The 52,600-nt window shown below is 43.5% G+C and overlaps 1 protein-coding gene across 1 annotated transcript; it reads left to right on the forward strand.

The window, feature by feature from the left end:
- Window positions 1-6,915: 6,915 nt before the first annotated feature.
- Window positions 6,916-45,832, forward strand: NIM1K (NIM1 serine/threonine protein kinase). The gene is made up of 3 exons (XM_030192194.1): window positions 6,916-7,201; window positions 35,755-36,023; window positions 45,083-45,832. The coding sequence occupies exons 1-3, from the start codon at window positions 6,916-6,918 to the stop codon at window positions 45,830-45,832; spliced, it is 1,305 nt and encodes a 434-aa protein (XP_030048054.1).
- Window positions 45,833-52,600: the final 6,768 nt, after the last annotated feature.

The following is a 52,600-nucleotide window of genomic DNA, read 5'->3' on the forward strand; positions in this document are numbered from 1 at the left end:
TAAATTAAATTAGGAGTCAGCAACTAAAACAAATCACTGCAAACCTAGAAGATGTAATAGAGCAAATTGAAAAACTATAAAGTAAAAAATCACCAGGACCAGATGGTATTCATGTGACAGTTCTAAAAGGGATCAAACACAAAATTGCTAACTTGTTATTAGTTATCTGTAACCTATCTTTTGAAACAGCCACAGTACTTAAGGACTAGAATGGCCAATATAGCATTATTTTGAAAAAGGAGATGATATGGGACACTGTAGACAGGTGAGCTTGATATTAGTACTGGGCAAAATGTTAAAAGTTATTCTAAAAAACAAAATTAGTGACCAATATAGATAGATACAGCTTAATGGTAATGAGTCAGTATTGCCTTATCAATTTATTCGATTTTTTAAATGAAGTAATAAAAAATGTGGATAAAAGTGTATTTGGATTTTCAGAAGGCATATGACAAAGACCCTCATAAGAGACTCATCAGGAAATTAAAAAGTCATGGGATAGGATACAGTGCTCATTTACTACTACTACTACTACTTATCATTTCTATAGCGGTACTAGACGTATGCAGCGCTGTACACTTGAACATGAAGAGACAGTCCCTGCTGGACAGAACTTACAATCTATTTATGGATTAGAAACTAGTTAAAAACAAGAAAGAGAGAGTTAGATAAATGATCAGTTATCCAAATAGACAGAATACTAGCGTAGTGCCCCAAAGGTCTGTACTTGGACCTGTGCTGTTTAACATTTGCATAAATGATCTGGAGATTGGAGCAACAAGTGAGGTGATTGCATTTGCAGGTGACACAGAATTATTCAATCTTGTTAAAACAGCAGAGGATTGTGGAAGGATTTTGTGAGATTAGGAAACTGGACAGTTAAATGGCAGATGAAATTTAATGTGGACAAATAAAAAATAATGCATATAGGAATAAATAATCCCAACTACAGGTACAAAATGCAAGGTTCTGAGTGAAGAGTCATTATCCAAGAAAAAGATCTTGGAATCATTATGGATAGTATGCTGAAATTTTGCTCCTGCTGCTGAGAAAGCAAATAGAATGCTAGAAGTTATTTGTTTTTTGGAGCAGTCCCCAGAGGATCCCTTGGACATGTAGTTCCCTTTGGATTCAGATGCAGAGCAGGATTCTACCCCATAGGGGGCAGAGATAGAGGAGGAATTTTCACGTGTAATCTGTTATGTTATATTATACAGGACCTTCTATTCTGCAATTATCAAATTTTGGTTTGATGCAGATTACAATTAGAAAGCTGGAAGCAATAAACCCGGAGATTACAATCTTCAGACTCCAGTCCTAGCTCGATAATAGTTCTAAATAATGAAAGTAGACAATGATCCTAAATGTACCATACATGATTTTAAAAATAATAGTGCACAATTTAAACTGTACCCTAGTATCAACAGAAAGCCAGTGCAACTCTTCAAGTAACGGAATTGCAGGCTCGAATCTACGGGACGAATATATCAGTCGTGCTGCAGTGTTCTGAATGAGTTGCAATCACTTAATCAGGGTCTTTGAGCAACCAATATAAATAGTCTAATCTGGATGGCTCAAGGCATGTGGAGCTCTCTCGTCTAATTGATACTGTTTCAGAGGTCCTTGGTCCTGACCCCTCCAAAGGGGACCCCCTAAACATTTTCTGCTCCATAAAACCCTCTCTTACATGATGCTGATGAATTGGGAGCCCCTAGATGGGGCTCTCAGGAGGGGCCAGAGTTCTGGATCGTCTATATCCCTTTGCCCCTGAGGAGGTGGAGAAGTACTGGAAGTACCCCAAGGTGGATACGCTGGTCTCAGCTGTGACCAAAAAGATGGCTGTACCAGTTCACAGCAGTTCTGCCCTCGGAGAACTCCATGAGAAGCGGGTAGAGCTTAGGCTAGGGTTCTCCTTTGGGATAGCAAGTGTGCAGGCTGCCATCTGTGAGGGGTACATAGCCAGAGCCATGTTGCATTGATTACAACAGCTGCTGGAGTCCCCCAAGGTCTCTCAGCTGGAATCAGGCGCAGCCTTCTTGGCCGACTTCCCGTACAACCTGGGTTGTGTTTACTCATGCTTGATGGCCTTCTCAATCGTGAGGTGCTGCTGGTTGTGGCTGCGCCATTAGGCTGCATATGCCTCTTGTAAGAAGCTTCACAGTCAATTGTACTGGGCCATACCTAGATACAAGAAAACTAAAGCACGTAATGAACATAACACAACTCTTCCGCTCTACAATTCCTAATGTGGCTCTGCCATATGAACTTTGTCTTACCACAACATCACATTGTCTTTGTTCACACCGGAATCTGCAAACGCCTTCCGGTACTATGTAAGCCACATTGAACCTACAAATAGGTGGGAAAATGTGGGATACAAATGTAACAAATAAAATAAAAAAAAAAATACCCATACTGAATATTCAGGTATTTGGTGACTGCTGGATGTTTGCTAGGTATTGCTGATATTCAATACCAGTATCTGGATAGCGGTGAATTTAGGACAGCTATTTTTCTGTTTTAACTTGCTCAGCTAATTATCTGGGAAATGGTGCTGAATATCAGCAGTAAATGGATAACTTCCATCTCTGCCACAGACTGCCCTGGCATTACCCAGACAGTGCTGAGGTGATCAGACACGATGTTCAGCGGCATTATCTAATAATGCTGCCAAATATCACTGCCTGGGTCAAGAGTGCACTAGTTATTTGGGTAGCAAGTGCTGATTCTGGATAATTAGCTTTGAATATTGATCCCTACATTTTTATTACATCATGCCTTTTGTCCAACCTTGGAATGTAGATTTACAGAAAATTTTCTTTAGATTTTATGCAGTTTATTTAATATTCAGCTGGCAACAGTTGGTGGTTTTTTAAATGCTGACCACCTCCACTGTAATTATGCCTGGATATTCAATGCCAGGCCACGTCTGGGTACCGGCATTAAATATCTTGGTATTTCTTAACCAGATAAGTGCCAATATTCAGCCCTTAACCGGTTAAGATAAACCAGCCAGAGAAGGACTGCTACCTCTAGCCAGTTTAACTTAACTGATTAAGAGATGAATATCTGCACTTATCCGGTTATGTACTGACTCAACCGTTGGACCACCCACAAAATAGCTGGTTTCAGCTTTAGTGGATAGAGGGGAATTCAGTGGCACTGTTTGTTTTCAGCACTTGATATACCACAAGTGATTTATGTAGGTGACTATGCGGTTGACAATTAAAATAAATCAAGGGGAGGAGACAAAAGGGAGGAGACAAAAGGGGAGTGACAAAGGGCTAGAAGGATGTACCAAAGGATTCGGTAAACAGATAGGTCTTGAGCAGTACTTTGAATTTGGGGTAGGATGGTTCCAAACGGATATGAGGTGGTAGAGAATTCCAAAGAGAGGGCCCTAGAAAACTAAAACTGGTTTCACAAGAGATTGATAAATGAATGGAGAGCAGAGAGGGGATACTAAGCAGATTACAGGAAGAGGAATGGAGAGAGCGTGAGGGAATGTAGGGAGGGAAGAAAGGGAAGCTGGAGCTAGGGGAAGATGGGACAAACACAAGACAGAGAATCTTGAATTCATTACGTGTGGAGACAGGAAGCCAGTGCTCAGAGTGGAGGAGAGGAGTGACATGGTCAAAATGACGAGCAGGGTGGAGAAACTTTACAGTAGTTGAGTGAATGAGTCGAAGACGCTTTAAGGAACAGAGAATGAGAACAGCATATAATGAGTTACAATAGTCTATGTGAGAGATGACACGAGATAGGAGAAGAGTACATATAGTGCAAATTGACACTAATGTCTACTAATTGGTGATTATTGGAGTTAATCAGCACCAATTGTCCTCAATTTGCAGCTGTTCACAAGTAACCCATGAGCACCAGCTCAGTTCCTTCCATGTTGACCTGGGTCACATGGATACTAATACTACCTCTACCAAACCATACTGTTGCTCACTCCGCACTCTCCATTCAGCATAGTCCTTCCAGTTCGAACTTGGGAGTGGGTCAAGGTCCGGAATAGAGATCCGGGGAATTGAGAAATTAAGTGAGCAAGCAAGCATCTTCACTCCTTTTTCAAAGAAATCACACAGCACTCAAATAGTGTCTTTTGATGCAAACTCAACTTTACTGAACTTTCTGCAAATGAGCAGTCAAATCAATTTTTATAACTCCATCTGTACAGTAGAACTCCTCCTGTCCATTCAAGATTGTGTATTACAACCTCTATCCCTTTGTTCAAGCTTGATCTCCTTTATATCTCTCAATATTTATACATTTACAAGACCTCCTGTTCTTTACCCATCCCGGAGGCTAGTAATAATCCAAGGCTGCTCCTGTATTTCTTTGATCACAATCCACTTGCCTCAGGAACAGACCCTTTAGGCTGTCCTTCCAGTGATGCATGTCTAGAGGTGCAACCTGGCCTTGAACAGGCTTTCCCTTTCTGGGTTCCTGCTTCAGGCTGGGTTCTCCTTACCCACCTTTAGCTCTCACACCTTCACAGTTGCTACTTAATGGGGCTGCAACTACTTCTCAATTCAGCCTGGGTTTATGAGGCTCTTTTGGGTTCCCCCTCTTCTCCAAGGGTCCCAGTGGGGGTACAGGCAACCAAAGACCACTCTCTCCCACAACAGTCAATGTCTTTATTGCCTCCAGCTCCACCTCCCTTATCAACCAAATAACAACCCCACTTTTTTTCTGCAGTTTATTTCAACACCACACACTCCCTGGGCAGGGTTTCCTTCCCACCCAGGGACATCCCAGCCTTTCTACCCAGTGACTCCAGGGAAAGCTGTCACCACTCAGTAATCCCCATATAGGTTTCATTCTATAATGTTAACCCCTAGTGCATAACTGCGAGAGAGACATGGATGTGAAAGGGGTGTTGGTGGGATAGAGGCATTCTAAGCACTTTTACTGTCAGTTATGCGCACAGCCGCTGCATTTAGGAGTCTGCGTTTATGCGTGCTATAGAGCTAGTGTAAGTGCTCGCATTTAAAATCGTTCACAATTGAGCACTTAATTGCTGTTAAATTCTCGCTGAGCACACATTTTAGGCGAATTATACAGAATTACTCACTTCATGATTGTGTTATAATTTATGATTTTTCACACATAGACTTTAATTCATTGTGACTAATGATTGATATATCTGGGCTGCTTATTTTCGGCTTGTATGTGATGGTCCCTCACGTATTTTGTGGTGTGTTAGGCTTAAATAAGCATGATTGCTGTGATTTGTTGAACTATAAATATTTAAGCATATTTAAATGCACAGTACTGAGCACATATTTTTAAGAGATAGTGGATTTATCAAATATTGGAGATGTGGTTTACTTTTGAGCACTTCTTGGTTGAATACAGAATTGGGAAGTAGGAGAGCCATCCTATGATTGAGATTACCAGTAGCCTTAATATGCAACACCTATATGGTTTCAATCATAGCGGCTAAATTGGTGATATATAGTGACACACTGGAATTCTGAGGGCTCTCCCCATACCCATATTTGTTTTCCTAAAGAAGTGCTTATAGTGGTTGTACAGAATATTTTTTGATAATTGTTAATCCTTATTAGGCAAAGTCTGTCGCAGGGAATTTTAGGTTTTTCCTGCTCTCTCAGACTTCTAAGTGAACAATTTACACCGGAGTTGTCATTTGCACTGTGGTATTTATATGACTTTATTACTGACTGCATCACTTTGGAGTGCTATGAAAGAGCAATTTATAAATAAAATAAATATGTTATTTATTTAATTGCAAAGAACATCCTTCATAAAATGCAATTATTTAATTAATGTTTCTTAGTAAGATCATGGAGACTGTTTCTGAGCTGCCTGCCCTTAGATCCTAAAACTTTTGGGGCCCTGTTTACTAAGTAGTGCTAAGGGCAAGCTAGTGTTTTTAGCGTGCACTAGTGATTAGTGCACACTAATGCTAAAGTCACCCATAGGAACACTAGCACACCTTAGTAAACAGGGCCCTTGGTGTTGCAGATCAACTGGTTTCATGTGATATGCAGTTAACCGCATAAGGCTCACAGAAACATAAATTGTGTTTATGACAGATTATTGATTTTCTCTTTCTCTCCCATTAGGGAAACCAGATTTCTGGCTAACTTCTGAGAAGACACAAGGCTTTAAAATTGTCTGTTCCCAGAGGCGGGCCCAAGTGACACTGCTGTCACTTAAAATTCTGGGCAGTCTGTCATGCTACGTCAGCAAGTACTATATCTCCAGTGCACAGATCAGCATCCTCAGAGAATGCCCACAGCTGCCAGCTGAGATAGAACAGAAATGAAGCGATCCAACAACAAAGATTTTGCAAGGAAATTTCAAGAGACAGGGTGGGAAGGTCTTTGCAGAGCGGAATCCACACAGACTGAAGAAAGAACCTTCAGTAAAAAGACAGCGCTCTGTATGGACTGAGATGGGAAGAGCAAAGGTACATTACATTAACTTTCTCCTGAGGGTAGCTTTCAACAATGTTAAGAGAAAGAGCTGCTTGTGTAAAGCAGTCACTGAATGGTCTAGCTGATTATTCCTGATTTTTAATGTGGCTAACCTGAAACCTGAATCAGATGTTGAATTGGACTGATGAGCCTCTTGGTGGTTCTTTCTTTCTTTCTTTCTTTCTTTTTTTTTTTTTTTGTCCAAAGAAGTGAAAGCATATCCAGCTGCTTCTGGCATCACTGTTCATTTTAACTGATGCTTTAGACACCAGTAGCAATGCGTTTCAGGACATAATGCTGCTTTTCCTCTTAGGCTAGTTTTGAGAGGCAGGAAGATTCACTGTAATCACTTCTCAGACTGTTGCATAACATGTCAGGATTTGGTATTTACAGAATTTTTTTGTGTACAGAACATTGTTACGTTTTTCTAAATTCTTCACCGTAGCATCTTACTGAAGGACATCAAATGTGGACTATGACAGCAGTCTATGTGAACAGCGGGGGCTTAAGACACCAGCGCTACCCCCGCTGGAACCGTGCAGAGAGCTCAGAGGACTGTGTGCAGGTGGATGGGGAGGGGAAACAGCGTGGACCGACACCTTTTGAGAAACTGATTCAGGATATGTCTCAGGATGAAAAAGTTGTAAAAGAGTTAGCTCTGGGCAAGAGAATTGGCTTTTATCGAGTCAGAGGCGAAATAGGAAATGGGAACTTCTCCCATGTGAAACTTGGAATCCATTCTCTAACTAAAGGTAGGTGCAAGTCTCTTTTTTTGATTTTGTACCTCAGGATGTTTAAATCTTTTTTATTAATGTACATCGACTTAAATTTAACAATTGTCAATATAGTGCATATAACCCAAAAACAGTCGAGTGACTATCTCAGAAATTAAACATAGTTGTAGATATTCTTGTCTTTTTCATTTATCCCCTTCCTCCCTCCCTATGTCACATATCAGTGCTGTTATTCTTATAAAGATAATGTAACTTTACAACATAACTTGTCCTACATATTTACTTTATCAAAAACCTCTCCCCCCCTTTCCCAACCCCCCTCCCACCTCCCCTCCCTCCCCAAATATCAACCCTCCCCCTCTCTTTCCCCCCTCCCTAACCCTCCCTCCCTCTCGTCCTCTGTTTTAAGACTCTATAAGTTCAAGAGGTAACTCCTGGCCGGAGCTGACAAAGTGTTCCAGAAGGGGGACCATATCTGTTGTAATTCATCGCCTGCACTCGAGTTCATGTCCTTGATTCCTATTCGTTCAATACGCATCAAGTGTATCATCTGTGTGCGCCATTGTGTCACTGTGGGATATTTGTGCGTCAGCCATTCTTTCAGTATGACTTGTCTGGCGACCACAACAGCTTTATTAATGAAGTTTTTATATCCTTTTGGAATCGGGTGTCTAATTTTAAATTGACCAAATAATAACATTGGCTCACAGTCCCACTGCTTTCTCCATAAAGTGGATATATTCTGTACCATATCTTTCCAAAATTTTTGTATTCCTTTACAGGACCAAAACATGTGGCCCAATGTTGCGCCTTCTGATCTGCATTTGGGGCATTCTCCCCATGGCGAGAGTCCCATATAGAAAGCTCTTCGGGGTGGTATATAAAGACTGAAAGCAAATTTATATTATTGTTCCCAGTGTCTTACCCAGACCGAGCGTTTGGGAATGGACAAGACAAATGTCTTAATTGTTTCAGTTGTTATGTTAACTTTCAAGTCTTGTTGCCAGTCAGCCTCCAATTTTTTATAGTTTGGTTCTGGCATTGTATCTCTGATGTGTTTATGATAAAAGGATAAAGGCACTTTCTGTTGCGATTCCAGCGAAAGGGCTGCCGAGAGTTCTTCCTGAACATCCTCTGCCAAATGCTCCCAACGTAATGATGTCACATAGTGTTTTAATTGTGCATAATAAAAAAACTCTGTATCTGGCAATGTAAATTCCTCCTTCAAAACTGAGAAGGGTTTCATTTGTACCTCAGGATATGTGGCGCTGCTGTACAACATAAGCAATGGGAGTAAGCACAGAGGATGCTGAGGTGTGAAAAATTGATGGGAGAGATCATCTGGAGTCTCTGGCAAATGCAGTAGATGGGAACTTTGGCAAAGGAAATGAGCCTTAAGTCTTCAGAGCCTTTTTACTAACTTACAGTAAACACTAATGTGTGCTTACCACAGGTTAAAATGCACTACTGCAGGGCGCGGTCAGGCGTCCCACATTCATTTTGGAATCGGTGCCTGCTACCCATGTGCTAAAATAACATTATTTTTTAGCACTGTGGGAGTGTTTGGGGGCAGAGTGGGCATGGCTATGCTAATTGGTTATCGTCTGGACATTGCCACGAGCTGATTAGTGTAGGAGTAGCTTGTGAGCCCTTACCACGTACAAAATAGGTGGCGGTAAGGGCTCACATGCTAATGAGGAAATCAGTGTGTGGCTATTATCGGCAAATAGCCTCTTTTACAAAGCCATGCTACCAATTCCCGGTGCGACAAATGAGAGGAATCCCATTCAGTTCCTATGGGCTTCCTCTCATTTGACATGGGAGAATCGCTAGCACAGCTTTGTAAAAGAAGCCCAGAAACATCAGCCTTTTACCAGCAGTGCTAAAAGTGGCCTCAGCAGGTGGGAAACGCCTGCATTGGGGCTACCACAGGCCACTTTTTAGTGTTGTTTGGTGAAAGGCCCCCTTCATCTGCCATTTTTATCAGCAATGTTATGGTACAATTTATATAATAGGAAGACACCTTGCCACAGGCATCCAAAACAGATGTTCAGCTGTAAAATATGCTTGTTTGGGAAAGGTACATTGCCAGCTTAACAGTAGTTATTCATTTCTTAAAGTTGCTATTCTTGCATTAGAGGAATATTTTGATAACTGACATGAACTTTTATCACAATGTGATGATGAGGCCATACTACTGAGCATTATTCATTTTGCTGAGACTTAGAATTTTTCCTCCAGAAGTGAGATCAGGATTCTTTTAGGAAGGCGAAGCACTAAACATTCAGAAAATGACCATTATCAGAAAAAAATATTGCATATCCTGGGTTAAACAAAGGCGACTCACATTTTTCCTTATGTGATCCATCTGCTTATTTGCTATTGCCAATCATTGTAGTTTTATACTTTGGCCTGTGTTTACAGAAGATTTCACAAAATGGCACTTGAATTCCATGACAATCACAATTTTTTGGTCACAAATTGACAAAGCAGATATGAAACCCCTAATGATATAAATAAGAATATCCAAAAAGAATCCCCAGGAAATTCACAAACCCAATTCGTTGATGCAGTTAGCAGTTCTACCTATTGCCCTGTGTATCATGTCATTTCATATTATAGAGGGCATGATGTGGAGCATCTCCTCTTGTTATAATTGTGTTTAGATTGTGGAAACTTTTGGTGCTTCGCTGATGATGTGATGGATACATGCCAAAGGTGTTGGGTTGAAAGCGGGCAATGCTCTATAGAAATATTAGCTGGGTTAACCTCATTATCCCAGCACAGTTCTTCAAAATAAGGATGTTAAATGTATAAACGGATAAACAACATAGGTTATTAAACACCAGGTATAAGAACATTGAACTTCAAGTCAGCAGAGCAAAGGTATGAAATCAGATCCAAAATGCCTGTAGTGCAGATGCTGTTTGAGATATGAGTCTAAAAGATCTGAATGTTCTATTTACAGCCATCGGTAAAGTTTTATTGGAATACAGCCATATTAATTTCTTTGGTATTGCTTGAGCCTGAGTGGCACATTGCACATTCTACCTCGAGAACAGATCAATAACAGTAGTGTACATAAGAACTTAAGAATAGCCATACTGGGTCAGACCAGTGGTCCATCTAGCCCAGTATCCTGCTTCCAACAGTGGCCAATCCAGGTCACAAGTACCTGGCAGAAACCCAAATAGCAGTAACACTCCATGCTACAAAACCCAGGGCAAGCAGTGGCTTCCCCCATGTCTGTCTCAATATTGGACTTTGGACTTTTCCTCCAGGAACTTGTCCAAACCTTTTTTTGTCCCAGATATGTAAACCACCGTTACATCTTCCAGCAGCGAGTTCCAGAGTTTAACTGTTCGTTGAGTGAAAAAAATATTTCCTGCTATTTGTTTTTAAAGTATTTCTATATAATTTCATTGAGTGCCCCCTAGTCTTTGTACTTTTTGAAAGAGTTAAAAATCAATTCACTTTTACCCATTCTACTACACCACTTAGGATTTTATAGACCTCAATCATATTCCACCGTCAACCATCCCTTTTCCAAGCTGAAGAGCCCTAACCTCTTTAGCTTTTCCTTTATGGGAGGAGTTACATCCCCTTTATCATTTTGATCTGTTTACACCCCAAGAGAGAGATTTTGCAATTCTTTATTTCAAGAAATGCTTGAAGCTTTTTACCTTTTACTGATCACACTTGTGCTTACAGGTATTATGTGAAAGATTGGGATATCTAATCAGAATCTGAGACAGTGAAGCCTGTCCTCCTCATTAACTCTTGCCATTCTGTGAAATAGTGAATTGCTGTGGTTGACTGTCCACATTTTCAGGATCCCAGAATCAAATCCCAGCTACAAATTTAAGGCCCCTTTTACTAAGCATTTTTCCCAAAGATGCAAAATGGAAGGAAACCTTTAGAGGTCCTTTTACTAATGTGCGCTAATAGGTTTATTGCGTGCTAATGAATTAGTGTGCGTTAAGTATAGAATGGTCTGCACGGTATTTAGAGTGTGCTTAGTGCACCATAGTGAAAAAAAACCCTTAGTAAATAGCTCCTGAGATTGTAAGTCCTCTTGGGAATGGAACTACCTACTCTACCTGATTTGTAATTTGTCTTGCATTTGGACTTAGAAATGTGATTAAGGGCCTCTTTTGTCAAGCCGCACTAGCGGTTCCTGGTACGGCGATGCCAACAAAGCCCATTCAGTTTGTATGGGCTCCATCAGCATGGCTACGTGGGAACTGCTAATGTGGCTTGATAAAAGAGGCCCTGAATCTAAAATATAGAAAATGAGATTTAGAGACACAGTTATGCATTCAGGAAAAAGGGAAAAATTGTCTACATCACTGGGCAAAATCTATTGATGGAATTTGTCTGTAAACATGTTAACAGGACCGCAATATGTATTCCAATTAACAGTATAAATAAGACATATACCATTGCCATAATTTTGTGATGGATATCTGACCGGGGATGGCTGGCTTACCAAAAGGGACGACTCATTGGTTTATAAATAGAGCAGTATATTATAAGAGGTTATAGAATATATAGAGATTGTACAACAGTTGTTTTATTGGCTGTATTTGAGATCAGCAAAGTTATTATTGTATCTGTTGAGTACTTTGTATTGGTATTAAACATTGAATAAAATACATAAAGTTAAAAAAAAAAAAGAATTGCTATTCTGAGTCAGGCCAAAGGTACATCTAGCCCAGCATTTTGGGGTCCTTTTACTAAGGTACACTGAAAAATGGCCTGTGTTAGTGTAGGTGCATGTTCTGGATGCATGTAGATCCATTTTTCAGTGTGCCTGTAAAAAAGGCCTTTTTTTAAAGCCGAAAAAGTACCCCTTTTATCCCATGACCATCTAACAGTTCAACTGACTTCCTCACAGGCTTCTTGTTTTGAATGTACCTGAAAAAGTTTTGACTATGAGTTTTTTGCCTCATAAGAAACTTATTTTCATATTTTCTTTTTACCTTTTTTTATTAATTCTTTGTATCTAACCTGCAAGTGCTTACGCAGTTTCCTGTTTTCTTCATTTGGATTCCTTTTTCATTTTTGAAAGAGACTACAGTAGCCTCTCTTATCTCACCTTTTAAACATGCCAGCTGTCATTTGGCCTGAATTCCACCTTTTTAAATGCATCTGGTCTGGGCTGCCAAGATAGTATTTTTTTAAACAATTTTCATGCCTGATTTAAACTCTTAGACCTCCATTTAGGTGCCCAGATGCCATGTGGACTGGAAGAGTATCCTAATGGTTAGTGCAGTGGTCTGAGAACCAGGGGAACTGGCTTTGATTCCCAATGCAGCTCCTTGTGAATCTGGGCAAGTCGCTTACTCCCAAATTCTATAAATGGTGCTTTAAATTTGCGCATGTGCAATTTAATTGAATAACGAGCCAATTAGCGCTGATAATTGGGCCCAATCAATTATCGGTGGTAATGGGAGTCAATTAAAAAGTATGTATGTAAATTTAGGGGCCAAGATCCACGTGTGGGTCTAAAAAGGAGGCGTGGCCATGAGAATGTCAGTATTTTCTATCTCCAGCAGGTAGATGGACACACTTTTCAACCTATGGTTCTTAGTGATTTGTTTCTGATCCAGTTGGTCAGCTGGTCCCCAGTTGAGCTTTGCAAGTGTCTTGAATCTGCAGAGTCATATCTGGAGGTCTTCAGATCCCTGTCTTTGGTGCCCTGCAAATTTACTTCTTCCCTTCCTTCACCTCTCTCCTGTTTCCTGTGCTCTCCTTTCCAGCACAACAACCTTAAAAAAAAAAAAAAAAAAGAGAGAGAAGAAGAAAAGAGGTTTATTGGAGAGCATGGGACAGAGTATCAGTCCTGATTCTGTCTCATCTAGGGTAAGACTTGTGAAGACTGTGAGCTTGGGGGGAGTAACTGGCAGTGGTAAGTCCGAATAAAGTTTGACTCAGAACCACTTGGAGAGCTGCAAGTTCTACTTGGTGCAAGGGATGGATCCTGACTTACCACTTGGGACTGCTTGGTGTGGCGCTTGTGACAGTAGGGGGATGAATGGTGCGGGAGTCAGGGCATTGCAGTATGTGCAAGCCAGGAATCCTGTGGGACACAGAGGAAACAGTCAGTGGCAGCAGGTCTTTGGATTTGGCACAGCATTCAAATATGCTGGGGACTTTGGGCTCTTGGCAGGGCAAGTGCGCAGTTTGATGCAGGAGAGCACGAGAATGGGTACCATTTTGTTGGGGCTGACTGGCAATAAGGAACAGCCTCTGTCTGATCTTACGTAGAGCACAGCCGCCATTTTACAACCCCAGGGCTCAACAGAGCATTCAGTTGCATTGGGATCTTTGTTTTCTCCAGAGTTTATATTGCTCTTACATTAGGCCTATTGACTGAAGCAGGGATAGTCAGAGTTGTTGCAAGGTGCTTCAGTTTCTCTCTCCACTGCCCAGTGGCGTAGCCAAGGGTGGGCTTGGATGGGCCCAGGCCCACCCACTTTGGGCTCAGGCCCACCCAGTAGCAGCACACCTATGATGTGGCTGGCAGGGATTCTCAAGCCCCACCAGCCAAAAACTCCCAACAACTTGTCCCTCCTGCATACAGTATCTTGTAAATAGCAGATCTTCGCCTGCAGCAAGCAGCGAATGATACATACTATTCGTACCGGTCCCACAGCCTTCCCTCTGATATATTCCCGCCTATGTGGAAACAGGAAGTTGCATCAGAGGGAAGACTGTGGGGCCGGTGCAAATGGTATGTATCAGTCGCTGCTCGCTGCAGGCGAAGATCTGCTATTTACAAGGTATTCAGGGGAGGGGGATGCTTTTAAATATCATATGGCATGCAGGTGAGAGAGGGAGAGACCAAATCACATGTGGGACAGGGCGGAGTTCTTCTGCCTACCCATCTTGGGCCCAGGCCCATCCAAAATTGGGTGTCTGGCTACGCCCCTGCCACTGCCATTCCAGTTTCTAAGAGATCTTGTGCAGATCTCCAGGAGTGGACAGATGAGGCTTTCTGCTTCTCCCTCCTTATCTGATGTGGCCTCAGTCTGCTCAGAGGAGCCACCATTGAAGAAGCCATTAGAGGAGGGAGAGCTCCCTCCTGAGGAGGGGGAATGACCCAGAAATACTGAGGTTGTTTCAGTAGTCTTATTTCTGAGGAACTGGTGGTGCTTTCCATTGAGGAGCCTTCTGCTTCCATCTTTGTCAATCACAAGGGGGCTTAGAAGTCCTTCTTAGGCTTTCCCATGCATCCTGACATTCAGGACCTGATTACAGCAGAATGAGTCTGACTGGATGCGGGGCTGAGAATGGGAAGAGTCAGGTCTCACTTCTACTCATTGGTTCCAGAGGAGAAAGAGAAATTGCAGCTTCCCAGGTGGACTCCCTTGTTACAGCGGTGACTAAGAAGACCACCTTGCCTGAAGTAGCATCAAACGTCCAGCTGAAAGTGGGGTTAGCCTACTTGATGGATGCTATTTATGACATGTTACGGGTTACAGCCCACAGTATATCTTTGGCTCATTTGTGTGCCATCCTATTCAGATGGCGTGGCAACAACAGACAAAATTGTCTGTCTTCTGCAGTCATTGGGTTGGGTGATCAGTTTCAAGAAGAGCAGACTAACTCCATTGCAGATGCTGGAGTATACCTTTGGCTGTCACGGCCAAAGATATATTCCTTGATGGTGGTGGCAGCCTTCCTTCAGTGCTAGTGAATCACACTTATGTTGATGACTGGCTCCTGTGCCATCCTATTCAGAAGGCGTGGCAACAACAGACAAAGTTGTCTGTCTTCTGCAGTCATTGGGTTGGGCGATCAGTTTCGAGAAGAGCAGACTAACTCCATTGCAGACGCTGGAGTATACCTTTGGCTGTCACGGCACATCGGCAGCTCAGGTTGTGGCATTGGGCAGCGGATGCAGTGCCAGTCACATCTAGTTAAACTGCCCCTTTGTAGCAAGTGACCAGTTGGAGAAGATCTCTGTAACTTGCTGAAAGAACTGGGGGAAATTAAGCTGCAGCGGTTGCTTGAACTCTGGTCATCCTTCTTTAGGGGGTCTTGATACCGATTTTGAGACAGCAGACAGTACTGGCCTGGTCCTCAGCAATATGGTCAGAAGTCCCGCTTTCAGGCACGCCAATCTTCCTTTTATATGGACAGGAAGTCCTCCTCTCAGTCAGCTAGGACTTCCAAAGCCTTCTAAGCTTTTCAGTGATGCAAGGCTGGTCCACTCTTCTCGTCTTCAGGAGTTTTGGGAGGAGTGGGCCAAAATCATGTCAGACCACTGGATTCTGGATATTCTTACAGAAAGTTACAAGTTGGAATTCTCCCATGCAGTTGCTCCTATCTTCTTGCAGTGCTCTTGTTGAACGGGAACCAAGTCAGTCAAGGTTCAGGCCACCATAGATTCCTTGCTGGTGCTTTAGGCCATTGTTTCAGTTCCCCAGGCCAAACAGGGACAAGGCAGATTGGAGTATCTACTTCATGACTACTTCATTGTCCCAAGGAAAGAAGGCACCTCTTGTCCAGTCTTAGATATCAAAGGTCTAAACTGCTGCCTCCTAGTGTCTCGCTTTGCATGTAAATTCTAAGAGCAGTCATAGCCTTGATTCAAGTGGGAGAATTTCCCTTCCCTTGATCTAAAGGAGGCATACTTGCATGTACCTATATGGCTGACTCAGAGGTTTTTATGTTTTGCGATGCTGGGCTGTCACATCCAGTTCAGTGCTTTGCCCTTCAATCTTGTCATGGTACCAAGATCATTTAGCAAGGTTATGATGGTGGTGTCAGCCTTCCTTCAGTGCTAGTGAATCAGAGATCACCTGTATGTTGATGACTGGCTCATTCATGTGCCATCCTATTCAGACAGCGTGGCAACAACAGACAAAGTTGTCTGTCTTCTGCAGTCATTGGGTTGGGTGATCAGTTTTGAGAAGAGCAGACTAATTCCATTGCAGACCCTGGAGTATCTGGGCTTTCTATTCGGCATAGCAAGGGAGAGGATCTTTCTCACAGAACGCAGGAGGTGGAAGCTGATTCAGCAGCTTCATCTTCTCAGTCACATCCAGTTTCTGAGGTTAATGACAGCGGCAATGGAAGTGGTGCCATGGGCAAGGACTCATATGCAGTCTTTACAGGAGTTTCTACTCAGCTGCTGGTCTCTGGTGTCACAGAAACATGACCTTCATATTCCTTGGGCGCTGGTTGCCAGATGGAGTATGCAGTGGTGGTTGTCGCTCAGGAATTTGATAATTGGAGCCCCCTTTCTGATAACACAATGGGAGGGGGTGACAAAGGATTCCAGCAAGTCAGGGGAGTCATTACAAGTTCCATCTGTCACAGGGCACATAGACGAAACAGGAGTCTCAGTAGCGATAAATCACTTGGAGCTTATGGCAGTGCGGCATGCCTTATGCAACTTTGCTCCCTTTCTGGTGGGGGCTCCAGTCCAAGTTTTCTCCAACAGTGTGACAGTGGTGGCTTATATCAACAAGCAAGGCGGAACCTGCAGCCATCCGATGGTGGTGGAGTTGACCTCCCTCATGTCTTTGGCGGAGAAGAATCTTCTCCGTTTGTTGGCAGCTCACATCGCTGTGTCCTTGGATGTCGAGGCAGACTTTTTCACCACGCACGCCTTTGACACAGGAGAATGGGAGCTATCCTGCCAGGGTTTTCAGCTGATAGTGGACAGATGGGGCTCTCCACTTCTGGATTTGATGGTGATGAAACGGAATGTCAAAATTCATCTAGGAAATGTACTTTGCATTTCATGATGTGATATTTATCCAGTCAATATTGGAGAGTCTCCTACCCAGTTAAATTGCCTGGGGCGTTGTAAATAATCAGGTTCAATGGGGATTGATGCCTTACTGCTGGAGACATATCTACTGTATGTCTTCCCTCTTTGGCCCATAGTATGTGTTGAAAAGGATCACATTGCACCGAATTGGCTGTGGAGGCTGTGGTACCTAGACCTGATTTGATTGTTGGACAGGGATCCTCTCCATCTTCCGCAGGTACACGGCAAGGTCCAGTGTTCATGGAGGATCAATGCCCCTTTGGTCTTTACAGCATGGCCACTGAAAGGGCTCGGTTGAGACAAAAAGGTTATTCTGATTCAGTCACTGCTACCTTGCTTCAGGCTTGGAAATGTTCAGGCAGGCCTTCAGAAAGGATTGGTGTTGGGTTCTCTAAAAGTTCATGTTGTAGCTTTGGCCTATTTCAGGGGCTGACTACTGAAGATGTGTCTTTCGGTTCACTTGGATATCGTTTGATTCTTGCAGAGAGCATACCACTTGCGACCTCCCTTTTGTACGCCATGTCTAAAGTAGAACCTTAATTTAGTCCTTCAGGATCAGCAGAAGCCTCCTTTTGAGCCACTGTAAAAGGCCTTTTTGAAAGTTCTTACGTTAAAGACAGTGTTCTTGGTGGCTGTTGTGTTGTCACATAGGGCTTAGGAGCTTCAGACTCTCTTGTCAGGATCCCCTTCTCCGCTTTTCGGAGGCAGGGGTTTCCTTGTGGATGGTTCCTTCCTTTATTCTGAAAGTGGTATCAGCATTTCATGTCAGCCAATCTGTGGAGCTTCCATCCTTTCTCAGAGAGAACGAATAGGCTTAGTATTCTTCCTTGAAGCGTCTCAATATGCATAGAGTCCTCATTAAATATATGGAAATTACAAATGAGTTTTGCAAATCGGACAGACTTTGTGATTTTTGGCAAACAGAGGTTTGGCCTTATGGCTTCCAAGCCCACAATTGCTAGATGACTGAAGGAGACTATCATATCAGCTTATTTGCTTGCAGGGAAGCAGGCTCCTCAGGCCTTGTGAGCTCATTCTATGAGGTTTACAGTGATATCTTGAGTGGAGACTACCTTACTGTCTATGGCGGATATTTGCAAGGCGGCAATGTGGTTGATACTGCATACCTTTGCCAAGCATTTCAAGGTGGATATTGAAGTGTGCTTAGAAGCCAGTTTTGGGGCTTCGGGCCTCAGAGTGGTGGCGCCAGGATCCCACCCACTCTAGGGATTGCTTTTATACATCCCACAGGTTCTGGAATAATGGGACTCTGCATAATGGAAGGAGAAATTAGGTCTTACCTGGTAATTTTCTTTCCATTAGTCCTTCCCACTATTCCAGTGGCACATTCAAGGTTTCTGAGATGTTTAGTCGGTACAAAATAATGGGCCAAATAACGGCTGCCACCTTGCATGATGCTTCCTGCATATCTCTTGTTCTTTACAAGTTATCCAGAGATAAGAGAGGTCCACATATGTTTGCTCATCTGGTTAGTATTAGGTTTGTAAGTTGTTTAAGGTTGTTGTGTTTATTCTGAATGTTATCCTTAGTGCTTGTCTATGTAAATACTGAGGAGCTGGACTGGATGCCAAGAGAGATGTCTCAGCTGTTTTCCGATCTCTATCGCCACTTGCTGGTTGATGGACACAGCTATTTCACAGGTTCTGGAATAGTGGGAAGGGCTAAAATTATCAGGTAAGACCTAATTTCGCCATGCTTCAGGTCCAAAACAAGTACCTGTATATAATACGTAAACTGCGTTGATTGTAATCATAGAAAGGCGGTATATCAAATCCCATCCCCTTTCCCTTTACCTGATTATGCCAAATTCGATCTTGTTATGATCACTATTGCCAAGTGACTGTATCACAGTTATGCCTACACTAGGTCCGGCATTGCAGTAAGGATTGTTTAAATGATTTTTCTTTTCTTTTCTTTTCTTATTTTTGCTTTGTGACAGTCATGTAGCTAAATAACATATTTTAAGCTATTATCAGAATAGTTAATGGTGTGTTGTCATGATTTTTGATGACAGAGCTCTCAGTTCTCCCAGTACCTTTAGAGTCCTTGTTTTTGGAACAGAAACAAAATAACTTTTTTCCCATTTTCACCATTTAAAAATAAAGGGTCTCTTTTATCAAACTGAGCTAGCGATTCCTGCGCAGCAGTGTTGATGAAGCCCATTCAAAGTGAATGGGCTTTGTTGGCATTGCCGCGCTGGGAATCGCTAGCGCAGTTTGGTAAAAGAGGACCCTAATCCAGTCCAGTGTTCCTGTGAAAAAGAAATGGAAAGTATGTGTCTTTATAGCCCCCCAGGTAATGCTTATTGTGGTGGCTGACCTCACCAACCTGCAGTAGTAGGTACATAATGATGAAAATGTTCATCTGGAGACATGAAGCAGTAAAATTGTTTACCATCATAAAAGTGAGTACAACCCTCACAGTGTACATTTCACATACTGTACAAAAGGCTTTGACTGGCTGGTGCTGTCAACAGCCTTATTCAATAAAAGGGCATTATTCAATAAAGCTGTTTTCTGTAGGCGGGGGGGGGGGGGGGGGGGGGGGGGGGGGGGGGGGGGAGAGATCTCTTGGTAAAGAACCAATGTTGTTTACCTCTTGTAGTTTCCTTGGCATTCTAGTTGCCAGTGTTCACATATAACACAAAATTCATGTCACTGGGGGGCCATGGCACTAAGAAGCCTTCTCAGCAGTCATCACTGAATAAACCCAGTATGTTGATGTCTTCTTCCTTAGCATTACTATTAGATTTCCCATGAAATTTGATTCATTTTTTAATTTACCTCTTACGGTTGAGCACAGTCACTTTTCTGGGAATCAATTACACATCATATCTTGGTAGCTAGGGTGATGTGGTTTCTAAGCATCCAATTAAAGAAAGGCTACCCCTGCAATGTGTAAACCCATTACCTTCAGCTAGTGTGTACTGCCATGTGAAAATGTATAATGCATGGTCACAGTTTTCAGAGCTGTTGAATTTAAGGCATGCAGTGTACCTGATGTGTGGATTTTATTTTATTTTTTTAAGATAAGAAAAGGAAAATCAGTTCAGTTCATAATGCATCTAAATTCAGCCTATTCAAAAAGAGCTTTTAGTTTGTTTAATGAGCTTGATATACTGCCTCTTTTCCCACAAAAGCTTTATCAGATATAATGAGCCGCACATATTATTTACACTTGTGTTATAATAGCTATGTCATTTCATCAAAGATAAATTACAAGGTTACACTGTGCCATAGAACTTTATTATCTAAATTTAAAGCCTGTAGTGTTTAAGTGATTCTCTCAGGGCCATGCAGTGAATCTTAAGTACTGGAAATAAAATGAGTCTATGTATTGATGACCTGGATGGTGGATCGTCCTTGCAGAAATGATCTTTACTGGCCTTTCCTATCTTAGCTGTTTGGAATATTCTGACTGCTCTAGCCAGGACAATCTATAGGGCAAAACCAGCCTGTACAGTGACAGCAGCCATTTAAGCGCTATGCTGTGATTTGGGATAGTGGGAAAAGGGAACTTGCTGCACCTTCTCCTGGGATCAAGGAGTAAAGGAGAAGTTTGGTATAGCTGTGTATTTCCAGCAGGATGACCAGGACCACCTTCTACCTATATAGGATCCTGGAACCGCTCCAGGGGCTGAAGAAATAAATACTACTTATAGCTACCTGTCTCCTGGGGACCAACACACATCCAACCAGGACCCCAAAACCTAAAGTGCTTCATCGGAACCTCAGAATCCCTGAGACTCCCACTACCTCTAATAAAGGCTGTAAGTAATAATCTTCTTTGTAAACTCCTATATTACCTGCTACAAACTTAGGACTAAAATTGGAAGGCCTTCTCTAGGTGTGGACATCTTGAATAAATTATTTCTTGCATATTTTAAGTAGAGAGGTGTGGTAGCCGTGTTAGTCCACTCTTAAAGATTATTAATAGAAATCAAACAAAATAAAACATGGAAAAGAAAATAAGATGATACCTTTTTTATTGGACATAACTTAATATATTTCTTGATTAGCTTTCGAAGGTTGCCCTTCTTCGTCAGATCGGAAATAAGCAAATGTGTTAGCAGATAGTATATATAAGAGAAACATCAAAGCATTACTTTGACAGTCTGACAGAGTGGGAGGCCACAGACAGAATTCCCCTTGTAGTGACATACAACCCAGAGCTGGAGAAACTGAGGAAAATCATAAGAGACCTACAGCCACTACTCCAGGAAGATGAATTACTGAAAGAGATATTCCCATCCCCACCAGTGCTGGCCTTCCGACAGCCACCAAATTTAAAACACAAGCTGATCAGAAGTAAACTTCCAACACAGACGGAAAAAGAAAAGGGCACATTTCCCTGTAACACAGCCAGCTGCAAACTATGCCAAAACATTTCACAAGACCCCACAGTCATTCACAAAGGAAAAATGTTCAACATAAAGGACTATTTTACATGCTCATCTTCCAATGTGGTATATATCCAGTGGTGTGCTGGAGCCGGCTCGCACCGGCTTGCAAGAGCCGGTTGTTAAATGTATTGTCATCTTGCGAGCCGGTTGTTGGCCCCTGCAAGCCGGCTCGCCTCTGCTCCCTTGGTCGTCCGTCTGCATCTCTGCGAGTCCCCGATAGCCGTTTCCTTCCGCACCCCTACCTTTAAAAATTTTATTTTCCCTCGAGGCGCGCCGGCGTTGAAGGCTTGAAGCGAAGGCAGCAGGCTCAGCTTGGTAGCAGGCCTTCCCTTCGCATCATGGCTCCGCCCTCGCCTGATGTATTTCCTGTTTGTGCGAGGGCGGAGCCATGATGCAAAGGGAAGGCCTGGAACCAAGCTGAGCCTGCTGCCTTCGATTCAAGCCTTCAACACCGGCGCGCCTCGAGGGAAAATAAAATTTTTAAAGGTAGGGGTGCGGCGTAAGAAGGAAACGGCTATCGGGGACTTGCAGAGGGCATATGGACCGGGGGAGCGGGGGGGGGGGGTGGAAGAAGGCAGATGGAGGGGAGGAGGGCAGGGGGGAGACGAGGGTTGCTGGACATGGGTGGATCATGGAGGGGATGGCAGGGGGAGAGGAGGGTTGCTGGACATGGGTGGGTGGATGGATGGAGGGGAGAGGAGGGTTGCTGGACATGGGTGGATGGAGGGCAGGGGAGAGCAGGGCTGCTGGACATCGGTGGGTGGATGGAGGGGAGAGGAGGGTTGCTGGACATGGGTGGGTGGATGGAGGGCAGAGGAGAGCAGGGCTGCTGGACATGGGTGGGTGGATGGAGGGGAGAGGAGGGTTGCTGGACATGGGTGGGTGGATGGAGGGCAGGGGAGAGCAGGGTTGCTGGACATGGGTGGAGGAGAGGGAAGGGAGAGAGAAGAAATACTGGACATGGATGGAGGGGAGGGAAGAGTGAGGAAGGAGATGAGAAGAGGGAAAAGGAAGAGAGAGAGAAAAACGGCACATGGATGGAGAAAATAGGCAGAAGCTGAGGACCAGAAATGAAGAAGAAAGGAGGAAAGAAATAAATGGAAAGGAAGCCCTGGAAACGGAGTTAAGAGGACAGATAGCAGCAGAATTGGATACTGGGCTAGCATGATCAGAAAAACAGTCACCAGACAACAAAGGTAGAAAAAAACTCATTTTATTTTCATTATAGACAGTGTTTGGAGTATGTTCACTTTGAGAATCAGGTGCTCAACATTAAAAGTTTATATTTACTTATTTATAGCATTTTATCCCACATTAAACATGAATTAGATTGGAACCTGGGATCATTTAATAGTTTTTTCCTGGCGAGAGTAATGCATTGCCCCCCCCCCCCCCCGGCTATAGCCAGCTCTGCAATTTTGGGGGGGGGGTGCAGAGGTGGACAGGGGGGGCGCAGTGGTGGACGGGGGGGGGGGGCGCCGTGGTGGACTGGGGAGAGAGCCTGTTGTTAAACTTTTACCAGCACACCACTGTATATATCATTCAGTGTAAAAAATGTAACGAAGGATGCTATATTGGAGAAACAGGCCAGATGCTTAAGACAAGATTCAATCTGCACAGACATCACATGAAAATAGCCGGTGCTAGTCAAGCCCCCACCCCTGTGGGCCAACACTTCACAAGACCAGAACACTGCACCAGTGATTTCACAGTAAGAATACTGAAAGGTAATTTTAAAACAATACAGGAACTTAAGACCTTTGAAATAAGAATGATTGAATATTTTGACACCCAACAAACAGGACTTAATAAGGATCTGGGTTTTCTAACCCATTATAAACCATAAAGCTGTATTTCTCTGTTTATTACCCTCCTCTCACCTACCAACACCCATCCTGTTAGAATATCACTGAAATGCTTTGATGTCCCCATGCATACCCCCACCCTCCCACTCTGTCAGACTGTCAAAGTAATGCTTTGATGTTTCTCTTATATATACTATCTGCTAACACATTTGCTTATTTCCGATCTGACGAAGAAGGGCAACCTTCGAAAGCTAATCAAGAAATGTATTAAGTTATGTCCAATAAAAAAGGTATCATCTTATTTTCTTTTCCATGTTTTATTTTGTTTGATTTCTATTGCATATTTTAAAACTAGTAAATTGAATGCCCTAGGGGTGGGTCCCAAGGTATTGAACTGGATCAGAAATTGGTTGATTGACAGAGGATTGTGGTAAATGGAATTCACTCACCTTTCTTCTGAGTGAATTCCATTTACCACAACCCTCTGTCAATCAACCATGGATCAGTCCTAGGATTGATTCTGTTTGTTGTCTGTATGAGTAATATTGCTGAAGGGTTAGGAGGAAAAAGTTGCCTTTTTGCGGATGACAGATTTGCAACAGAGTGGACACCCCAAGGGAGTAGAAAACATGAGATGTGATCTGCAAAAGTTAGGACCGTGAGTTAAAGCTTGACAGTTAACCTTTAATGCAAAGAATTGCAGAGTGCTGCATTTTGGGTATAGAAATCTAAAGGAGCTGTGTACAATAGAAGAAGAACAGCGAATGTGCACAGACCACATACTATGCAAGGGACTTGAGGGTGATAGTTTTTGAGGATCTCAAGATGGCAAAACAATGTGACAAGGCAGTAGCTAAAGCCTGACGGGTGCTAGGCTGCATGGAGAGAGGCATAACTAGCAGAAGGAAAGAGATGATAATATCCCTTAACATGTTGCTGGTGAGGCCCCATGTGGAGTACTGCATTCAGTTTTGGCGGTCATATTTTGCTACCGAAATGATATGATCTTCAATATGATATGCACTTGAATACATATCATATTGAAGATACTAAAGTAAATGTGGAGTGAATTAAAGATAAAACTTTAATATGTCATTGGTTGGAGCAGATAGAAAATGGACGTAGGGGTCTCCTTCTTTGTTTTTTTTTTAATTTCCAGAGCTTTGGGTCAGGCTCCTAAGGATCTATGTAAGAAATATTTTTTGGAAGTTCTGAATCTTCCTGAGAGTGGAATTCCACCCTACAATAAGATGCATTATTGCCATTGGATGTTAAAGGGCAAATAACATAGCTGTAATGCACCTTAATAACTACTCCCCTAAATTTAGCACTACAGCGAATGCTACATACCTGTAGAAGGTATTCTCCGAGGACAGCAGGCTGGTTGTTCTCACTGATGGGTGACGTCCATGGCAGCCCCCTCCAACTGGAAACTTTACCAGCAAAGGCCTTTGCTAGTCCTCGCGCGCCCATGCGCACCGCGCATGCGCGGCCGTCTTCCCGCCCGAACCGGCTCGCGTTCGTCAGTCCTGTATGTAGCAAGACAAAAACAAGGGAAGACACAACTCCAAAGGGGAGGCGGGCGGGTTTGTGAGAACAATCAGCCTGCTGTCCTCAGAGAATACCTTCTACAGGTATGTAGCATTCGCTTTCTCCGAGGACAAGCAGGCTGCTTGTTCTCACTGATGGGGTATCCCTAGCCCCCAGGCTCACTCAAAACAACAAACATGGTCAATTGGGCCTCGCAACGGCGAGGACATAACTGAGATTGACCTAACAACTTATCCAACTAACAGAGAGTGTAGCCTGGAACAGAATAAAACATGGGCCTAGGGGGGTGGAGTTGGATTCTAAACCCCGAACAGATTCTGAAGCACTGACTGCCCGAACCGACTGTCGCGTCGGGTATCCTGCTGCAGGCAGTAATGAGATGTGAATGTGTGGACAGATGACCACGTTGCAGCTTTGCAGATCTCTTCAATAGTGGCTGACTTCAAGTGGGCCACTGACGCAGCCATGGCTCTGACATTGTGAGCCGTGACATGACCCTCAAGAGCCAGCCCAGCCTGGGCGTAAGTGAAGGAAATGCAATCTGCTAGCCAATTGGATATGGTGCGTTTCTCCACAGCCACTCCCCTCCTGTTGGGATCAAAAGAAACAAACAATTGGGCGGACTGTCTGTTGGGCTGTGTCCGCTCCAGATAGAAGGCCAATGCTCTTTTGCAGTCCAATGTGTGCAGCTGACGTTCAGCAGGGCAGGAATGAGGACGGGGAAAAAATGTTGGCAAGACAATTGACTGGTTCAGATGGAACTCCGACACTACCTTCAGCAAGAACTTAGGGTGAGTGCGGAGGACTACTCTATTATGATGAAATTTGGTGTAAGGGGCCTGGGCTACCAGGGCCTACAGCTCACTGACTCTACGAGCTGAAGTAACTGCCACCAAGAAAATGACCTTCCAGGTCAAGTACTTCAGATGGCAGGAGTCCAGTGGCTCAAAAGGAGGTTTCATGAGCTGGGTGAGAACGACATTGAGATCCCATGACACTGTAGGAGGTTTGATGGGGGGCTTTGACAAAAGCAAACCTCTCATGAAGCGAACAACTAAAAGCTGTCCTGAGATCGGCTTACCTTCCACACGGTAATGGTATGCACTGATTGCGCTAAGGTGATGATGAGGGTCGGAAAACACTCCAATCTCCAGGGTTCTTCGGAGGACAACTCCAGAAGAAGAGGGAACCAGATCTGACGCGGCCAAAAGGGAGCAATCAGAATCATGGTGCCCCGGTCTTGCTTGAGTTTCAACAAAGTCTTCCCCACCAGAGGTATGGGAGGATAAGCATACAGCAGACCTTCCCCCCAGTCCAGGAGGAAGGCATCCGATGCCAGTCGACTGTGGGCCTGAAGTCTGGAACAGAACTGAGGGACCTTGTGGTTGGCTCGAGATGCGAAGAGATCTACCAAGGGGTGCCCCACACTTGGAAGATCTGGCGCACTACTCTGGAGTTGAGCGACCACTCGTGCGGTTGCATAATCATGTTCAACCTGTCGGCCAGACTGTTGTTTATGCCTGCCAGATATGTGGCTTGGAGCCACATGCCGTAACGGCGAGCCCAGAGCCACATGCTGACGGCTTCCTGACACAGGGGGCAAGATCCGGTGCCCCCCTGCTTATTGACGTAATACATGGCAACCTGGTTGTCTGTCTGAATTTGGATAATTTGATGGGACAGCCGATCTCTGAAAGCCTTCAGAGCGTTCCAGATCGCTCGTAACTCCAGGAGATTGATCTGCAGATCGCGTTCCTGGAGGGACCAGCTTCCTTGGGTGTGAAGTCCATCGACATGAGCTCCCCACCCTAGGAGAGACGCATCCGTAGTCAGCACCTTTTGTGGCTGAGGAATTTGGAAGAGGCGTCCCAGAGTCAAATTGGTCCAAATCGTTCACCAATACAGGGATTTGAGAAAACTGGTGGACAGGTGGATCATGTCCTCTAGATCCCCAGCAGCCTGAAACCACTGGGAAGCTAGGGTCCATTGAACAGATCGCATGTGAAGGCGTGCCATGGGAGTCACATGGACTGTGGAGGCCATGTGGCCAAGCAATCTCAACATCTGCTGAGCTGTGATCTGCTGGGACGCTCGTACCCGGGAGACGAGGGACAGCAGATTGTTGGCCCTCATCTCCGGGAGATAGGCCCGAGCCGTCCGAGAATCCAGCAGAGCTCCTATGAATTCGAGTCTCTGTACTGGGAGAAGGTGGGACTTTGGGTAATTTATCACAAACCCCAGTAGCTCCAGGAGGTGAGTAGTCATCTGCATGGACTGTAGAGCTCCTGCCTCAGAAGTGTTCTTCACCAGCCAATCGTCGAGATAAGGGAACACGTGCACTCCGAGCCTGCGAAGCGCTGCTGCTACCACAGCTAGGCACTTCATGAACACTCTGGGCGCAGAGGCGAGCCCAAAGGGTAGCACACAGTACTGGAAGTGACATGATCCCAGACAAAATCGAAGATACTGTCTGTGGGCTGGCAGTATCTGGATGTGTGTATAAGCATCCTTTAAGTCCAGAGAGCATAGCCAATTGTTTTGCTGAATCATGGGAAGAAGGGTGCCCAGGGAAAGCATCCTGAACTTTTCCTTGACCAGATATTTGTTCAGGGCCCTTAGGTCTAGGATGGGACGCATCCCCCCCTGTTTTCTTTTCCACAAGGAAGTACCTGGAATAGAATCCCAGCCCTTCTTGCCCGGATGGCACGGGCTCGACCGCATTGCCACTGAGAAGGGCGGAGAGTTCCTCTGCAAGTACCTGCTTGTGCTGGAAGCTGTAGGACTGAGCTCCCGATGGGCAATTTGGAGGCTTTGAGGCCAAATTGAGGGTGTATCCTTGCCGGACTATTTGGAGGACCCACTGGTCGGAGGTTATGAGAGGCCACCTTTGGTGAAAAACTTTCAACCTCCCCCCGACCGGCAGATCGCTCAGCACAGACACTTTGACATCGGCTATGCTCTTCTGGAGCCAGTCAAAAGCTCGCCCCCTGCTTTTGCTGGGGAGCTGTGGGGCCTTGCTGAGACGCACACTGCTGACGAGAGCGCGCGCGCTGGGGCTTAGCCTGGGCCGCAGGCTGTCGAGAGGGAGGATTGTACCTACGCTTACCAGAAGAGTAGGGAACAGTCTTCCTTCCCCCATAAAAACGTCTACCTGAAGAAGTAGATGCTGAAGGCTGCCGGCGGGAGAATTTCTCGAAAGCGTTATCCCGCTGGTGGAGCTGCTCTACCACCTGTTCGACTTTTTCTCCAAAAATGTTGTCCGCTCGGCAAGGGGAGTCCGCAATCCGCTGCTGGATTCTATTCTCCAGGTCGGAGGCATGCAGCCATGAGAGTCTACGCATCACCACACCTTGAGCAGCGGCCCTGGATGCAACATCAAAGGTATCATATACCCCTTCTGGCCAGGAATTTTCTGCACGCCTTCAGCTGCCTGACCACCTCCTGAAATGGCTTGGCTTGCTCAGAAGGGAGCTTGTCCACCAAGCCCGCCAACTGCCGCACATTGTTCCGCATGTGAATGCTCGTGTAGACCTGGTAGGACTGAATCTTGGCCACGAGCATTGAAGAATGGTAGGCCTTCCTCCCAAAGGAGTCCAAGGTTCTAGAGTCCTTGCCCGGGGGCGCCGAAGCATGCTCCCTAGAACTCTTGGCCTTCTTTAGGGCCACATCCACCACACCAGAGTCGTGAGGCAACTGAGTGCGCATCAGCTCTGGGTCCCCATGGGTCCGGTACTGGGACTCGATCTTCTTGAGAATGTGGGGATTAGTTAAAGGCTTGGTCCAGTTCGCCAGCAATGTCTTTTTTAGGACATGATGCATGGGTACTGTGGACGCTTCCTTAGGTGGAGAAGGATAGTCCAAGAGCTCAAACATTTCAGCCCTGGGCTTATCCTCCACAACCACCGGGAAGGGGATGGCCGTAGACATCTCCCGGACAAAGGCTGCGAAAGACAGACTCTCGGGAGGAGAAAGCTGCCTTTCAGGGGAGGGAGTGGGATCAGAAGGAAGGCCATCAGACTCCTCGTCAGAGAAATACCTGATGTCCTCCTCCTCCTCCCATGAGGCCTCACCATCGGTATCAGACACAAGTTCGTGAACCTGTGTCTGAAGCCGTGCCCGACTCGACTCCGTGGAAACACGGCCACGGTGGGAGCGTCGAGAGGTAGACTCCCTCGCCAGCACCGGCGAAGCTCCCTCCACCGACGTCGTCGGGGAGTCTTCCTGGGAGGCGGCGGCAACCGGTACCACAAGCGGTACCGATGTCGGAGACCTCACCCCGGGCAAAGGGCCAGCAGGCGCCTCGCTCGACGGTACCGGTGGCGCAAGCACCCCCGATACCGGAGGGGAAGGGCGCAACAGGTCTCCCAGAATCTCTGGGAGAATGGCCCGGAGACTCGTGCAGAGCGGCTGTGGAGAAAGACATGGAAGCCGATGCAGGCGTCGAGGTCAGAGTCTGTTCCGGGCGTGGAGGCGGTTCCGGGCTGTCCAAGGTGGAGCGCATCGACACCTCTTGAACATAGGGTGAGCGATCCTCCCGGTGCCGATGCCTACTGGGTGCCGACTCCCTCGGCGACCCAGAGCTCTCGGTACCGATGCGGGAAGGAGACCGGTGTCGATGCTTCTTTGATTTCTTCAAACGAAGCATGTCACTGGAGCTTCCCAGTACCGACGAGGAGGACGTAGAATCCAGCCATCGCTTCCTCGGGGCCGAGGCCGAAGAAGGTCGGTCTCGGGGGGGCTGTACCGCAGGAGCCCTCAGGGCAGGAGGAGACCCACCCAAAGGCTCACCGCCACCAGCAGGGGAATGGACAGCCCTCACCTGCACTCCAGTCGAAGCACCACCGTCCGACGACATCAGCAACAGCGGAGGTCCCGATACCACCGACGCCGACGCAGCCTTCCGATGACTCAGTACCGACAATGCAGAGGGTAGAAATCTCGATGCTGTCGATGCCGAGGTCGAAGACTTCGATGCTGTCGACGTCGATGCACTCGATGCCTCCGGTGCTGTTGTCGACGAAGAGCCCGAGAACAACACGTTCCACTGGGCCAATCTCGCTACCTGAGTCCTCTTCTGTAAAAGAGCACAAAGACTACAGGCCTGCGGGCGGTGCCCAGCCCCCAGACACTGAAGACACGAAGCGTGCCTATCAGTGAGCGAGATTACCCGGGCGCACTGGGTGCACTTCTTGAAGCCGCTGGGAGACTTCGATGACATGGGCGGAAAAATCACGCTGGCGAAATCAAAATTCGTAATGGCGACGAAGGGCACCAAAAACAGGGAGAGAAAAAACCCGTACCGAGGCCACGAAAAAGGCCTACCCCGAAAGCGAAAGGAAACTTACGTCGGGGAAACAAACTGGACACACGGGAAGGGAGAAAGACCGAAAGGTCTCTCTCTTTTTTTTTTTTTTAAACGAAAATCGCGAAGACGCGCGAGGGTCAACTCTGAGGGGCACAAAACGGCGCAAAACACGACCGTCCCGAGCGCGGACAAAAGAAGACTGACGAACACGAGCCGGTTCGGGCGGGAAGACGGCCGCGCATGCGCGGTGCGCATGGGCACACGAGGACTAGCAAAGGCCTTTGCTAGTAAAGTTTCCGGTTGGAGGGGGCTGCCGTGGACGTCACCCATCAGTGAGAACAAGCAGCCTGCTTGTCCTCGGAGAATATTCATTTGCCCGGATTTAGGATCCAAAGTTAGATTCCTAAAGCTGAAAATCAGCTCTAAGCTCCTTACTTTTTTTCCCTGCCCTTAATCCACTCCTTTAATGTCCCACGTTTTAGTCTCCTAGTGAAACTAGGGACCTAAATTTAGGTATTCAGTCCCACACATTTCCAAGGAGCCAAGGTAAACCCCCAACTGCTTTGAAATCTTTATTCTTTAATAAGCTCTCAGTATAAAAAAAGGATACAACTGTCAGGCTGAATTATTGCCTGATGATATCCAGTAACTGATTCTAAAATTTCTAACTCCCTGTTATAGCTCCCATCTAAACTGAAGCTCATTCTAAACTTCCCTTTACGTAGCATGTGCAAAATATATCTGGTGTGTCTCCATAGTGTGCAAATTGTTTTGCTCCTATGGAATGAAAGTATTACACTCAGCAAGTAACTAAGGGAGTCTTTTACAAAGGTGTGCTAGCGTTAACGCGTGCTAAAAATTAGCATGTGCTAAATGATAAGACGTCCTTTATATTCCTATGGGTGTCTTAGGAACCTTTTTACTAAGGTGCGTAGGTGCCTACATGCGTACAACACGCGTCGAATTAGAACTACCACCTAGCTACCGTGTGCCATGGGTGGTAATTCTAATTTTGACGCGCGGCAGAAAATAATTTCTGATTTCTACTTTGTGGTGTTAACCGGGAGGTAATCGACAGTGCCCGTTCACTGATGATTACCGCCCGGTTAATGCGCGAGACCTTACCGCTAAGTCAGTGGGTGGCAGTAAGGTCTCAGGCCCAAAATGGACATGCACCAATTTTTATTTTGTCAAACGTCCATTTTTGGCCCCCCCCCCCCCCAAAGGCCTTTTTTGCAGGCGTGCTGAAAAATGGACCTGCGTGCGTCCAATACACACACCGACACCAGCGGAGGCCATTTTTCAGCGCATCTTAGTAAAAGAGCCCCTTAGTGTTTAGCGCACTAATTTTTAGCACGCACTAAAAACGTTAGTGTGCCTTAGTAAAAGGGGCCCTAAGATGCCTGTGTATTTAAACAAAAACCTAATATGTTATTTACATCCAATCATGACTAAGGTTTTAAAACTCCAGCTGAATTTGTAGTTTGAGGGGGAATCAATTATTTATGAACTGCAGTCATTATTTGAGGATAAATTTTCACCTACAGAGCAAAACTAGATCCTGTTTCTTCTTTGTACCTCTGCAAAGTGATAGCTGCAGGTGCTTACTATAGGCTTTACTGGAAATGTTTACGTCAGGCAAGATTAACTTAGGGGCCATTTTGCAGAGCAGAGGTAAGCCGGCATTACTGCTGGCCCAACGCAGGCGTCGGTGGTAGTTCCACCCCCAGCGCGTGGCATTTCTGGCGCTAGCAGAAATATTGGAAAAATATTTTTACAAGGAGTTACCTGGGGGTAATTGGGCAGCGCCACATGCTGCCCGATCACCGCCGGGTTAGCGCAAAAGCCCTTACTGCCACCTCAATGGGTAGTGGTAAATGCTACTCCCCTCCCACATGGCCACACTGTAAATGCAATCTTACTGCATAGCTGTTTCTTTTTTCGGCCTTTTAACCCTCGTTGGTAAACGGCCTCAGCGCATGGAAAAAACAGCCACTAGCGCCACTGGCACAGGGCCCCTTTTACTACAGCTTGGTAAAAGGCAGATGGAAAAGATTTGTCACGCCCAAAACCAGCCCCAAACCGCAGAAAGTCAATTTGCATGTGAATGACCTCATTAATAAATATTAATGAGGCTATTTGCATACAAATGATGTCATTAAGCCCGCCTCCATGGGGCTTTTACTGGCCGCGGCCGTGGGAAAACCAGCTAACCCGCGGTGGGCGAAAAAACCGCCGGCGGGGCTTAAGCTGCCCAAAATCCCGCAACCCGCATGCAGCATGAAAAAGCTGCAGTAGCTCGCGGAAAGGAGCCCAATTGGGCGAGAAACCCGTAGCCCTGGCAACACTGAAAAGGATCCCTTACTGCACTGCAGAGAAGGTTAACATCACTTAGCCTCAGCTTCCAAAGTGTTGTGTTTTGTGCACTGTTGGCAGAGAAGGGGATGAGATGACCCAAATAAATAAAATACTGTTATTTCTAGTAGTGTAATTGGTTCTAGTGTTCATCATTTATATTGAAGATTATCATGTATAATTTAGTCTGGCCTGCATTTGTAGGTGTATAGAAGGGCTTGTCAGGGCAAGCTGTTGCTAATTTAGCTCCCTGCTGCTTCTGTCTTACAACACTCATGAACACCAGCTCAGGGAGTTGATGGTAACTACTCTGCATCATCTTCTGTCACTGTACTGTGTTTTCCTGATGCACACGTTGTAGAGACGTCCTATTACCTGTACCTTTGATTAGTTAAACAAATAAAAACATTTTGATATTCTCAGGAATCATTTCCTGTCTCTGGAATGCATGTGATCTCAGTGCTGCTTAATTCCTGATATCACTGGTAGAAAATCCAGAGAGATTCAGTCTATGGCACTTTTTTTTTTTCATGCTGCAGAAGAAGGTACTCCTAGCTGATTTGGGGGATTTTCAGTACTATCCCCTAGAGTTTCATTACTGTGCATAAGCTTTTGAGCACTTTCAGTGTTTATAAATCTGGGGTGGGGGGGGGGGCAGAGAGGGGGGTATATAATCAATTAAGGGATTATCTTTCCTCTTTTGATGGATTACAGTACACTCAGCATGGTTTATGGTCTATGCATAGCACTGAATCCTTACTTCTGCTTTTTAACATCTAAAGTACAAACATCATTAAGCAAAGGAAGTCAGGAATTCTCCTTCAGTTTGCTATATCAGGTTCAGGTTAAGGAAAGTACATATCAGCAGCGTTTGATGCTATTTATCATGCTTTGCTACTGTTTAGGCTGAGTGAGCTGGGAATGACTGGCGTAGTATCAAAATGGTTTGAAGCTTTCCTATCCAAAAGATACATAGAAACATAGAAAAATGTAAGCAGATAAAGACCATATAGCCTATCCAGTCTGTCATCCTTGCCACCTGTTCTCCCTATCACTCACTTAAAGACCCTATGTACTTGTCCCAATCTTTCTTGAATTCAAATACTGTTTTCGTCTCCACCACTTCCACCGGAAGGCCATTCCATGAATTCACCACCCTTTACGTGAAGAAGTATTTTTTCAGGTTACTTCTGAGTCTGTTCTCTTTCACCTTCATCCTATGCCCCCTCGTTCCAGAGCTTCATTTTAGTTGAAAGAAACTCACCTCCTGTACATTTATGCTGCACAAGTATTTAAATGTCTCTATCATATCTCCCTTCTCCCACCTTTCTTCCAAAGTATACATAGTGAGATCTTTAAGTCTGGCTCCATATGCTTTATAAGGAAGATGGCTGACCATTTTAGTAGCCACCTTCTAGACTGACTCCATCCTGTTTATATCTTTTTGAAGGTGTGGTCTCCAGAATTGTACACAATATTCTAAATGAGGTCTTACCAAAGTCTTATACAGAGGCATCATCACCTCCTTTAAACAGTAACCAGAAAGACCCACAGTGGGATTGAAACCCATGTCCCCTACATTGAGGGGCCACAGCCCTAACCCCTGTGCTATACACATACCTGACAAAAAGCCTGACTAGTTGTCATGGTCCCACTGACGGTGGCCAGCATTTCATAATTCACTGATTCAGGGCTGCCAATCTACATGTAGTTGCAAAACAGGCAAGATTACTTTATAAAAATCATTAAAAATGATAAAAACAAATGTTTTGCATATTCACTTTGCATTTCTATAGGGTTAAAACAGAATTCACACTCTCCCAAAGATGGCTGCCAACAATAAAGCTACCTTGAACATGAGGCTTGTGATGGCATTTCCCAGGATGCCAAAGGATCAACAAAAACAGACTTTATTTAGCTTCTATAATCAATAATGCCAAGTGCTGTGTTTTGAAAAATGTGTTATTTTTTTCACACTTTTTCCACATAATATTTAGTATTTATTAAAATTGGCAGGGAATCTGAAGCTTTTTTCTTCCTTGATGAAAAATGTTTTGAGATTTTGATTTATTCTGTTTATTCTTGTGTTGCTGGAGTTTGGTATGTTATTTGATGGTACTTATCCAACAAAAAGAATCTCAGTATGTGTCAAGTCTATTTACTTTTCTTAGGATGAGGACGTTGCAGACATTACCTTCTATAAACCTATCAGTGCCTTGTGGCTGCTATTGCATGGCAAGTAGGAAAAGCAATCAAATTCAAAGCATTTTACATAGGTGTAATAATTGGAACTATTAATGTATATCCATGTTTACAGACTGACTGTGTGGATCAATATATATGTGCTGAGGGCGTCATATGATTTTCTGATGATGTGAATGCTTCTGTTTCTTTGGAATGACTGACTCTTTCCTATTTTGCTATGGAGTTTTTATTTTTCAATTTTTATTTTAATTGAAAATTGCCTTGGTTTGACTGTTACCAAGATTGGCGATACAACAAATTTTTAATAAACGTAAACATGGTCTAATTCTATTTATGGTGCTAAAAATTGAGCATGGAAATTTGGGTGTGTGCCTAATTTCCACATATAATTTAATTGAATAACAAGACAATTAGTACTGATAATTGGGTGCTAATAATCTGTTATTGATGCTAATTGGCATTAATTAAAATGTACACACACATTTTTAGGCACTGGGATCTGCATGTAAATTTTATGTGTGGGTCCAAAAGGGGGGGGGGGGGGCATGACCATAGGTGGATCAGGGCATTCCTGCAATTTATGTGCACTGTTGTAGTATAAAGGGAAATGGGACTTGATATACCGCCTTTCTGAGGTTTTTGCAACTATATTCAAAGCGGTTTACATATATTCAGGTACTTATTTTGTACCAGGGGCAATGGAGGGTTAAGTGACTTGCCCAGAGAATTTCCGCCTAATTTAGGAATGAGGATTTACATCAGGGATTCTGGCACTAAGAGCTGTTTATAGAATTGCGCTTAGCGTGGGGGTTTTTTGGCACCATTTATAGAATTTGGTCCATATTGTTCCCTCCCAGTGAAAAGTGAGTAGAGCCAGGTCAGGAGATGGAACTTAGGCATAGAGATTGTGTAATCAATCACCACATATCATTTCTGGGGCAGCTGCAAGAGCATGGAGGTACTTTGTACCCCCATTTCACGTGACAGCCACATTTTCAAAGAGAAACTCTACAAGAAGATTCCTTCTGAAAATGCATGGGTGCAATTTCCACAGGGATTTAATTACCATGAACAAAGTAATTGATTTTGTTTTTATTGCTTACTGAAAACTTTTACACTCTCAATATCTTCAATTTACAGAAAAAGTAGCAATTAAAATATTGGATAAGACCAAGTTAGATCAGAAGACCCAACGCCTGCTGTCCCGGGAGATTTCCAGCATGGAGAAACTGCACCATCCAAATGTCATCAGATTGTATGAAGTTGTGGAGACACTGTCTAAATTGCACCTTGTGATGGAGTATGCAGGAGGAGGGGAACTATTTGCCAAAGTCAGCACAGAGGGAAAGTTATCGGAACTGGAAGCTAAACTCATCTTCTCCCAGATTGTGTCTGCAGTGAAACACATGGTAAATGTTTGCTTCTTTTTTTTTTTTTTTAATGACCATCTCTTTAGGTGCACAAACATCTGTTAGCTCATCAGACAATTTAACAAATCCAGAAAAAACATCTAAGGTTTGTCAAAACTACCTGATACACTTTTTTGAAGAGGATCCAAAAAATCTTCTTTGGATCTTGGGAAAATCACAACTGGATTGGCTTATTCGCTGTGCATTTTTCAAAGATCTACTTCAGACTGGATTTGTTTCTGAAATTGCAGTCAAATTTGAACCCATTAAAATCTACCTTATTCATGTTTGATCTCTGAATTGCACATGTCTACCTCCCTCACCCTAATTTTTTAACAGTTTTTTAAAAATGTATAAATTGCATTGTAGCGTTAAGTTCATGTTACAAGACTGAACCGTTTTTAGGGAGGTTGTGTGTTTCTATGTTGTAGGCTATTTAGCATAGGTGATGTTCAACATCTTTGCACACCGTTGTAGATTAAGGAAAAGAAAGCTTATGAAATTGGTATGTTTACACACACAAAAGCTATTGTATTGCTTTACAGTTGGCATCTAATCTAATCTGGTCATTCTTATTCCTCTTAACCTAGTTGCAATTCAAGGAAGATAACAAAAGAATACAAGAATTGGGCCAAATTCTCATTTATTACACAATCACTAAAAGTGTTTTGTTTTCCTCATAATTATAACAAAATTGTAACAAAACCCTGATGAGAATCCACGCTCTAAAAAAATTAGCATGGAGTTTTTAATGCCTCACACTAGAAAATGAGCTTACTGCGGTATATAATAAGCTAATGATATGCAAATAAATACCATGTTTTAAAAATCTACACTAATTCCAGAATCCATGCTGATAGTATGGATGTTACTGTGGTTTTGTTACACTGGCCCCAGAGAGGATCAGAAAAAATAAAAGAGAACCAGTTGGCTGCCGTACTGTGACAGACAAGACTGTTCACCAAAAGATGGGTTTTGGTGTAGCAGAGGATGGTGAGCCACTGATTACACAGCACTCTGACTGGGGTACAAGTATGTACTGGGGTGGGCTGTTGTCATATTTACTGACACACACAGCAGACTTTCTTCCTGATGTATCCCCCCCCCCCCCCCACACACACAGCATCTTTCAATCCCAAAGGCCTCCCTGCCCCCAGAGAGATCCTCAGAATCCTTACCTGGTGGTCCGATGGTTGCCAGGCAGGAGTGATCCCCTTTGCTCCTGCCTGGCCGGTGCTACATTCATAATGGTGCGAGTACCACTGGAGGTCATATTTGCATATTCACAATGACATGAAGAACCCCCAAGTACACCCCCTTACCCTAATAACTCCCTCGAGAACATCTCCTTACCCCAAAAACAGAGCATAGCTGGCGCCGAATGAAGAAGCCAGATTTACAAACTGTAGAAATGCGTTGTTCTAAAGAAAGTTGAGAGTATAGAATGACCCCTAATATAACAGAAAGAATTGACTGGTTTAACATCTGTTCCCATAAGACGGATGGGTAAAGTAGGAGTTTGAGGGCCGCTTGTAAACTGTTTTTTTGTGGGTTAAGAACCATTTTGTGCTTTGACAGCCAATTTGCTATAGATGTGAGGCAATCCTGAAGGGGGGGGGGGGGGCGGTAATAGATGGAGAATATGGATCTGTAGGAAAAAGAAGTAAGATGTCATCTGCATAAAAATAGCTAGAAATACCCAAAGATTGAATAAGAGTAGCGAGAGGACTAAGGAAGAGATTAAAAAGAAGAGGAGATAAAGTAGAACTCTGGGGAGCACCACAGGAGAGAAGACACAGAAGAAGTTGTAACAACCTTGTATGATCGGTCTGAGAGAAGTGACCAAAACCAAAAGAGGACAGTGCCTTGAAACCCGAGAGCAGAAAGGCAAGAAAGTAGAAGAGACTGATCAATTAAGTCGAAGGTGACTGATAGGTCAAGGGAAACAGTGGTAACAATGTTGTGCCTATCTAGAAGTGAGTGAATTTCACTAAGAAGACTAGTCTGCCTGGTGCCAAGATTCGTGATGTAGTGGATAGATTGCCTAGACTCATCAAGCCTACTGACCACTCTCCTGTGCTGCTCATCCATGTGGGCACAAATGATACTGCTAAGTATCCTACTGAACATATCAAATGAGACTTCATGGCTTTAGATCAGAGGGTGAAGCATTTAGGTGTGCAGGCGGTGTTCTCATCTATCCTCCCTGTTGAAGGTAAAGGCTGAATGAGAGAAGCTCACATCCTGGAGTTAAATGTGTTGCTGCGTGGATGGTACCGGTGTGAGCTCCTTGGTTTCCTAGACCATGAGATGATCTTCCAAGAGCTACTGAGCGGTGATGGTGTCCATCTATCAACAGACTGGCTAAAGTACTAAGGAGGGCTTTAAATTAAACCTGATGGGTAATAAAGGCCCCAAAGCCATAAATAACCATCAGGAAGGAAGGATGTTGAATGCCTGTATAGAAGGGGGAAAAAAAGAGTAATACCTGGAGAGCCTTGTATACCAATGCCTACAGTATGGGAAACAAACTTCTAAACTAACTCCAAACAGATTTGAATTTAGTGGCAGTCACGGAGACGTGGTTCACGGAGAACTATGACTGGGATATAGCTATAATTGGCTATAATCTTTCAGGAAGGATAGGGTAGGAAAAAAGGGTGGAGGAGTGGCATTATATGCTAAGAATAATATTAAAGTGACAGAACTGCAGGACACGGGTACAGAAGAAGTGCTGGGGGTCAAACTGGAAAGAGGGAAAGGAAAATGTATTTACATCAGAGTAATATACAGGTCACCTTCACAGTCAGAAGAAATGGATAGAGACTTAATTGAAGACATCCACAAGATTGCTAGGAAAGGGGAAGTAGTACTGATAGGTGATTTTTAATATTCTGGAAGTTGACTGGGGCGTCCCTGCTGCGGGTCATCCAGAAGCAATGGGATCTTGGATTCCCTACAGGAAGAATTGTTTCAGCAGTGGCTAATGGAACCGACATGGGATGGAGCTATTCTGGACCTGGCAGGGCTGGCGGAACCCAGTAAGCTAGGTAAGCATGGCAGGGGGGCACCAACCTCTGGAGGGTGCCACAAGCCATGCTTACTGCTTCCTGGGCGGCTCACCTGTAGGCAACTGTATGATCCCGCCCTCAGCTCCCCGACAGCCCTCCTTTCATTCCTGCCCCCCTGGAGGGTTTAAATCTATTATTTTACCTGAAGTCACAGCGGCGCTGATGGCAGTGAAAGCAACAGGCTTGTCTCTAACCTTCCCTTCCCTCTCAGTGTCCCGCCTTCTTCTGACATGATTTCCTCTTTCTGCGAGGGCGGGACACTGAGGGGGAAGGGAAGGCTAGAGATGAGCCTGCTGCTTTTACTGCTGTTGGCGCCACTGCAACTTCAGGTAAAAAAATGGGGCCTCACCAGAGACTTATACAAGGGCATCACCACCTCTTTCTTCTTGCTAGTCATCCCTCTCCTTATGTACCCAAGCATCCTTCTGGCTTTGAACGTCGCTTTTTCTACCTCTTTGGCCACTTTAAGGTCATCAGACACAATCACCCCCAAGTCCCACTCTTCCTTTGTACACAGAAGCACTTCACCCCCTATATTGTACCATCCCCTCAGATTCATGTGACCCAAGTGCATGACCCTGCACTTTTTAGCATGAAATCTTAGTTGCCGAATATTGGACCATTCCTCAAGCTTTGCTATGTCCTTCCTTATGTCATCCACACCTTCCGGGGTGTCCACCCTGTTGCAGAATTTGGTATCATCCACAAAGAGAAAAACCTTACCAGACAGCCCTTCCGCAATATCATTCACAGAGATGTTAAAAAGAGCCGGCCCTAGGACCAATCCCTGTGGTACTCCACTGATAACATCCTTATCTTCAGAGCAAGCTCCATTTACCACCACCCTCTGTTTCCTTCCGTTCAACCAATTTTTAACCCAATCAGCTACTCTAGGTCCCATACCAAGGAAACTCAGTTTATTTATGAATCACCTGTGCAGAACCATGTCAAAGGCCTTGCTGAAATCCAAATACACCACATCCAGAGCCCCTCCCATGTCCAACTGTTTGGTCACCCTCGAAAAAATCAATCAGATTCGACTGACACGATCTGCCTCTAGTGAAGCCATGATGCCACGGGTCCTGCATTCCATTCAAGAAACCTCACAATTCTTCGCTTTAGAAGTGTTTCCATTAGTTTACTCAACACCGAGGTCAGACTGACAGGTCTGTAATTCCGAACCTCCTCCTTACTTCCACTCTTGTGCAAAGGGACCACATTTGCCCTTCTTCAGTCCTTCGGGACAACTTCAGACTCTAAGGAAGCATTGGGGAAGTTTGTTGTTTTGAAGAGAAGTGAACAGGTCTATCATTGAGGTTCCCCACTGCTGGAATATCTGACGAATGACCAAAGTGCGAAAGACCATTTGTGAGGTTGAAGGACTCTGCTCAGTTTTTCTGCTACTGAATCTCAGATCGCAAAATTGACCATAGGTAAATTAAATCCGTTATATATAAAACGAACCTAGGTCTACAAAGAGCAATCACAGTGGGAGTGAATGAAAAAAGGCAAGCATGTGTTATATTTAAACCACAGCTTAGAAAATTTTTTTTGTGTGAAGGAAGTGGTCTCAGAGTGTAAACTCACCCAAGTGAGACTACGCTAAGCGTTTTATGTATCTAAGGGTGGAGTAAAATTTTAACTTTCATATACTTCTATGCAAAAAAACCTTCAAGGGCTCAACTTATAATATAAATAAAATAAATCAATTACCTAAACATACATACATATCCTGTTGGCTCATTCACAACCTCTGTGAAGATTCACAGAAGCACTTCGCATCATTCTTAATTCTTCTTCAAATAGATTTTCAAATAATATAGGCACTTAGCTTAAATAATGGTAGTCCACTCGCAGTTATTATTCTTAAGTCTGTCCACTCCGCAGTTATTATTCTTAAGTCTGTCTACTCAAGACGCTGACTGCCGGTGGGCCCACCTCTTAAACTGGAAACCTCTCGGTGTTCACAGCGAGGGGTACAAACGGTCTTCAATCATCCCCTCTTGCTGCTGAGTTAGAGCTTAATAGTCCTCATGTAACCTCTGTAAGGGTTTCGTATCCACTTCATCAGGAACTTCCAAAGGTGATATATAACGAATAAGCTCGAAAAAAGCGTGCCTCTCTCAAATATGTGCCCCGCAATCATCTAGTCACCTTTTAAATGTTCCCTGGCAGGAAATGATATCATGTAGAAAGAAGCTCCTCCTCCCCTAAGAACGTGCGTTTGTCAAAAGTTCAAATAATAGTATTCCACTCACTTGGGTGAGTTTACACTCTGAGACCACTTCCTTCACACAAAAAATTTTTCTAAGCTGTGGTTTAAATATAACATACATGCTTGCCTTGTTGTTTTTTCATTCACTCCCACTGTGATTGCACTTTGTAGACCTAGGTTCGTTTTATATATAACAGTTTTTCTATATACAGTATTTTGTTTGCAGGCCAAATAAACAGCTCTTATAAAGATGTTTCAAGAAGCCACCCCATGTCCATATTTGGATTGCTTGGTGACAGAGGATGTAAGATCTGGTTCCACCCTGTTTGTTTAGGTAAAAAATCTCTATTTGATTGTCAGCGCCAACTGATTTGGCAGTGTGACCAATTGCGCACACAGCTTAATTGGTTAAGCCGGTTGGCGCTGATAATTGACTACTAACAAGCAATTATTGGCACTAATTAGAATTTACACACACAACTTTCTAAGCATATTCTATAAAGTGGTGCACGTAAATTGTAGCACACAGGTCTCAAAAGGAGGTGTGGCCGTGGGAGGGTCATGGGCTTTCCTAAAAATTATATACACACTGTTATACAATATGCCTGATCTGCGCCTAAGTTAGACATGGGCATTTACACCACATTTTAGTTGGCATAAATGGTCATGCCTAAATTTTAGTCGTGGGAACAGGTGCTATGCATATTTTATAATCTGCACCTAACATTAGGCGAGGTTTATAGAATAGCACTAAGCAGTTTTTTCAATGCTATATATAGAATTCACCCCATAATGTGTACTAAATGGAAAGTAAAAAAGGTGAGCTAGTTTTGACACCATTTCCATGCTGTTGTACAGAAATGACCTGTGTATGGAATTATTTCCAGTGCAAGTAAGTGTGCTAAATTAGTTAGGCCACTTTTTAATTTTACCACTAATTTTTACTTTGCCCCTGCAGATGGAGTAAAATTTTAACTTTCATATACTTCTATGCAAAATAAATGGAAGTTAAAAATAATCAGTCACCCACAAACCTGAAAATGATTTGGGACCTCTGGAGCCCAGGGCCACCAGGATCCCAAAACCCCAAGGTTGGGTCTGTACACTTGAACATTTGCATTTGGGATCTTTGGGTTTGCAACCTGCTACCTAGCCCACCAGCCTCCTACTTCTATGTGTCCACTAACTCATCCCCTTGTACTTATCTTAAGAATGATTCTTTTTTTTTTTAATCCAACACCCATTTTAAAAATGGCATAAGATTAGCTGATATCGTTGACTTTGGCTAAACTACCATTTAAAATGGCTGGTGAGGAAGAAAGGAAGAGCTAGTTTCAGGAAAGGTAAATATGTTGGGGAGGGGAGAGGGGTGCACTCTAGGTTGAGTAGGTTGACGAGTGGGAGTAGATTCGTGGGTTGGGTGGTGAGAGTGGGGTCTCTAGTCCCAGAGCAGAGTCCCTCTGGCTCAGGAGTCCCAAACTGGACCAGAGAGTCTCCCATTATCTTTTATTTCAATGGATAAAGGTCTTGAGTTAAACATAACTTCTATTTCTACCCATTAAAGTTCAAATGAATATAAAGTTAACTTTAACCTTAAGTTTTATTTCTGATTTTTGCACTTTTTAGCTTCTTATTTTGCACACAACTACTGCTTGCCTAGAATCTCATTAACTTTTTACACTGGAAATAAAGTAAAAACTTTAAATGGCACAGCTGGTCTGCGCAAAGAGGAAATCCTGTTGCCTTAATCTGCATATAAAATGCTTTTTCAGTGCAGTTACCAAAATAAATGTTAAATTACGTTTTCACCAACCTTAATAAAGTCCCTTTAATTTCTACTCTGCTTACTACAGTTTTTTTTTCTTTCTTTATTAAATTTTTCAAAATTTACAAGATAAACTTATAAATGGAAATACAGTAGTAATACCTTATACTGGTTGCTATATCACAGGTTAATCAATATTTCTATAAACAAAGGATATACTTATTTAGCAAAACCTCGGGAAAATTTTTTTTTTTTTAAACATATTCTACTTTCTTAGACCACAAAATTGAAAAGGGAGGGAGGATAAAGCAATAAAGGAGATAAATTAAAAGAAAACATTTGTAGAAAGTAAATGGCCTGGTTCTCTTACGCCCGTCTTACTTCCATATCCTTAATACCTTTTACACCCTATTTGGTCAATTTTTTAGCATCTATAAACTTTTTCAACTGGTCAGGCTCAAAAAAAATATATTTGTTCCCTAAATATTTGATACAGCATTTACAAGGATAAGCTAACAAAAAGGTAGCACCCATAGATTTAACTTCTTCTCTATAAACAAGAAACGCTCTCCTGCGAAGTTTTAATCACATCTGGGAAAATCCAGATTTTTTGTCCATGAAACATTTTAGAAGCATTCTTAAAGTAAAGTTTTAATAATGCCCTTAAATCTTGCTCGAAAACAAAGGATATAAGTAATGTCCTCCGAGTAGTTATCTCCGAAATAGATTCTTCTAAGAATGCGGATAAGTTCTGTAGATTTATTTCTGGACACTGGTTATCATCGTTTGGATTCACCTTGGAGAGTTTATCAGGCAAATAGTAAGCTTTATATTTAATAGGTGGTATTGCAGATTCCGGGTAAAGCAAGACCTCCATGAAATATTTTTTAAGGAAATCTATTGGAGAAACTCCTATAGCAAAGGGGAAATTCAACAACCTCAGATTTAATCTTCTGTTGTAATTATCTAAAGATTCTAATTTCAAGGAAGTTTTTATTTTATCTTTCATCAAAGTATCTGAAAGAGCTTTTAACGATGTCATTTCAGCCTTTTGATTGGCTTGCTCCGTCTTAACAGTTTCCAGTGCTAAAGTTAAAGAGTCAAACTTATTTACCAGCAATGCTGTATCCTGGGAAGTTTTCCTGACCGCAGATGTTAGTTGTTGAATTGCAGTCCAAATGGAGTGTAAAGTCACCGCTTGGGGAACCGTTGGTTCTATGATCACACCATCTGCACCCTGAGGAAGAGTTCTGTCGTCTGAGGCCCTTTGGTTGCCGACTTCCGGCCCCTTCGGGTCCTCATTGCTCATCCGGAGTGCTGCAGGGCAAAGCGGTGGATTAAGTTCTGGCGGGGACAGTGATAATTCCGTCCCAAGTGGAGACGCCTCTACTTCGGCGAGACCAACAGCGGGATCCCTCTCACCAGTATTCACGGGAGTGCTCGTAGTGAACTGCAGTAGCGTTCGCTGACCCGGAGGCAGTGATTGAGCCGACGACAAAGCGCCCTTCACTGCACCTTTCCTCTTTGAATGCGGCATTTTTAGGAGAGGTAAAATTGTTAAAGCTCAGCACAGCGCTCGCAGAACCTCAAGCACGAACCGCCATCTTGACTCCAGTTTTTTGAAATGATATGTACACCCCTTGGGTGAATTTCTTCAAAATGGTCAGTAAAAAAAATACAGTACAGTCTTGATTATCTGACGTAAATGGGTCTGACCAGTTGTCAGATAATAGGGAAAACACTGCATAAACCCCTCAAACAATGCATAAACAAAGGCATTACAGTTTCCAATTTTCAAAAATTGTTCTAAAACAAAGATTTTTTAATAGAAATAAATGCAATGATGTCACCGGGGTGGGGGGGGAGAGGTCTGTCAGATATGTCGGATTAGCGAAGGTCAGATAATCGAGACTGTACTGTAAATGAATAAAATTCAAAATGTGCCATAATGATTTAGCCTTTGAAAGCTGTGATTAGTAACTTTTATTTTTTCATTCTTTTCCCACAGCATGATAACCAAATAATTCACAGGGACCTAAAAGCAGAAAATGTATTCTATACAAGTAACACATGTGTGAAGGTGGGGGACTTTGGATTCAGCACAATATGCAAAAAAGATGAAACTTTGAATACTTTTTGCGGCTCACCTCCTTATGCTGCCCCAGAACTCTTCCGAGATGAACACTACATTGGCTTCTATGTGGACATTTGGGCGTTGGGTATACTTTTATACTTTATGGTCACGGGGAACATGCCTTTTCGCGCTGATACGGTGGCCAAACTGAAGAAGTGCATTCTGGATGGGATGTACAGTGTCCCCCCCTGTGTCACAGAACCTTGTCAGAGACTGATACGAGGTATGCTTCAGCCGATACCAGGGGATCGGTGCAGTGTTGAGCACATTATGAACAGTGAATGGATGCATGGGATACAGTATCCAAAATCCCTGGCACCATTTAATTTGGATCCAAAGCATTTAGCAGAGACAAACACTCTCAAGGAGGAGGAGATTGAAGTGAAAAACACCTTGCAAAATCTGGGGATTACTGAAGAATACATTCTAAACAACCAAGGGAAGGATTCTCGGAGCTCAGTAACTGGTGTGTACAGAATTGTATTGCACAGAGTCCAGAAGAGAACGGCAGTGGAAAACATTCCTATTATAACACACTCAGACCCCAGTGAGAAGACATCAAGGAAAAACAACAAGACATACAGAGAAATAAAACACACATCAAAATTTTGTTCCATTTTATAAATTGCACTTGCTACTTTAGTAAATAGTAAAAAAAAATATTTCTGAAAATGTTCATAGATACTGTAATGTTGGCATCATGATTTTTTGTAATTTTTAATAAACTCTTATGAATGACAGAGTCTAATTCCAGTAAGTAAAATGTTTTTGGAAATGGTTTCACCTTGTTACCAAATATGAAGAAAACTGTCTTTGCTCCCCAGTGGAATTTTGTTGCCCTGTTTTTATTTAAAAAAACAAACAAACCTCTTTCGTACCTTAAGTCTTTGTGGACTGTGATACCTTTTAAAGCAGGACACCCCAAACCTGTCTACAGCCAGGGCAAGGATTGCTTATGGTATTTTCAGTGTTGCGTTTTTGCATATTCACAGATTTAAAAGGGCAGCGTGATGTCTCTTCAGGCTTGGTGCTGGGGCAGTCACCCTATTTTTCCACCCCTTCACAGTCGGTCATATTTTCAGGATATCCACAATGGAGGTAATTTTATGAATATTTTCTATTCACAAAGCTTACCATGCCAGCAATATCTGATTTAGACTGGTTCTACCCACATTAATCAGCGAGTAATGCACAAAGGGATTCTGGGTCAATCTTACTGTTCACTGTAGCAGCCAACGATATTCCTATACAAATGTATTACAATGAGCATTCCGAGCGATGCACAGAAAGGAGCGCCTACCTTTTAATATGCAAAATTTGGGGGAGGTCTAGAGCTGTCGTAGCATGATGGTGACTTCTCGATGGAGCAGTCTGCTGTCATATTTTGATAGTATTTGCACATATGCCATGTGCGTGTATCCCACATGTAACAGCACTGTGAAAAAGTTGTCATAGAACAAAAAAAAGGCTGAAGCATGTTGTGGAAGCGCATCCAGAGCACACGCATTGTAGCTTTTTTTTTGTCTTGGGTATGCATAAAGCATTGACGCTTAGTGAGTGACTGTTCTACACATGCACTAGGCGCTTTCCCTACTGAGCTGCTTGCTGAAATAACATGCAGCTCATTTGTATGCAGTTTCCTTTGAGCAGTAGCCTAGTGGTTAGTGCAACGGACTTTGATCCTGGGGAACTGGGTTCGATTCCCACTGCAGCTCCTTGTGACTGTGGGCAAGTCACTTAACCCTCCATTGCCCCAGGTACAAAATAAGTACCTGTATATATGTAAACCGCTTTGAATATAGTCGCAAAATACCACAGAAAGGCAGTATATCATTTCCCTTTCTCCTATCTTAAAATTGGTAACTTCAGATTTAACCGTGCATGGGTTTTTAACAGTGTCTTTTGAGCATCAGCCCCTCAGTGCCTCCAATTAGGCAATGCCTATACTATAAAGGAACCTATATTCCTTTATAGAACACTAGTATTACCAGGTATCTACAGACCTAATGTTTAGGTGCTCGCTCTTATGCTAGCTGTAGACTTGGTATAACGTGTGAGCGAGTGCCTAAGTACAACAGGGACACATTTAACTTAAAGTATTCTGTAAGTTATGTACATAAACGGGACTTATGTCCTGTCCATGCTCCACCCTTGTGTACACCCCTTTTGCAAATCCACACTATGTAAGTTAAACAGGTATGTGCAAAATAAATGCTTAGGCAGCATACCTGCATATTCTTGCATAAGTGCGTGTATAAATGTTAGCACCTAGTTTATGGGGAAATAAAGAAGTAGGGTTTCCGGTGGTATTTCCAACACGACACAAGGAGACGTGAGGTTCAGTGTAGTGGAAAATTTATTGTGGTGAATGTTCCTCTAAGATTCGGCACAGTGCTGTGTTTTGGCGTTACTGCCTGCGACAGGAGTCTATAACAACATATGTGTGTGTGTGTATGTATGTATATCAGTTAAACATAAGAACACATACTCTAGCATTTAATGCAATAAGCAAATTTTACTCTGGCCATCACTTCATCAGTTTTTTAAATATATTGTTCCATGTTTAGTAGTTCTCCAATTTATCACTCAATTACATTAATCAGTTGCCATTCAGCATGCACATGCGTCGTCTTAGCACTTTGGCACCATATCCTATACTGACCCCATTTAAACCAGCATCACACAGCAATGCAGCTTTCACTGCTTCTAGCAGAGACAAATCTTTGCCTTAAGACGCAGGATCCCTTAAGATGTGTCTTTCAAGGTAGACTTTACACTTTTAGTTATGAGTAGTACATCCCCTTCTCTCTTATCCCCTTAGTGTGGTAGCTCTGACTATACATTTCATGCACTGACGCAGTTACATATACATTTATATTATTATTGTATTTGAGCACTGTTCCCTTGATCCACTTGCATTGTACATGCACATTCTCAAGTATCACTGATCCCTCTATTTTAATACTGTTTAATACTTATTAACATTTTTTATTTGCACAATTTTTATGTGGGTCCTCCTATCTGGTGTCATCACCACTTTTCTCTAGCCCTTGCCCTTACATGTTTTCTAAGGAGTTTCTTCAGTCACCGATATCGATTAAGTTCATCGCAGGTTTTTGTTTATACTTTTTTTTTTTTTTTTTACTCATTTTAAACAATTTACAAGCTTTTCACTTGAATAGGAAAAACAGATTTAACAATATTATGAGAATATATGCAACAAAGAAATCTAATCTTTTCATCTTGTCTTAGACCACTTTTTAGGGGAATAAGCCAAAAACACTCAGGAGAAAAGAATTAAAGAAACTATAAAGAAAGGCATACTCGTTTTTTTTTAATGAGTCCTTCTGTTTTTTTATATGGGTCCCTCTATTTTTATGTTCATTACCATTTTCAGCTCTTGCATGTTTTTAAGCAGGTCCTCTAGTTCACTGTTACATGTTTTAGAGGGTCTTTTACTAAGGCACACTCACATTTTTGGTGCATGCTAAAATTGTGGGTGCACTAAACGTTAGAGACGCCAATACATTCCTATTGGCATCTCTAATGTTTAGCGTGCCCACAATTTTAGCATGCGCTAAAAATGTGAGCGCACCTTAGTAAAAAAAAAAAGACGTCCTTAGGTACCCGCACTGAATGGACTTACCACAGCCTCCCATTGGAATATTTAGATAAACTCAAGGCTGCACACTCACAGGTTGGTCATTCATTTCATTCTCCTTTTTCCATTTTGTGTAGTCCTGTTTCCCAGATCTTTTTGTTTCTCTTCATTGAATACACTAGTTCAATTTTTTTGTATTTTTATCCCTTTTAATATTGTTTTAGTATCCTTCTGTTTAAACATATTGGTTACAATGATCCTCCTTATTTTATTTTGTTTGTAAAGCATTTTTCTATTATAATTATGCCACAGCAAGAATGTGTGCTGTTTTTATATTTTCAACAAAATTGATTCCACAATCCACAAACAATGAAAACAGTCCTCTAACCAAAGTGGATATTAAAGTTAATGCCAAACCACCCCTTTTTTTTTAAACAAAAGAAAGGGAAAAGGCCTCAGAAGTTCATGGTAATACAGCATCCTACAGACTGGACTGTGGAACGCTCATGTAGTGCTCAATTACAGCTCAGCGGGGGCTGACCAGCTTCTTTTATGTAATCTAAATTGAACTGAAAGGCATATGGTGAAATATGTTTTATTGTTATATTACTCCTCCCACAAAAAATTCCTACGGCTTTTAACCTAGGCCCCTGACCCTGTACCTCACCATAAGGCAGGAGTGATGCTCACTTGCTCCTGCCTTTAGGCACTGTCATCTGCAAAATGGTGGCACCTTTCCCACACAGTGCATCCTGAGATGCACTGGGTGAGGACTGTCTACCATATAATGGCCCTCAATGTCATGGGTCATTTCTGACTTCAAAAATAATCCCCGAGGAGGGATTTGGGAGTCTTCTGCCTTGACATTGGGACCATTTTAGATCCAGCAGGAGGTGGGGATCAATGTTCCTTCACCTGGTCCAATCAAGGGGTCCCCGGGGGGGGGGGGGTTATTGGGAGGCCCCTTAACTTCCCCAGGTTCCATGAGCTCTGATTGGCTGAGGTAAGTGGCTCTGTTTGTTAAGCTAACAGCTGTCGCTAGTTCCATTCCTGGGGCAAAAGGCTCAGAGGTGACCAAATGCTCTGGCTGTAATGAGGTGAAGGCCCTCTCAAGGTCTTAGTGATTCTGGTCCAGAGATGGGAGAACTTCCCACCAGAGGAGTGCTCCGTCCTATGGTTGTTTGAATTTCCCCATTTTATTGATTTGGTATTTGAGATTCTGAGTCTGACCTCAGCCTCCTCAGTCAAAATCATAGAGGGCGGTCTTAGTCTAGAGGGTCTCTTGAGGCCTTGTAAGCACTCCCCTGTCATAAGGCATTCTCACACATGATGTTGGCAGAATGGGAGGCCCCAGATGGAGTCCTCTAAGGGTCCAAGGTGCTGGACAGCCTGAATCTTCTCTCCCCTGAAGAGGGATTGGATGCTTTGGTTACAGCAATGACCAAGAAGACCACCATACCCGTGAAAGAGGGCTTGGCGCTCAAGAAACTGCATGAGAAGAAAGCAGAACAACAGGTCAAGCTGGCTTCCTCCTCCACTATGGTGGGCATTGATTCCACCACACATGTGAGGCGATGTGACTCCAGCTATGTTGCGCTGGTTGCAACAGTTGCCAGTTGAAATTGATAGCAGCTTTCCTGATGGATGTCCTGTATGATTTGGTGCAAGTAACAGCTTGTACTGTAGTCTCAGTTGTAATGGTCTAAAGGTGACTTTGGCTACACCACTGGGTGGCAGACACAACCTTCAAGAAACATCTGAGTCAACTTCCCTTAACAATGAATATGAGTGCCTGAAAATGTTAAAAAGGTACATTCCCTGAAGCAGGGTGCTGATGTTCTGTAGTTCTCTCATATGAAAATTAATTTATCATATTTTGAGTTCACAACACGTATGGTACAACACCCTTTCATCTAAAACTAGTGAATAACAGGCAACCACTACATATTCTAAGTGTGTCAAATGAGTTTAGAAATATTTCCATATTAGTAACTCAAGTAAAAGGACAAAGAGCTTCCAATTTTACTATACACACATTTGTCTCATAAGAATATAATCTATTAAGAATCATGGAATACCACAGTCACACTCATGAGTCCAACGCTGGCCCTTGGACCATCTTTTTTTTTTTTTTTAATTACAACTCAGTTTACCCAGATGTAACCAGCAAGCATTTAAACTATTCTGGCAAGAGGTACACTATACATACTTTGTGGAAAATGAGCTACACCACCATTTAGATTTAATATACCATCTTTTCATTTAGAACAAGCACAAAAGAAAACCAAGTTTCTATAGAGAAAACAAAAACTTGCAGAGCTTTAGAAATGCTTCACATCGTTGATATGACATGTTTGTCAGAGTTACTCAAATGCGGCAAGTATTCTCATGCACTTACTGTATTACTCAAATTTACAGCTTAAATTATTCCTCTACTATATACAATGTGTTTATCAAATTAATCTCAAATGTACAAAAACAAGTTACTAATCCCTACAGACATTTGCAATACTATATTGTTACTGTAAACAAGAATGCAATTAATGTTATCTCATGTGGTTTGAAAGTTTATAGCAAAAACATTAAAAACCCATTGTTCAAACTTATAACAATACAATGAAATAGCGAATGCTACATACCTGTAGAAGGTATTCTCCGAGGACAGCAGGCTGATTGTTCTCACTGATGGGTGACGTCCACGGCAGCCCCTCCAATCGGAAACTTCACTAGCAAAGTCCTTTGCTAGCCCTCGCGCGCCCGCGCGCACCGCGCATGCGCGGCCGTCTTCCCGCCCGAAACCGGCTCGAGCCGGCCAGTCCAGTATGTAGCAAGACAATACACTTCAAGGGAAGACACAACTCCAAAGGGGAGGCGGGCGGGTTTGTGAGAACAATCAGCCTGCTGTCCTCGGAGAATACCTTCTACAGGTATGTAGCATTCGCTTTCTCCGAGGACAAGCAGGCTGCTTGTTCTCACTGATGGGGTATCCCTAGCCCCCAGGCTCACTCAAAACAACAACCATGGTCAATTGGGCCTCGCAACGGCGAGGACATAACTGAGATTGACCTAAAAAATTTACCAACTAACTGAGAGTGTAGCCTGGAACAGAACAAACAGGGCCCTCGGGGGGTGGAGTTGGATCCTAAAGCCCAAACAGGTTCTGAAGAACTGACTGCCCGAACCGACTGTCGCGTCGGGTATCCTGCTGCAGGCAGTAATGAGATGTGAATGTGTGGACAGATGACCACGTCGCAGCTTTGCAAATTTCCTCCATGGTGGCTGACTTCAAGTGGGCTACCGACGCTGCCATGGCTCTAACATTATGAGCCGTGACATGACCCTCAAGAGCCAGCCCAGCCTGGGCGTAAGTGAAGGAAATGCAATCTGCTAGCCAATTGGATATGGTGCGTTTCCCTACAGCCACTCCCCTCTTGTTGGGATCAAAAGAAACAAACAATTGGGCGGACTGTCTGTGGGGCTGTGTCCGCTCCAGATAGAAGGCCAATGCTCTCTTGCAGTCCAATGTGTGCAGCTGACGTTCAGCAGGGCAGGAATGAGGACGGGGAAAGAATGTTGGCAAGACAATTGACTGGTTCAGATGGAACTCCGACACAACCTTTGGCAGAAACTTAGGGTGAGTGCGGAGGACTACTCTGTTGTGATGAAATTTGGTGTAAGGGGCCTGGGCTACCAGGGCCTGAAGCTCACTGACTCTACGAGCCGAGGTAACTGCCACCAAGAAAATGACCTTCCAGGTCAAGTACTTCGGATGGCAGGAATTCAGTGGCTCG

This window comes from Microcaecilia unicolor, chromosome 2 (genome assembly GCF_901765095.1).
Source record: "Microcaecilia unicolor chromosome 2, aMicUni1.1, whole genome shotgun sequence".
NCBI lineage: Eukaryota > Metazoa > Chordata > Amphibia > Gymnophiona > Siphonopidae > Microcaecilia > Microcaecilia unicolor.

Bases quoted from the DNA above. Each gene is read 5' to 3' on its own strand.
- NIM1K (XM_030192194.1), top strand. From the start codon at position 6,916: ATGTGGACTATGACAGCAGTCTATGTGAACAGCGGGGGCTTAAGACAC. The intron at 7,202-35,754 runs GTAGGTGCAAGT...TTCAATTTACAG, and splicing joins AATCCATTCTCTAACTAAAG to AAAAAGTAGCAATTAAAATA. The intron at 36,024-45,082 runs GTAAATGTTTGC...CTTTTCCCACAG, and splicing joins TGTCTGCAGTGAAACACATG to CATGATAACCAAATAATTCA.